Source organism: Ochotona curzoniae, unplaced genomic scaffold (genome assembly GCF_017591425.1).
Source record: "Ochotona curzoniae isolate NIBS_2020 unplaced genomic scaffold, NIBS_Ocur_1.0 scaffold_3890, whole genome shotgun sequence".
Classification (NCBI taxonomy): Eukaryota; Metazoa; Chordata; class Mammalia; order Lagomorpha; family Ochotonidae; genus Ochotona; species Ochotona curzoniae.
Window position 1 is genome coordinate 9,135,978 of NW_024467115.1, and position 72,089 is coordinate 9,208,066.

The 72,089-nt window shown below is 40.2% G+C and overlaps 2 protein-coding genes across 2 annotated transcripts in view; both read right to left on the reverse strand.

Annotated features, from left to right (window-relative positions):
* Positions 1–2,579, reverse strand: part of KIAA0408 (KIAA0408 ortholog) — a 9,416-nt gene extending 6,837 nt beyond the window's left edge. Inside the window, exons 1-2 of the mRNA XM_040965480.1 lie at positions 2,406–2,579; positions 1–162 (exon numbers count right to left, since the gene is read on the reverse strand). The exon at positions 1–162 is cut by the window's left edge and continues 201 nt beyond it. Of these exons, the coding sequence (XP_040821414.1) occupies positions 1–162; positions 2,406–2,540 (297 nt within the window). The 5' untranslated portion in view covers positions 2,541–2,579. The remainder of the gene's footprint in view (positions 163–2,405) is intronic.
* Positions 2,580–18,755: 16,176 nt separating this feature from the next.
* Positions 18,756–53,310, reverse strand: SOGA3 (SOGA family member 3). Its single transcript, XM_040965479.1, has 6 exons — positions 52,147–53,310; positions 51,487–51,711; positions 49,095–49,253; positions 27,288–27,359; positions 20,574–21,749; positions 18,756–19,237 (listed from the first exon to the last, which is right to left on the reverse strand). The coding sequence occupies exons 1-6, from the start codon at positions 53,212–53,214 to the stop codon at positions 19,127–19,129; spliced, it is 2,811 nt and encodes a 936-aa protein (XP_040821413.1). The 5' UTR covers positions 53,215–53,310; the 3' UTR covers positions 18,756–19,126.
* Between the last annotated feature and the right edge of the window lie 18,779 nt (positions 53,311–72,089).

Here is a 72,089-nt window from a genome sequence, read left to right on the forward strand (position 1 = left end):
GTGCCTGTGATTCGTCTCTGAAAGTTCAATTTTTCCCAAATTGGGATAATTTGAAGCAGGATCTACCATTTTGTCTGAAAGGGTCTTCTCATGATCAAAATCAGTGATCTTAGCACGTTCAATCATGTTGATTTTCCTCCGAAGTTTTACTTCTTGACAAAGCTGTGTGGAAATCAAATTAAAGCTTTTTCTGAAGTTTCCTTGGTCAGTATTTTGATACGAAGCAAATCATTTAGTGTTCTCTTTGCACATATTACTATATACTACCCTGGATATATTTATTCATGTTTGAAGTTCTGTATAATACATCTATGCTTGAGCAATTGCAATGAAGCATAAAATGTATTGTTATTAAGTATCTCACATATACCAAGTTCAATTGTACTGGCTACTAACAAACTGCTTGTTCAAAAACAAAATAAACCTGTATTTCTGGACAGAAGAGCTTTGTTTCAAGATGCTCTAATTGCTTTTGGGGAGGAGAAAAAAATTAACTGGCATAAAAGGCATGTATTTAAAATCTGTGATTTAGTGGTATGTCAATATTCAACTGTGTAAGTACTCAGCAATCTCATTCAATGATTCAATTCATTCTGTCTCCTCATGGACATTTGTCAATGGATGACTTCTTGGTTGGTCAATTATCTTCTTTAGGGCTGGATAGTACTACTATTTTTTTAATTCCAAACTTATACATAAAATTAATAAACTTATCATTCAGTTTAAAACAAGTGTGACATGACAACACCTTATGTAATAAAGGGAATTCTAATCTGCTCATCTATTTGTTTATGTGGACTGCAGTCTAATCTGGATTATTCCAAGTTTCAAAGGACCCACAAATGTGCATTGTGGTTTTATAATGAAAATGCAAGGACTGTGGATGGTAGGTGAACAGAGAAATCACAAGCATCTCAATATTTGATGGTTAATCCTTTTACTAAATGGCATTATCATGCAAAATCACTGAAGATATCTATGGGCATGTGGAACATACAGTTCTGTGGCTTATTGACAGGCATCAGATATGGTATATGGAACTAGGTCATAGTTGTTAAGACAAAGTTTATACGCATATGGCATAATCCAGTTTCTGCAAGTGTATATTACTGAATGTATATATGTTATATATATATAGAGAGAGAGAGAGAGAGAGTTGAAAAGAGGAGCATATTTCTGGTATTAAGGAGTTGGGAAATATCATGTATAGGCATTCTCACGAAGCACAAATGTTCCCTGTCACATGGTTGTAAGCCACAGACTGCAAAACATAGAAAGTACCACAGCTGCCTTCTAAGATGAATTAAAAATAATGCAGCCCTCTGTCTCCCTGATGCATAAACGGACAGTATTATACTCAGCTCTAATCCCACTTTACAATGAGCTGACATCTGCTAATTGAGGCTGATATTAATTACATATGAATCTAGAGAATTATCAAAATAATTCCTGACTTTCACCCATTGGTTCATTCCCCAGATGGCCATAACATTTAGGATTGTTCAATATGGAAGCCAGGAACCTTGAGTTACATTTTGGCTTTCCTCATGAGTGACAAGTGCCTGCTTTCTCAGGCACATTAATAGCTATTTTTCTTTTAGCATTCCAATTTGTATTTTGCTCACAACTAATTAATAAGAAAAATATTTACACTGAAATATATAAAGCACTGATTTGGTTTTCTGCGAACAAAGGCAAGGAGTCTATTAAAATAATCACTCAGCAATATGCATAAAGTCATGTAAACTGATACTATGGTTGTTTCTAGAGTAAAGCAAGGTAAGTATAAACAATTTCCAGTTTGAGCAAGCTTGAATATTCACCAATGCATTCTCAGTAAGCTCGGGGACATATAACAGGAATAAAAGGCCTATTTAGGGTCACATGTCATTTTCCGTAACCCCTTTCTGAAAGTGTACTAACAAATACTCTACACCTTGCCAAAAGAAGTATCATGTGCACTCCCATTTCAATTTGATATTTGATAATCCAGTTGATTACAATGGTTAATCTAACATGTAATTTTCTTTAGTAAATATTAATCATAGTAATCTCTGGAAAAACTGAAATACTAGTGCTTAATTATGATTCTGCTAATATGTCCCACAATCAAACTATAGATTCATTTTTAGTCCCAAGGCTGTGATGCCAGAAAATAATAAGTGAATACATTTTGGAGTAACATTTTAAAATCTTAATTTTCTTTCAAGACTGTAAAGTAAGCATAGTCCCTGAGACATCACTGAGTAAGAAAATGCTATTTTTCTTTAGCAAATGTCACTGAAACACACATCTCTTGGTGGAGAGGGATAAGAAAAAGATTTTCCACTACAAATTAAAATATCTATGTAATGTGCATTCTGAACTGGGAATTTACAATATAGTCAGAACAAACGAACGTGTACCTCTTCTATCTTTTTCTGCATGATCTTCCATTGACTTTCCCATTCTTTTCTTTCATTGTCAAACTGGTCCAGCAATTCCATCTTTTCCTTGTGCCAGTTGGTCTCTGTGTTCTCCCACTGCTTATGTAGGTCCATGGCAACTGTGTGAGTGTCAGTGAAAAAGGGTTTCTGCTCGTCTCTGCCTTCTCTGAACTGTTTCTTGGAAGCTTGGAGCTGTTTTTATCTGAAGGAGTCTCACTTGCTGTTAAAATAAAGCCTAGTATAAACATAATGAAAGAGAGTGTTCCAAATCCATGTGCTTTCTTGGAAGCGTATTTTATAATTTTGTCCAGAGCCATTCACATAAACAGACCTAAGGAAAATTAGACTCAAAACAAGAGGTGACATTACGCTAAAGGAAAATAAATCAACCTAGTCAATAAAGCAATATGTACATTCTGAAGTCTCCTTTTCTCACTATCTAAGGCCAGGCAGCAAAAATTATTGTGCACAAGATGTTAAATGCCTAGGTGTGATATAAATATTTCTTTTATTAACCCGCATATCTAATAATAGAATTTCTCATGAGTACCTAAGAAGAGACAAATGAAGCTCAACTGTATGGCCACATCCACAACCTACAGAAAATTTTGATGAAGACATTTACTTGTTCTAATGAAACTTAACTGGATATTTTTGTGAGTTAAAGTCTTGTGCCACTGCTAGACTAGAGTCTCAATTCTGTCTGCACTCAGGGACCAAATCCATGGTACCTGTGATTACTGCATCAACTAAAACCCCAGGAGCAAGTGCTAATTTTGCATTCACAGAAGATGGTGGTGTATTTTCTATCCAAGATATAGGGTAAATGTTGAAGTCCAGTTTTATTTTTGTCTAGGACTATTCCAAATAGACAAATCAGAAATGTAGGCCATTTTGAACGTATTTTTGAGCTGCAATCTGACAATTAAGTTATAGCAGGTTGATAAGAATAAAAACGTCAACTCTGAACATGGGATTCTGCTTTCAAAATATGCTTAATAATACTGGTATTTTCAATTTTATTCTTCTTTTCAACTATTTGCTATAGAAATTTTGATATTTCTGTGGTGCTAACAGTTTTCTCACTAATTTGGTCAAGAAAAATGAGTCAGTTTTAAGCTACCAATGGTGCTATCTTGTCTCATTTTACCACTAACCATGCACTGTTTCTAACCTGATTTTTCCATCCCCTCTGTCACTCCTTTCTCTTGCTACCCTCCTACATACAAGCTAGGACCTAAAAATACTTACCATAGCAAATACCCACTTGCCCCCAAATAAATGCCAGTGGAGACATCTGTACAGAATATAGTTTGCCTTCATTTACTTTAGTTAATCTTTTATTTATCTTGATTACCTGGTAATCTTATTGGTTCACCTACCAGTTACTCACAGAAAATGTACACAGTGCTTATTTTGAGGTTGGTTGACCACTCTATGTAATTAGCTGTGAGCTGAAGTTCCCTCGAGACTAGTATTTACTGGAACTTCTCAGGAAGAATGGAGTGATTTGAGCTATTCAGCAACCACCACAGACTTACCAAAAGAAGCTCTAAACACGGAGTGGACTAATGTCAAGCTACCTGGGAAGGAGAGACTATGCTAGTTCATGTTTGATCCCAACTATCATTAAACAGCAGAAATATCCAGAAATCACCATAGGTTTTTTTTTTTTTCTCCCTATAATTATATAGCAAACAGTTCCAGTTATTCTTTCTATTCTTAACTTATTTTCAAACATTTCCACTCTCACCAGGGTTTTTTAAAAGTCATATTTTTGCCTCCCAAAGATCATCAAGGAATACATTAAATCAGTCTTGGGCCCAGTAACGAGTGACTGTCCTGAACCAGTGTGAATCCTGTATTTATTTGCAATGAACAAAATGCATTTCTTTTTATAGAGCCAGTCTATCTAGGGATCACCACTTCCCAGCACAAGAATTAATCCAAGTGCCAGGAAGTGTCATGGATATGGTTTTAAACCTCAACAAGAAAATTTCTGTAGAGTATTGACCATACCAATTTTATATGATTTAAACCTAGCATTTTTGTCATCTATGTCTTATCATAAACCTAAATATCAAGCATAATATGGCTGAATATATTGCTTCTTCCTTTAAAAGCAGAGAGTGATGGCATGGAGTAGTTTCAGTGGTTAAGTGACGTGGAGAGAGAGAATGCTTAAGCACTGTGTCAACACTGGTTAGGCTCACAATGAATGCATCACAGATAACTTTTTCTTTTCTTTCTTTTTTTTGTCTTTCCTTCTGCTCCTTCCTTTTCATCATCTATCACTCTCCCCATGTCTGTAATAAAACGAATCATTTTTATTTCATTTAAGTAATAAATTGGTAGAAGTGCGACTGCTCAAATAAACTCACACTGTCCATGATTTTCCCTTGTGGTCAGTACTTTTTAACTGTGTTAAGGATAGCATGTCAAGTTAAATAATCAGTACTTATTGTTTGTTAGCATTTGAGTACATTTAGCATGAAATTGCTTTTGTTATAAACCTAATATAAATATTTAAGCAAATCAAATTCATCTGATAAGTTTGTAGGGACAGAACATTCTTGTCATGAGAAGCTATGGGTCAAAGGGGGTTAGCAGATTTAAAGACTCAAGTTTCACTGCTCTGGCCTTCAAATATCAAAGTTTTCTTTGTCCTAGTTGCCTCTGTTTTCCTCCCACAGATTTTGGCATCTGTGTGGGAGAGAAGGAAGGATCCCTGCTGTCTGTATTCCCCCCCTCATATCTCCTTGGCTCTCAGTTTCATTTCACTTCTTCCAGAATCTCATTCAGAATAAAAGTTCATTAGAGCAAATGTGAAAGGTCAGAGTATGCTGTATGACTTAGTCACACACACACGTTTTCCTGAACAACTAAGCCACCATTACATAATCCCTTTTAACCTACTTCCCTTCTTGGAGTGTACAAGCCGGAATTGTTAAAAAGTTGTATTAATGTGATGATGGGAGGCAAATGCTTCTGATAACCTTCCAGCTCTATCAATGAGAAAAACTTAGGGGAGTAACACAGGGGTCTTGCAATAAGTACGTTTGATCCCCCCCAAAGTGGTCTGACTTTGCAGCTTGCTCACAGCAACCCTTTTTTATCCAAGGGGTACTTCATTCTTGCTACGCTTTAGTCATTACCATTTCATTCTTCTTCATGTCATCTCATCCACTGATAGTGAATTTCAGTCAACCAAAGTAAGCATTGTTTGGAGATTAGTCAATTATTACTTCTTTATTTTTCCCCAGAATAATTATTTCTTCCTCTCATAGTTCTTTTTTTTTCCCCTAAACATTTCACTTTTTATACAATTGAAGATTTTTTGCATATAAAAGGTTCCATATGCAATAAGAGTGCCACATACTGTAGGTACTTCCAATCTCACATTTGACCCAAAGAAGTTTCACTTCTGATTGATGTTGAGGGATTAGAAATTCCCACACCTAAACCTATCTGAAGCACTGTCAGGCTCCAAAACTCCCCAGTTTTCTCTAGGCTACTGCAAATCACTTGCGTCATTTAAACTAATTAACAAATTGCAGTCATTCGCCATTTGCTATTACTCACTTTCAAATTCATCTCTCCAAACACCAGCCTGATTTCATTTTATTACAGGGTAAAGAGGGGGGAGAAATCTAATTTGGTTTTAGTGCTTTTTCAGCATGTTTCGTGAAATTCAAAGGGGGAGAGAGTGCTTTTCATATGACTGAGAAATGTTGGTTGAAAATACAGTTTCAGAGAGCACATGGCACTCGCAGTCCAGGGTCGGCAAATCCACCCGCGGCAGCTGAACAGCCTCTTTCCCCTGTCAGGACAGTCCGTTATGCACCCCGCCCACTGTTCTTCAGCCCAGACACACACACCAGCACAGACAGATGCTGAAATGGCACTGCACTGAAACAATAGCTACAATTCAAAGTAAGTCAGCAGCGGCTCTCTGCATCTTGCCGATAATTACTCACTTGCTTTCAGATTTGTTATAAACAAACCTACCTTTTTGCACCAAGGAGCTATCCTACGCATGCTTGACTACCGGCCAGTCTTGCAATGAAAGGAAATAGAGTGGAGAAACAGTTGTCTTAAAAAGAAAAGTTTCCGTTTGCAACGTCTTCATTTTTATGAGATAAGGGAATGCAAAGTAAGTCCAGCCATTCCACAGAGCGGTACTGACAAGTCCCTTTGAAACTTTCAGCGTTTTCACAAGTCAGATTGCTACTCAACTCACTGTCACAGCAGCAGCTGAGACTAATGTGACGTCAGTTACTTGGAGGCGGCCTTCAGGCCACCTCTTCCAACCAGAGCTCTGTAACTTTAGAGCAACTCGTATACTGGGTAAACAACTCATGGGCCAGGACATTTTTAGCTTTTATAATGGAGGCCAGTGTTCTGAAACTCGCCAAAAGTGCTGATTGTTAACATCACACAAAGACAATGGCCAATTTCAGATTTCTTTTATTAGGAAAAGCAAACTAATTTTTATAGGTAACATTTGCCTCCTTGCCTGCCTTTCTCCCTTTCCTTTTCAGGGCTGTCAGGATGCACTTCTCAGTGCCTTTAAAAGTTTGCGTATGGATGTGGCAAAGCAGCATAGATAGTAAAATCCTAAATACAAAAAAAAGTAGATGTGATCTCCAAAACCTTTTGAAAAGTTACTGAACTTTTGTTTTAAAATAAAAGTGGGTTATATACAAATTTCAGACTCATGACACTTGGGATTCTGTAATGGCATCCTGCCCACATGACCATCCTGGTAAAGTTTTGCTGATAGAAGAACTAAGAGTCCAATGAAAAGGATGAGGGAAAGAAAATGATGCCATCCCTACATGCTTGTTTTCCATTGAGGTGTGCAGCATCCCAAACATAAGGAAAAACCCCTTAAATCAGAGTTTTTGCTTCACCATTAATATTTCCAGGACTTTTGTGGCTAAGGACACACTTGAATCTCATGTTTGGTTTAATTTAGTCAAGAACTTTCTAGAGTAATATCAGCAAATAAGCTACGCTAAACTTGAAATAATGTCATATCCTCAAGTCCTAAGAGCTTCTTTGGTGTGATATTTAAAGCATCACATGTTTATTCACTTCCTTTTTGTTTTCATCTACTTCCAGAAAAATAATTCTTGGGGAGCTTACAAGTTAAATAGTAGTAACCTGCCTATACATGAATCTGAATACACGTGATCAGATTGAATGAAATTCTTACCCTGTGTTTAAAAAGCTTTACATCATAATCTAAAAAGAAGTAAAAACAACATCACAACAACAGCAATTATTCATAGAGGGCTAACTCCTGGCAGGGCTGTGCTAAGAAAGTCAAATAGGTCTTTCATCTCAGCATACTCTCATAACAACTACATCTGTAAATATTATTAACTTGATCTTCCTGATAAAATTGACTCACAAAGGCAAAAGATCTTGCCAAGCTTCATAGAAATGCATCCATGTGCATGAGTAAGACTTACGAAGAGTGTGCCTAATTGGAGACTTGGAATTATGTCATAGATATGTAAGATTTCAAGATCTGGAAGCCTCTGTTTGTTCCTTAATGGATGATTATATTTACTTCAGTAATGAGAGAGGATATATTTGTGTGTGTGTCTGTGTATGTCCCGGTGTGTCTACTGCTGGAAACAAATTAATTGTTACCTCATATCTACCTCTATCTTTAGAGAGCAGGAGGAAGATTTTGAGTGAGTGAAGGAGGGAGTTGACCAAGGCATCAATATGTTTGATAACATTGTTTCCTCTGATTTCTCCTGTACTATAAACATGCTAATTTCTGTACATCTTTTGTAAATCAAATTAAGATTCCTTTGCAAATCCTATCAGTAATTCAGATGGTTTGTGACTAAATTAAGTTAGGCTGGATCATAGTTCATATTATCTATTCAGTGCACTTGTACTTGGATAACCTAGTAATTGTTCATTGTAGGTGCTTCATCTAGTTTTCAAATGGTAAAGCAGACCTTAAATTGCATGTAGCATCAAAAACTAGATGCTGAGAATAAATTCACTGAACATTTATCACGTACACTCACATTTGTCAATAATTTCTATATTGCATGCAGTAATTTGAATAATTTTTATATTTTACCTGTGATCTTTAGACCATATTACATGCCCCAAATAGATTTCAATCATACACAAGGGCAACAAGTATTTATCACACTTTTGAGTCTATGTTTTAAAAAGTTCTAAGAATACTCTGTTTTGATAACAGTTCTTGGGGCTCTGTAAAGTTAACAAGTTGACTGAACAAGTCTGCTCTCCGTGTGTGTAACCCTGCAGTGATATTCAGACATTGTGAACTGCCTCAATTTTTCAAACAGGTATCAGAATGGTTGAAAATCTATGCAAAAATGCAATTTGTAATGTATCTAGGTTTACTTTTAAACTATTTGAACATTTATGACTTCAATTATTAAACTGACCAACATTACTACCCTATATTTTGTAAAGAACTGTACTATGCATATCTAATGACATGAAAATTTATTTCACTGTGGATCCAGTGTATGTGTAAGGAAACACATATCATAATAGGTAATGGTAAATAAATGTCAAAAACATCAGGTTTTGATAATAAAAGAAAATTTTAGAAAGGATATAAAAAAATCAAATTAACAATAAGATTAAGTCACAAAGTAGAAAAATTGGAAATGGTAAAAGCATGATACTGAGAGAATAAATGTCATGAGCAGGTGTTTCCAGACTTATAGATTTTAGATCCAGAAAGAGCCTCTGAAGTCATCTAGTAACCTTCTCATTTTACAGCAGAGGGAAGAGGCCCCGGAGGTTAAGTCGTCTGCCCAAGGTCACAGAGCCACTTGCTGGTCTCGCTGAGAATAGAATACAGGTCTTCTCATTCCTGGTGGAGTGCGTGGACTTTCTAAATCTCAAGTTATTCAAGAGAAGGGGCTCACAGTGAGAGATAACAGTATTAGCCATGAAAGAGCATGAGAGACTGGTTTCTGGCTTTGTGAAATTTTAATTCAGTGTTCTGAGCCCAGAAGAGGGGCTGTATATTCTAGCTTGGCAGTTGAAAAAAAATCTTGGAATAAACACAGCAATGTGGTCTTTAGTGTGCCCGTACATACAGTATAGTATAGTGTTTTGGAACTATAGCATAGTGTTTTTCTCTGTGGAGAGTTATTCTAATGGAGAAAATTTTTTTTTTTTTTAAGAGACTGGGTAGCTTCTCACTTCCTGCTTATATTTGCTTATATATTTTTTCAGCCACTTCAACCATTACCTTTTAGGCACATTTAACAGTCCAAGGAGCATCAGGCTTCTATATTCATTGAGATGGAAAAGCCTGAGAAAGGGAACTGCTGGGAAGCTGAAAGCATTCTAGCATTAAGGGGCTGTCAAGGGGGACACATTTTGCCTTTGGCAATTAAAAAAAAAAAACACCTTGAGATATCTAAGTTCTCAGTTGTTTAGCAGAATTCACAAGCCTGACATTACTCCCAACTCTTACGAAGAAGTCTTGGGGACTTTTACTTTTCATTTAACAAGCATTTTTGAGCACCACAAATTTTGTGCCAGTTAGACCACAAGAATTCAAAAAATAAGACAAAGCCTTGCCTTCAGCAAATTCAACCCACACTAAAGATTCTCTAAAATGGGGCCCGCACTGACTGTTCGTTCATGTTCTGAGTATCACGGAGCCTTGAAAATAAACTTGCCAATGAATTTGGACATGCTCTTCTGACATAGCCTTAGCGTGCCACTCAGGGAAGTACAATTTAATGTTTTGTGTCACTCTCAGCACATGTGTTCACATAAGGAATCCTATTCCTTAAGAATTGGTAAAGCTGGAACCTTTTCCTACTTTTCAAATTAGACTACCTAGTGGTGGTGTGAGGTCCAGCCTTCTGAATTCTCAGAAAGTGCCAGAGCTGATGCTGTCACAGTGAGTTCTATGTCATTTCAAACCTACAAGAGCAAGTTTTCAACCATGTATTGTTAAGCTATCATTGTGTTACTTCTAAGCTTAAGCAGTATACAGTGGGAAGGGTCCCCATGGAAGTTACATATTTAATGAGCATATTGTAGCTAATATACTATTTTACCAGGGCTAGATATTTTCCCCCAGAATTTCAGGCTATTGGCTCTCTCCTCTATTCTGGGACTGGTAACAGGGTAACAGACTTTTCAGCCAACCAGATCCGTCACGGGGCTTGTGTGAAGGCCATTTCCAGATGACAGAAATATTCAAACAAGGCAGTTTTGAACTATCTGTTCTTAAGAGGAGATCCAATTTCTGAACAAAACAATAACATATTTGAATTTGGCCTCTTTGAAAATAGAGGCAAACGTTGCTTCTATTTTTCAAATTTGTTTTCAGCCTCTTGTTTTATTATTTACACACTCTCAACTTGAGAGGTGTTGATCATGAGGATAATAAAAGAGAAAGGAAGGCCATTCTAGTGCTTTTTTTTTTTCTTAGTGGGGGCGGGGGAGAAAGAGCCTTCGAAATGTTCCAGTGCTCATCCACCACAAGAGGTCCATCCTGAGTCACTTCTCTGTGCTCCGGAGTTAAGCAGAAAAGAACATGGCTACGAGGCCCTTTAGTGAAAATAATGAGAAGGGTACAGGAATTAATCCACAAAACCCTGGGGTTTGCTAACCTACCTACATCTTTTGCTAAAAACATTAGATATCTTACTACTGGGTGAAAGTGCTGTGTTTCCTGTAGTTGCCTATTAGAGTGCCATTTAAGCAGGAAGCAATCACTGACTAGTCATGCCTTGGCATAAAGGAAATGACATTAAGCAAAAACAATATAGGAAAGTTTTGATTGGAGCTCAATGATATTATATATTCTGTCTGGGGGTCAAGGAGTGGGAAGAGGTATGAGTGAGGAACTACATGGATGACAGATTTTGAGTATTTGGTGCTAGATGAAAAGAAATGTGGTTCCAGGTTCGGCATGATGGCTCAGTGGCCAAATCCTCGTCCTACATGCAACGGGATACATATGGGTGTTCGTTTCTGTCCCAGTGGTCCTGCTTCCCATCCAGCTCCCTGCTTGTGGCCTGGAAAAACATCAGAGGATGGCCCAAAGCCTTGGGACCCTGCACCTGCATGGGAGACCTGGAAGAAGTTCCTGGCTCCTGGCTTCGGGTTGGCTCAGCTCCAGCCGTTGCAGCCACCTGAGGAGTGAACCAGTGAATGGAAGTTCTTCCTCTGTATTTCATCCTCTCTACGAACTTGGCTTTCCAATAAAAATAAATAAAACTTACAAAAGGAAAGAAAAGAAAGGGGAAAAAAGGAAAGAGAAGAGGCACCATGATGTGTGAAGGCTGCATGCAGTAAAGGATCTGGAACTGTGGTCAGAAAGGGAAGCCCTTAGTCACACTTAACATAGCCTATAGGTCCACTCTAATCGGAAGACTTTCAAAGACCCATTCTGCATTGCTAAACATCCCTCAGTAAGTCCATGTGAGGTTGTAAACACAAGGTCCTGATGGCTGCTTTGCTGAGGAATATCCCAACAACCCACAAAGAAAAAGAGGATGGAAAGAGAGCTGCAAGACTATGGCACTGTATAGAACAAAAGACATTTCAGTGCAGTAATGAAGCAGTAAGTATTTTGTGTATCCCAAAAAGCAAGTGCATCTTTCTACTATATTCTGTTGTTGATGTACTCTGCATCCTATGAATCCCACAATATTACTGCTTGATATCCAACTATTCTTAAGTCCACCCTAATATGTTGAATCCCCCTGCTTTTTTACAAATATCAACAACAATCAATAAACAGCTACTGTTGAATCAGCTGCATTCCCTCTAAAGTGGGAAGTGTAACCAGGAGCATGAGTTTTACTTTGGTGAAGATTTTCTCAGACTAACATTTGTGATGTCCAAGGCTGCGGGACTGTCACTTTCTTACAACTGCCCGTGTTTGTTGCCTTCACTATAGCATTTTCCACCATATGTAGCCTAAGCATGTTACAATAATGCTAGAGCCCCTTATGCTGCAGCCCCTGAAGCCTCAGAATATGAACATTGCATTCCAGGCAAAGATACTCCTAGAAATCAGTCCTATTATTCAGAATAAATTAATTTTGGTAACCTGCCATGTTGAAACTACCACTCCAAAGTTCTAAAAGACTCATCTAGTACAACACATTGGCTGTTCTATTTTTTAAGCAGCCCAACTACATTTTAATCTGTGAAGGAGTTAATGTTACAAAGGCAATTCCATAAAATATTAAAAAGCTATGGATGCTTAATTAAAAGGAAAGAAATTCTGAACAACAAACTAAACTGGTTTTCAGACTTTGACAAGTGACTATAGAAGATAATGAGGAAAAGAGCTCTTAAATTCTCTTATTGAATTACTTGTGGCAAGTAGATAAACTAATGAGCTTCATTCTATGCCTCACATGCTCTTTCATGCTTGTATACATAGTTGAGATCATGTATTTTTATTTGAATTGAAAGGGTTGACTTGAAATGTACACCATATCAAATAATCTCAGAAAAGGACAACATTGTTTACTATCTTGGAATCATCACTTACTCATTGTTTGTTAACAAAGATTAGATGAATTACTTTTTAAAAAGCTAACAGAAAACATAATTAAAAACACATTTATTTTAGTGCAAAAGCTTTTTGAAATCTATGCATAATGCTTCAGTCAAAACTGAATAATTCTTTTTTTCAATAGATTTACATTTACTTAGACACAGATAGACTGAGAGAGACCTTCCATCCAATGGTTCATTCCCCAAATGTTCCCAAAGCCAGGGCTTGACCAAGCTGAAGACAGGTTACAGGAAGTCTTTCATGCGGATGTCAGGGGCCCATGCACTTGTGACATCATCTGATGCCTACCAGGCACATCAGCAGGAAACTGGATTGGAAGTAGGGTTATGACTTGATCCTACTCACTCTGATATGAGCTGTGGGCATTACAAGCAATGATTTAGCCAACTGTACCACATGTACTGTTCCATATTGCCAGCACTGTATGGTATTTTCATAGTGCGTATTTCTTTGAACTGTCTTAGTGTTCCTCGTATGAACAGCTCAGCTCAAACCATTCAGAAGAGACTGAACAACAACAAAAACCCCCAAACAAAACAAAAAACAAAACAAAGCAACCACACTTTTCAGATTCAGTAATTTCCATAACTGCATCTCCATAGTTATGTGCAGGAAAAGGTCAAGAAAACTGTGACTCTTTTGAATACATAGAGGTGGTATACCACTTTGTCAAATCAGGGTTCTACTCTTTTCTGAAGCATTCTAGTTTTAAAATTAGCACAATGCTTCTTTTTGTGATTATTTCTTATTTTTGTACAGGACAAAAATTTTAAATTACATATTTTTAAAATGTTATGATGATTGTTTTTAAGGCTACCAATGCAACACACAATTGTAAAACAGACAGTGCTAAAGGACTGAAGCTCACAACTACAGACAAACAGAACTCTCCCATACAATATGCTGCTGAAGGTAAGCAGTGATATGTAACCACACATAGTGAATTCTGTCAGGGTATAATTGCCACAGATAATTTAAGTCTATGTTAAGGAATTAAAAGACTATCTACTGGACCCAGCGTGGTGGCCTAGTGGCTAAAGTCCTTGCCTTGAATGTGCCAGGATCCCAGATGGACACCATTTCTAATCCCGGCAGCTCCTCTTTCCATCCAGCTCCCTGCTTGTGGCCTGGGAAAGCAGTCGAGTACAGCCCAAAGCCTTGGGACCCGTCGCCCACATGGGAGACCGAGGAAGTTCCTGGCTCCTGGCTTTGGATTGGCCAGCAATGGCCATTGCGCTCACTTGGGGAGTGAATCATTGGATGGAAGATCTTCCTCTCTGTCTCTCCTCCTCTCTGTATATCTGACTTTCCAATAAAAAAAAATCTTTAAAAAAAAATTATCTAGTTAAGTAAAAGTTGTTCTCACTATTCAATTTCAGTAAACAGTCAGGTGAAACTCTGGCAACATTTTAATCATGAGCTCATAAATGGAGGAGATGAAAAATCCCATAAATAATAAGCAAAAAAGCCCATCAAGAAAAATAATCAAAGCAAAAATGAAACTGTATAATCTGAGTTTGATATAAATATAAATATAAATATCATATGTAGGACTTTGAGTCTAGATAACACTGAAATCATTTTATGAATGTCAACTAAATTTCATAAACAATGAAAAGGATAAATACTATTGATTATAAGTATATGTATACTTATTCTTAGATAACAGTAAATTTTAGGACTTCATAAAAGCACAATTTCATTCTCAGAAATTCAGTTTTGATGGTAGCCTATTTTGAAAAACAGCTGCCATAAAGCACAACTGTGAATGAAAATTTTTATTATTGTAGCACAGCAACTGAATGATCACGAAGTATCCTAGATATGAGATAATAAGATAATATTGTCCTGCAATATACCGCTGCCTGGTTTAACCACTCAGCAGTAAGGTGGAAATTTTTAGTTCTATTTATAGCCGTCAGTGTCAACCTTGCTGATTGTGCGTTTTGCAGTTCTTCACTCAAAAGGTGTTCCTCAAGGATTTTAAAAAATCACCCACAACCTCACTAAGCAATCACAGAACAGGGATGCCACGCAGGAGAGAAAACAAGCATGCCTTCAAGACCAGAAGGTGTGGAGGAATTTGGATTAATGTGATTACTTGGAAAGCACCATTAGCAATTTCCGTATTTTGCACATAACTTCAGAAAGAGTAATATGTAAAACAGCCTTCAGCACTTCCTGCTCTCCCTTGTGATAAGTGCAAATGCATTGTTAGGGTGTGCCCACATTTATCACTGTTAATAGAAAGGATTTTCAATTGTGCTTGGGCCATAACTATTTCTATTTTTTATGTGTTTCCCTCTGAAATTCCAAAAGCTCAGGTTACTGAGGCTGTAACAACCTATTATAGAATTGTGATTTGCACCAAAATGTAAATACAATCATTTTACCTACTAAGATAAAAATTAAAAACAGAGCTACAACTTTTTTTTTCATTAGAACTAATAGCTTTATAATTATGGTTTAGGTGATCATGTCTTTATGTATATTTTTGAACTAAGTCACAGTCCAACAGAATCAATTTTTCTCACTTTCTGATATGATAACTCCATCACTTTCTCTTCAACCTCTAAACTCAGTTCAGGCACCTGTCCAAAACTGTGCCTGTTGCAGATGAAACTTAGCTGTGGGATGTAGCTACAAATACTGTAGGAATAGTTGGCTGGGCTACAAACTGACGTTCCAAACTTTGCTGGAAGCTGACAGAATAGCCATATCCCAGTCTACCACAGAAACCGAGTGATGATTGGGAGATGGCAGGCCATACAAATTCCAAGCCCAGCAAAGAATTTTTCTTTGTTTTATGAGTTTGAGACATGCTTAAAAATAGCCAACTGAATGATGTTATTCTTAAATCTAGGCCCATTTGGAAAAGACATTCTTTCCTTTGCCCAAATGCATGCATGAAAGATTTTTTTTTTCTGCAGCAACACAGTTTTTTAGTTTATTTTTCTATGATATTTAAACAGCACAGCTACCATGGTGCAAAACGGAGAAAAAAAAAACTTGTCTCAATAATCAGGGCACTTTGCTTTTGTTGAGCAAAGAAGCAAGGGTGTTCTTTGAAAACTAGCGTAATGCAACCAAGTAATACAAACATTATGCTCAAAGGGGAGGGGAGGAGTCAGGCAGGGCCACTAAGGTCTTGAACACCATCTTTTTGTTAACTTTTTTTCCCAAGTCTTTCTTCTCCAGTATGCAAGAGACACACTTCTCTGCTTGCCCCAGCATGTCTTCAAAGATCGAGGAAGGTCTCAATGCCCTGCTCCTGCGTGCATTTCTCGTGATGCAGCACAATGTGAGTGATGGCAGGTGTGGGTCTGTTGGGAGAGAGGTAGACACCCAAGCACGCAGAGTTTCGCTGGGATTCAACTGCCTCATCAACTTCAGAGGAGTTGTTAGAGTGATCCCAACTCCTTCCTTTCCCTCAGTCTATGAGCAGCAGTCAAGTCGGTACTGGTTCACCTTACTTTCTCCTTCCCAAATATCATACGAGAGTTCCATACATGGAGGGCTGGATGGGGCTCAAATTCTCATGATCTATACTATAAAATCAATCGCTTCGGCATTCTCAGGTAAGGTTAAACCACTAATATCTAGGCTGACCATGAATTCTAAAGAGAGAGCTCAAGAAGAAGTCAGTGCTTTAGTCACCACAGATAGCTCTATTTCCTTACCTAGGCCATAAATGATCACTGAGATAGATTCACCCCAGCACTCCAACTTCATACAAATGTTTTTGATGTTATTCCATCTAGAAATTCTTAGGAATTTTACTGTACCAGCAAGTTAGATCATTGTGGGACCATTCTGAGGCTTTCATTTAGGGTACCTGTATGCCTGATCTATGGGTGTGTACATGACCTTGAAAAATACTGTTCTTTCTGGTTCTCCTTTATATTAAGTATTATTTTACTTGTTTTATGATTCCTTTAGTTTTAAGAACTTGATTTAATTGGAGTAGAGCTTTTCCACAGTGCTACCATTGTGGGAAGAGAACCATTTGATTATTAGCAGTCTTTTGGCAAAGGCTTTACAAGTACTGAGTAGTCCCCATCCGAAGAAGATTCAGAGATCTGAGTGACTAGTCCTGACCCTGGGCAACTGATATCTCGGGTGTTGTGATTTGCAGCAAGGTTTAAGACCTTCTCATCTAGATATTTAGTTCTCAATTTCTTTTGTGATAAAGAAAGCTTAAATTCCTAAATCAATTTCTCAAAGCCACACATGGTAAAGAATACGCGATAGTTCTGAAGGGTTTAAGTATGCTGGATACTATATTTCTTCCTAGAGACAGTTAGCAATCTGGGCAGGGCGACGATTTATCATGGGACACTATAGTGAGCCTGAAGACTTGACGCCTCCCCTCTAAATGGCAGAAAGGCTCCCCAGTCATTGTCAAAACCTAAGACACTTCCATATTCCTCAAAGTGTTCCTTTGGCGGCCGAGATTCCTGCCTGGCTGAGTATGCCTGGCTCCAGAGGCATAAAGATTTCACATAAATCCCAGCTGTGTGTGCTTCAGTCACTCTAAAACAGCAGTCTGAAGTCTTAGCAAAGATCCAAAAGTTTTGGATTTGGAAGCTGCTGCTATTCTTGAGATATTTTTTACATAAACATTTTAATAATAATCAAATAATAATTGATGAAACCTATCATTTATACTGTTTTTTTCCTTTTGGTCATGAAGCTTCACCTAACCCTTTGATTCTCCAGGACAAAAACCCAGAAGTACATATTGACAACTGTTAACTGTGGGTTAACCTCCTTACTCTAGGTCTCTCCTTTTCCCAAGAAAGTCCAAAAACAAAATTCCAAACCCAAAACTAAACAAACTATGGAGAGCAAAAACAGATATTTTAGATTGATCTCTTCAACTATTGTGAAGTGAGGTTTTTTGGTTTTGCCATCTTAACACTCAGAGAAATGACTCTGTGGGGTTATGTGTGTATAAATGAATCACACCTCTTTGCAATCCTATTTCTGAGATTTAAAAAGTCATTATCAGTGTCAAATTTCATCACAAGACCAAGTTTTTAAGCATATTATTCTTTTTTGCTGAGGTGTAACATACTTAACTATGTCATATATTTTTTATACCAACCAAGGAACTCAAGAGTATTTATACACACTGTAGATGACTTCAGGTAGTGCTGGGATTTCTGAGTCTTGGGTCGCACTGGTACATTTCCAGATTCTACTGGGAAACTATCAAAGAGTGTGGTCTTTGTATGCATGATGTTTATCTAGGCCACTTTATGTGTGAGGAAGAAGCGGAGATGGAGAGTGCTCACTAGGTGTATATCCAGGCAGTTCTCCCACTGGAAGGAAGCTTATGGTCTCAGTCTGTGGCTTAATGACTTGTTGGGGAATGACTATCTGTTTCTCTTACCTGAAATAATTCACATGTATGTCCTGCTCTATGCAGCAATTTATTACAGAGGACAGGACTGCAAGGGACAGACATAGATAAACACATAAATGGCTGTGGTGGTAGGAAGCTGGTCAACTACAGTAGGGGAGGGATCATTATTTTCTTAGCAAATTAGGACCTAATCCACTCTTAAGCTTGCAACTACATCTTTCTAGAAAAAGCAAATCAACATTACAGTGCATTCTTTGTTTCCATGAGCGTCGCATCCCATTTATTATTCACTTTAATCTTTGCAGATACTCACCAGGTGTCAAAATTATCTTGTTTGTCTTATGAAGCCCAACAAATGTACTTAATAATTTCTTCAATATTTAGAAATATCATGAACTTGCAGCTATTCAGTTTTTGAATTATCCAAATAGTCAGCCACTCAGGAGTAATTATTTTCAAAGGCAATCTGGCAACTATTTATTAAGAAGAGTATAAACCAACATGTGTAAAAAGGAGCCAAAAAATTATGTTGGTTTATACCAAAAATAGGGTCACACTTACTTTCTTACCTGAAATATTTAGTCCCAGAGCTTCTGATTGAATTTGTAGTGGAATGATAAGTTGGATCTTTTTAAAGAAATAAGCAGTCTTCAGTGTTTTTAGAGCATTGGTTACTACAGAAATTCTGTTTCTTTTCTTGAAGGGTGAACAAAATAAACAAACTGAAAATGCTACAATGAATGACAAATGATGAAAGATTTACAGTACAAAAAATAGTGTAAAAAGGAAGACAAGTTTAAATATTGTTGTGTAAGAAAGTGATGAAAATAATACAAGAATGAGAATAAGTAAAATGATAGGCTGGAACATCTGGGAAGGTAAACGCAAAAACAAAGAAAAGAGTTAATTAATAATTTAAAAATGTAAAATTCATATCAACAAATATAAATATTCATGAAGATACCCCCATTATGCCTATACTTACAAAATATGAAAGCCCACTATTACTTACAGGGCTTTCTTTCACTCTCATTTCTACTTTTTCCATGAAGGTGTAACTCAAAAACCACATGCTCAAAACAGTATTCAAATGTCTGCAACAAGGAAACTAAAAACCAATTATTTGCTATAATAAATAAGAAAAATAAACCTTGATATTTCAAAACATAAGCTTCATCATAAAGCCATATTCTTTTGCTATAGCAAAGCGAAGCTACATGCACCCTAAATAAGCGATAGGGTTGCGGTTTTTCTGGCTGTGATCATCAGGCATTTAGCTTCAGGTCATGCTTCCGTGCGTAAGTTGGTATCTCTAGAGAACAGTCTTGCGGGTCTTAGAAGCCATGCATGTGTCGTTGTTTTGTGGGCTCGCCAAAGGATACAGGATAGCAGGCTTGCCAGAGGGGAACAGCACTGCCTGTGTCTTCATCAGTGACCTCTGGTGGGGCTTACTCTGAAAAAACGCATTGGTCTTCGAGTGTTCACATACCTGACCAATGCAGCTGAGTCCGATTCATCTGCTGTGCCTCTACAAATCACGGAGGAGGAAAAGTGCTGGCTGACCCTGTGCTGGAATGGTTATTACTTTTCCCTCTGAATTAGTATTGCTGCAAAACTACGGTGTTACACTCCTGCCCCAGTCCTCAGGTTCTCCACCACGGAACCGATGCCGATTTTCTCCTATAAAGAATGACCATGCTACATCCACTTACGGGAAAGGAGTCGTCGCTGTTTGTTGCCCTTGGTAGGATATGAGACACATGTCTATGTTTCTTTACCACTGATTTCTATATTTACCAGTCGTCATCCATATATTCCATCTATTTAGCACTTAAACTCAATTTGGATCTTAGGTTAAAAACCTCAGAGCTACGTTTACAGATTCCTACCCGGGCCTTCTTGTATCTGGACCGCCTCACAAAATGGCATAAAAACCTTGGCCTTCTAAAACACTCTCTTACAAATCCCTTCAACTGCATTCAAAAACTGAGGGTGATACTGATGAATTGCCCTTCGAAAGAAGACAGAGGTGGGTCAAGAGTTACTTTACTAAGTGATATTGTTTCTCAAACCTCAGGCTTGAAGGACTTCCCTAAGCGGGGGGCGGGGGGGCGCGGAAGCTGGTGCACGGAGATGCCCCACGAGGGACTGCAGCTCCGCGTGCCAGCCTCGCCATCGCCGTGGCTCGCAAAAGGCAGAACTGTACCTGACTCACGGATATGGGTTCCTCGGAGCCGCGGTCGTCCGCAGACTTGGGCACCTCCAGGCGGTCGATGAAAGTCTGCAGCTCCTTGCGGAAGGCCTTCATCTGTGCGTTGATGCGGTACAGCAACTCGTGCTCGCGGATGCGGCTGCCGTCGTCCTCCTCGTCCATCAGTCCAAACAGGTCCCCGTTGGCCACGTAGATGCGCGCCTCGGTGATGATGGTGCTCGTGTCGGCGATGAGGCGGTCGATGGTCTTGCCCAGGCGCTCGGCCTCCGAGCGGATGTCCTTCATCTGCTGCCGGTCGGAGAAGCTCTTGGGCCAGGGTCCGGGCGTCGGGTAGAAGGAACGGGTGGGGGTGAGGCAGCGGATGTTGCGCACCTCCTCCGAGTCGCTCTCGCCACCGATGGGCCCTTCGCGCTTGCGGTGCGGTGGCCTCGAGTCGTCGTCGCTCTCCTTCTTGCCGGCGTCGCTCTCGGCATCGCTGTCACGCGGGCTGCCGCGGATGCCCAGGTGCGAAGCCAGGTCGTAGCGCTGCATGTTGGACATGAGCACGCGGTTCTCGTACTGCAGCTGCATGACCTTGCCGCTGAGCTCGTTGATCTGCAGGCGCGCCGCCTTCAGCTCCTCCTGCAGGGCCTCGGTTTTGGCGCTGTCGTGGTGCCGGGCACTCTCGTGGGCGCCTGACTTGTACTTGTACTTGTTGAGCTCAGCCGTGATGCGCTTGTTCTGCTCCTCCAGGTCAGCCACGTTCCTCCGCAGCAGTTCAGTCTCGTCTTCTACCAGCTGCAGATGCTGCCGCAGCTCCGACAAGGACTCGCTCTGCTCTCTCATGAGCGGGTTGGCAGAGCCATTGAAGTCATCGCCCCTCAGGTCGTCCAGCTCTGCCTTCAGGCCCCTGTTCTCCACTTCCAGCTCCACGATCTTCCTGCCCAGGATGTTGGCTTCTTCCTCCACCAGCCTCAGCCGCAGTTTGAGCTCTGCCTCCCTGGTGCTGGGAGGACCCCCCGCTTCTCCTTTGGGCAAAGGGCTATCCAGATCCCCGTAAAAGGATCTGTATTTCTGGAGCTCATGTTCGAATCTGTCCTTTTCTTTGTCGATCTTGGCCATTTTCTTCCTCATCAAAGCAGCTTCTTCCTTGACGAACTGCAGCTGGCATTTCAGGTCTTCATTGTCCTCCTCATTTGGGGAACAAAAAAAGGACACATTATTTTTTTTTATGTAAATCATAAAGAAGGACGCCTGCAAAAATTCTTTCTTTTTCTCGTTATTGAGGTGTAAGGACACATACTTAGCTGCTGTGTTTTGTTCTCCAAATCACTGAACTTAATTGGCAAGTTAAAGAGTAGGGCAACATTACAAGTGGGAAGGGAACGGGATGAAGGAAGAAAAGCTGCCATCATCACTATTCAGACTTCTCTGTGTGGGCACTGCAGAAAGTTTGTGTTTTTCAATGGGCATTGGCATGGATTTCATTTAAAACATCTTTTATTTTCAAATACTCTGATTCATTTAATTTCATTTTATTTGAAAGGTACAGAGAGAGAGAAAGAGAATTATCTGATCTGTTGGTTCACTCCTTAAGTGCCAGCAAACCCCAGGGCTGGTCAGATCAAAGCCAGGAACCTGGAACCTAAGTTTCCAACATGGGTGGCAAGGACCTGAGTAAATGCTCATCCACTGCTTCGTGGAGTACGCACGAGCAGAAAGGATCAGAAACAGGTGAGACTCAAAGCCAGGTGTTCTGATAGGGGATGCAGGCATCCCAAGCAAAATGCCCTAATGTATCATTTAATTCTCATTTTATACCAACTTTCTGAACTTCCTGTTATATTGTAACTGCACAAAACTTTTTTTAAATTTGATTAACAAGACACATGAGTGAATATTCCTAAGTGTAATGGTATCAGATCTATTTCTTGCAATGAAACATGGTTAAATGCCCTCATTGTTATTTATGGATTTACTCCAAGTAATAACATTCTCTATTTTTGTTTTGTTTTGTTTTTACGGGAAAGACAGAGTGATGCAAGGAGGGCAGGGAGAGAGGGAAAGATACCTTCCATCTACTGGATCACTATCCTGATAGCTTTAATAACCAGTGGTGGACAGCCAAAGCCAGGGGGCAAGGACTCCATCCTGATCTCATATGATGACAGAGACCCAAGCTCCTGGGTTATACTCTACTACTTTCCTGGCACATTAGTAGGAAGCTAAATTAGAAGCTGAACAGCCAAGGCTTGAAATGCTACTCCAATATGGGATGGAGGTGACTTAACCCACTATGCTGCAGTCACACCCCCTGTTAAGTTCTTTATACACATGTTCTTACTTAATGTTTATAGTAAGAAAATGAGCATATACTAAAATTCTGGGTTTAAAGATTCTCAATAACTTGTTCTGGCTACATGATTAATCATTGGCAAAGGGTAAAGGTGAAATTTGAGTTGTTTTGTCTGAAACTAATGCTTGGCTTCATGATCATTATGCCATCCATAAACCAACCTGTCGTACATTTTATTTAAAGGAAAATTGTTTTCAAGACCGTTAAGTGAGGAAAGTTTCACAGTGGAATGGACCATTCAAGGGCAGATAGATGGAAATTCCATTTAGACGACATTTATTATAAGATGTACTTCCATCAGTCTGATATGGGTAGAGTTGGTTTGCATGGCGATAGGGTAACAGAGTGGATTCTGTAGAAGTTCCTTCTGCACAGTCTTATGACAACCTTTAAGTCCCTGTCACAAACTAAACTGAAATGAAGAAGAAATAGAAACCCACTCTCGTTGAGAGCTGTAAGTGTGATTATGCTTAAGGACTTTTTTGTTTTTCCAAAGACAATCTTTCAAAACTCTCTTTCTTGGGGTCAATCATGTAACTTCTGCAAACACTGGTTTCCTCAATTTAAAAATAGGAAATAAAGTGCTTTCCTTACCTAGCACTGAGATTCACCTGTGTTTGAATGTACTCTGGTAGGGAAACAGTAATCTCTGGTGGGGAAGGGGACAGGAAAAATGAGTTTCTCCAGTGACACATATCCAATGGGGCCAAAGCCGTTGAGATGGATGGAATGGTGAAGAGGATGTGTTAGGAGCCACAGACTTAAGGGCCTTAGACTTGGCCTACCTTACAGCCTGCTGCATTGCAAAGCCTGCCTTGAGCAAACAGGACCACAGCAAGTAGGATATTATGGATAGAACATCCGTGCAAAGCAAGCGGAACAGAACCTCCACCCTTGAACCTGTTCAAATAATAAGTTCCTCCCCTGTTTCAATATAGATTATTAGTTCCTTCCCCTGTTTCAATGAAGCAAGGAAACCCTTCCCCTTCACTTCCTCCCCTAGAGAAGAAGGTATATGTATATAAGAAGTAAAATAAAGAGCATGGGGCACTCTTTTCACCAAGTACGTGTGTCCATGTGTTTCTTGAGCCAGCAGCGCAGAGCCTAGCAGCCTGGCATTCCCAGTCCACCCTCAGGGTTTGACCGTCATGTCCTGCAGGTCAGGACAAGGATGTAGGTCTCACTCCTCCCAACTCCACCAGAAGAGTGCTGGGCTGCTGAACCTGAACATCATATTCCTGCTATCATTAAGTCCTTATATCGGCCCTTTTATAGGCCAGTGATTAAATTTCAAGAGGCATTCTGATATGCAAGAGAACACCTTGAATTCGTATTCTTTCCAATATAGCAATTAGGAAATATAGCTGTAACTACTGGTCCCTGGCTTCGCCTGGGCTCAGCCCTAGCTGTTGCAGGCATTTGGAGAATGAACCAGCCAGGGAAGATTCTCTATGTCCTTTAGACAAATAAATAAATCTTAAAAAATACTTGTATTCTGTGTATCTTGCATCCTCATTTTATAATCTTACTATTATAGATTATATTTGGAATTGGTGCTATGTATATAATTGCCAAGTATGTATGATTTATAGAGAGTTTCTGCTCCATTGTAACCAAAAAGAAAATATTCACTAGTATGAATCTGCAAGAAAGATTAAATTGCTGTAGGGTGTAAAGCAAGATGTTTTGTAGTTATGAGTACATGAATGACTTGCTCATGAGATGATGTAAATAGCGTGTGAATGAGGAGTACAGAGGTGCCGGAAGGCTGCTAAGGTGTGAGTGGAGCCTGGCTTTGACTTGAAGAGGCATAATGGGAGGCTAAATTGAATTCTAATCAATGAAATACATCAACACATTGAATAAATATATACAACAATGCTGTATTATGGCCTCTCATATATGAGCAAATAAAGCTACAGAATAAGTGACCTTCTAAGGTATATTCCAGAGAATTCAAACTAAGCAAGACCCTAACCTTACTCTTTGCAATTGCTGTGCAATACCATTTCTCAATAAGCAACGTCTTCATGTTGCTAGTGGAACATGTAAAGAAACAAAGCAAAGAAGTGAAATAAATGATCAAAGTGAAATACAAAGCTGTTTGAGTAATAATAAGTCACATTATAATCAAAATGCCACTTTTCAGGTGGTCAACAAAATCCCCTGAAAACAACTACGTTTGAAATGACAGCAACACTTTAAATGCCACAACATTATGCTTATAAATTTCCCAGCAACATTATGTCCGTGAAATAAAAACTGTTGAATTGTGTTGCATCTTGACTTTTGCTAGGTGCCAAGTTCCCACTTTGAAACTCGCAAGAGACACGATATCTTTGACAGAAAGTTGCCTACATGTGTCTGGAATGGGAGGGGGTTAGAATCAGAACAGTCCAGAATTCCTGGTTCAGGAAATTTTACTGGAAAGAATAACCTTTAAAATAAGTAAACAAGGAAGACAAATGTAGATTAAACATAAACCACTAATTAAAGCTCATTTAAAATTTAAGCATGTAATCTTAAAGCAAAGTGCGGTGAGTATGTGGTATTTATGACAATACATTACGTAGTCCACAGCAAGCTTTGCAGAATAAAGCGGTTAAAGCTATGGGAAAGAGCAAGTGGAGAAACAGTGGCAGCAGAGATGAATGGGGTTTATTTAGGGAGCAAAAAGAAAGGTGGAAAACAAAGGTATGACCTAGATAAAAGATTCTCCCAATTTTCAGAAATGTGGAGCAACTATAAATTCTTGTGCCAGAAAGAGGGAAAAAAATGAACAAAAGACAGAATATGTTGAGAAAGCAAAGGGGGAAATAATACACATTCAATGCTATGCTTTAACTTGCAATTAACTTTTCAAATTTTGAATATTTAGTTAAAATTCACATTATAGTTATTCAATGAGAAAATGCCTTGCTAGTCTTTCTTAAATTTATACTGCCACAGATGGCAACTTGGACATTTAAAAATGAATACTGGATTACCCACTTTCCTGTAGCCCTTGACCCTTTGTACACTAACCAACTAAGTAAGATTATTTAAAAATAAATAAATAAATTTAAATTAAAAAAAGGAATACTGGGCCCAGCATGATAACTTAGTAGCTAAAGTTCTTGCTTTGCACATGCTGGGATCCCATACAGGCACCAGTTCGTATCCCAGAGGCCCTGCTTCCCATACAGTGCTCCCTGCTTGTAGCCTGGGAAAGCAGTAGAGGATAGTCCAAAGCCTTGGGATCCTACACCTATGTGGGAGACCCGGAAGAGGCTCCAGGCTTCTGGCTTCAGATCAGTGCAGCTCTGGCCGCTGGAGCTGCTTGGGGAGTGAATCAACAGGTGGAAGACCATCCTCTCTGTTTCTTCTCCTCCCTGTATATCTGCCTTTCCAATAAAAATAAATAAATCTTTTTTTAAAAAAAGCAAATACTGAGCCAAGCTATTCTGGAGAACCACAATGTCTCTTTTGTGCTAAATAGTTCCTCTTCTGTGTTAAGATTTCCATCACCTTGGGCATAGAGTCAATCTTTGGAAGTTTGTTTCTTTTATTTAAAAGGCATATTTATTACTTTAGTTTAAAGACAGAGAGGGCATTAAATGCTGGTTCTCTTCATAAATCGCCGCAGTAGCTAAAGCCGTGGTGGGCTGAAGTCAAGAGTTGGGATGGCCTGCCAGATGTCCCATGCGGCATAGCTGGAAGCCGAGTACCTGAGCCATCAGCTGCTGCCTCCCTTAGTGCATTAACAGGACCCTGACATCTGAAATCAGGAGATGAGCTGGGACCCCAGTCTAGGCACTCCAATATGGAGGGAGGGTGTCCCAAGCGGCATCTTTACAGCTGCGTTGGATAAATGCTCCTACTATGGCTATGGTGATTGTTAACAAGCCCATGTTGAATATTGAACTTTATTTGTATTCCTTTGTTTCCTTTCTTGTGCTTCTCCAGTCACTGATATAAAGAATTACTTCATTCTAGGCCTCTCCTTCCTTTTGTTGTGCCTTTCTACAGCATTCCTTTTATTTCCCCACTGGTGCTATAGGAACAACCATCCTATCAACCTTATTAGTTATGAAGGAGCAACAGGGGTACAGATCGCCAGTACAGCAGTGCACGAAGCACTAATGACATGCTGCAGTGTGCTTGCAATATGAAACAATTATAACGGGGTTATTAATCCTGGCTTTATAATCAATTACACTGAACATACCACTTGTCTCTACAGCCATATAATTAATATGTATAATTTGACCTTGCTTTGCAGAAGTTTAGCTAATCATTACACCAATTATAAATGTAGCTTATTTACCATAAACGTAATTGTACATACATTTAGAGGTGCTTAATGTATTATTTGTAATTATGTTTCCACATACCTCTGGAGGAGTCTGCTGAGTTCTTTTTTCAGATTTTGGCAAATCTTTGCTTCCTCTTCTTTTTAAAGATAACTGAAACAAAATAAGAAGACATTTGGTTTTGGAACTGTAATTTTAATTTTATTTAATTTATGCTTTTAGTAGTTCTAATTTCATATGACAAAACCAAGGCAAATAGATTTAAATCTGCTTTTACTTTGCACTCAGATAAGTCCCACAGTAGAACGCATCTGATGATTTTCTGATCCATATGAGAAACAGAAATGCAGAAAAACAATTCTGACAAAATTCAGACCATTGATTCAATGCATTATGTAGTTCTAATAAAAAAATGAGTGCAGATATTCCATTTTATTAAAGAAAAACAAGGGAGTAGTTTCTTATATTGGAGTTATGTTGCTCTAAGCTTGAAAAGATAAACTGTCAATGGATTTATATACAATTTGAAGAATATTCTCTCCCCACACATCTCTACAAACACACACCCACACCCATATACACACTGAATATGCAAGGAGTAACAGAAGTTGTAGTTGGGTATGGCCCAACCCAAGGAGCAGGTGAAATGAGAGTAGCTTCAGTTCAACAATGCAATGCAGGAATGTGGGCTATTGCATGAGAATCCTGAAATCTGGATTGATATGTAAAGTCGCTCACATTTTGTTAGTTGATCCTAAATAATATTCAAAGAAGCACCACTTTGTTAAGGGACTGTGTCATTTGAGACTGTTCCCTCTCAAAGACTTTGCTATCAAGTTGGTGTCATGAGCTGGAACTGGGACCTGAACCCACATACCTTAATATGAGACATGTTCTAAAGCCCTGGTCATGTCAGATGTTAAACAAAAAGGCAAGCTTTTGCATGTGAGAGAGAATATGTAGTCTTTGTTTTGCTTTCTGGTTTAATTTCATCCATTTTGCTACAAATAACTGGAGTTCATTCTTTTTCTTAGCTAAATAATATTCATACATGCATGCACACACACACACACATATATAATGCATTTTACCCATTTATCATTTAGAATTAGTTTCACTAATTTTTTATTTAGTGTGTATTTATGCACCAGATAAGACACTTGTGAGAAAATAATGAGTTTTTCAAATGCTTCATCTGTTTAGAATTCAGCACAGTGGGAAAAAGTAATGATAATTTAAAAAATAATGGGAACTGGAGTTGATTCAACTGTTAGTTCATGTCAAACAGTTTATTTATATTCTGTCAATTAATTTAAAATTACACTGTTAGCCTTATATCACAGAAGTTTAACCAAAGTTTTCAAAGGTAAAAAAATAGAAGTGGATAAATAAATGATGTGAAGTGGTGGTTCTCCAAGTGTGGTTCTTAGAATAGAACCGTCAGAATTGCCTGGTAGCAAAGCAAATTCTTGACACTCATCCTAGGCCCACTGAATAAGAAACTCAGAAGACAGCACTTCACAGTCCATGACTTACTGAGCTCTCTGAATGATTCTGAGTTATGCTAAAATTTGCATGGCTTTAGGATACTACTTGGTAAGTGGATGAATCAAATCTTGACCCAAGTCTTTCTGATCCCTTGTAATCTGCAAGTGGTATTTGAAAAATTTATAGAGAATGCATTTTATGGAAAACTGCACGGGTTTAAATATTTTTTGCACCAAAATAAACTTTTTTTTACAAACTTTTTAACAGTTCTCTCATATTTGATCATAGATAGGAGAAAGGTTAAGTCTGGTCTGGGGGCTAGAGATGGTACAGGTAGCTAGAAATGATTTCCTGAAAGGACTAACAGCTCAACGTGAATCTGATGGCTGAATGCTAGTCAGTGGAAAGGAAGGGAATGGAAGAAAAAGAAAAGCAATATTTGGAACAAAAAAAAAATCAGTATGGGTAGGATGTAATGTGAGGAGAAGAGTTATGTTAAATTTATGGTGGCAGACATCATATCTTGAAGGACATTGAATAAGATTTGAATTTAATCTCAGATTGAATTATAGCTATAAAATCAATTTGGTCATTGGGATTTAAATAAGCAGTATCATGATTAGACTGTCATAGAAGACATTCAAAGGTGCACATGGCCATTAGATACAAGGATGACACACAAAGCTTACATGGCAATGTACCCAGTTTTAAAAAAAATTGGTTTTTTGACAGGTTTTTTTTTTTGGCAACTTGTTTCATTCATTCCACAGACATTTATCACATTCCTGGCATACTTATGGTACTACATGGCAAACAAATATGACTAAGATATATTTTAGTCTTTTCCCATAGAGTTACGTAAGATGACAGAAAGAAAGCAGATAGCTGAAACAGTAGGTAAATAGCTAAAACAGTATTAGCTCAGACAACACATCAACAAAGAACTGAGAAAACAAGGGAAGAAGCTGTCATTTCCCATCTGGGGACTCAGAAGCTGTCATCCTAGAGGGCTGACCTTGGAAGAATGTGAAGAATTCCAACAGAAATAAAACTTAGTGAGCAGCACCAGACACAGAGGAATGAATGTGCTATGTGCCAAATGTCATGACATTTTGTATATTTTTAAAATTATGCATTGGTTTATTTGAAAGGCACAGCAATGGAAGCTGGTGAGGGAGAGACAGAGACCTTTCCTAACTGGCTCAATCCCCAAATGGCCACAATAGGCATGTCTGGAGCAGGTTAACGGCAGGGGTCAGGAACATCATCTTGGTCTCCCTATTGAGGTGGCACAGGACCAAGTCCGTGGGCCATCTTCCACCGCCTTACCAGGCACACTAGCAGAAAATGGTGGCAGAAATGATGTATCTGGGATTAGAACCAGTGCTTCTATGTGGGATGCTGACACCACGAGCAGTGGTTTATTCCACTGTGCCACAGCACCTACCCCTGACTGACTTCTTTAACAATTTACCGAGATGGGGAGACATTGTAAAGATGGAGTAGAAGAAGATGCTGAAAAAAAAAATAGCCGAGGTCAGCCTGTGGAGCTAAAAAACTTATTTTATCCTGTGGATAACATTAAATTGAAACCTTGAGATTATAAAGGACAAATGCTAAAACTAGGGCATTCCTCCCTAAGAGGCGTTTTCCACTTCAGTTTTATTTAAATATCACTCAGGTGGCTTGTTAGATTCAAATAAAGCTCTGAAACAAAGGTCTGCCCTTGGATATAGGAACACTGCCTTTAAGGCTCCTTTAGGGTTTATGGTACCCTTAGTATCACATTTACATTTTCAATAAGTATTTCATATTTTCACATTCCTCTGAGAAGAAGATGAGAAATTTATATGAGTAGGGAATGCTAGAGAAATATTGTAAGAGCAAGCAGCCCCTTTCCAACAATAACAAAATGTTCACTTCCCCTCTTATTGTCCTGTTCTTTTATGCAGTAAATGCAGTACTCCCTAGAAGACGAGCAGCATGGGTGCCTAGAAGGAAATCTCAGATTTTCATCTCAGGTGTCAAAGGAGGCACTTCAAATAGCTCTTTAGATAAATATGTTGAAAATATAGCTTGTTCACATCTTAATTCTTTGCATTCCCAGCTTCAGCTTATCCAAAAGGAGGTTACTGTTTTTCTTTATTCATATGAAGGTCAGGAACCAGACAGCTTTGAAAATAATTATGTCTGCACAGCAATTGCAGAAAATGGAGTGTTTGTGTTGTAAAAATATTTTGGGATTGCCTTTCTTCCATGATTAATATTTGGTTTACTGATTTCAAGAGGGAGGTAGAGTGGAAAAGACAGAATCTCCTTGGCTAGTTCACTCCCCAAATGTCTACAGTGATTGAGGCTGGACCACCTCAAAGCTGGGAGCCTGGAGCTACATGCATGTCTCCCACATGAATGACAAGGACCCAATTACTTGAACTATCAATGCTGCCACCCGGGGTCTCCTATAGCAGAAGAGTGGAATCAAGAGTTGGAGCTCAGTGTTAAACCCAGACAGTCCAATATGGGATGCAGAGGTCTTAACTGTCAACTGCTACATCAAACTCAGTAATATGCAGCATCTTTTTGTTTTCAGGCATTAAATAAGAATCTGCCTAAAATCCAGTTTAAATATATTTTGTGTACATTTCCAATGTTGTTAAAATTATTCTTTAAAAGACTTATTTTTATTTACAACGAGAAGGAGAGACAGAGAAAAAAGATCTTCCATCCACAGGTTCACTCCCCAAGTGGCCACAATGGCTGGAGCTGAACTGATCTGAAGTCCGGAGCCAGGAGTTTCTTTTGGGTCTCCCACATGGGTTCAGGGTTTCAAGGCTTTGGACCATCTTCTATTGCTTTTCCCAGGCCACAAGCAGGGAACTGGATGGGAAGTGGAGCAGCGGGGCCATGAGCTGCATTGCACCAGATCCCCAATTGTCATTAAAATTAAAGAAAAAGAAACCATTACAGTTGTTAAATTAATGCGGAGCCAAATGGTGCATTAATATGGGATTTTTCATATGGAATATGAAATATCATAGATTTACCAAACATCTTATGTATTTACTTTTATTTAATCTGATAGCAGTTTTAAGAATTTGGCACCATTATTGAAAACACACAATGGATGAGCCATTCCATGAGCATTAGAACCAGGATGCAAGTTTTCCAGTTCAGAGTTCTCATTCTGGAAAGCCACATTATACTGTTCGTCCAAAGGAACAGCAGGACAGTTTAGGAAGCAGAGTTTATCTGAGCATAATCCTATCTGTGCCATCAGAACATAGCTGCCTGGAGCACTGGTTTACACGTATTCCACTCATGTCTCTATCAGAAGTGGTACACACATTTCCTAGGTCTCACAGTCTCAATCTGCAAATATTTATGACCTCAAGGAAACATTGGGAGGGAAACCGAGGAACTGCTGACTGAAGTTGAGAGGAAACATGAAAGAGGCAGAATCTCTGACTCCAATTGGTCTCAGGAGATAGGCAGAAGGTCTCTCAGCCCTAGGATTCCTCCTCATTCTCTTAACAACACATATCCTTCCAACCTACCCAGCAAGCCGGGCAGAGATGGGAGAAGGGATGGTGTTCAGAGGTCCTGCTCACAACCACATTCTTCACGCTTCATTTTAAATGTCGAGGCAAGATTCCAAGTTTGCTTCTTGTCTCGAAAGCTGAAGCGAATGTAGATGAAGAGGTAGAAACCAGGGAGACCAGGGGGTGCGGTGCCTGTCTGGGTTAAATCCTTCAGTGGTTTTCCCTGTCACTCACATGTAGACTTAGGTTATTCTAAGGTACCAGTTCTTCACCACACCTTGGGGTTATCCTGGCAATGTTTTATAAAGATTCCATCAGACTTAAATCTGGGCAGGTTAAGATTCTGTGGTTGGGCCCAGGTACCTTTCCATACTGCCAGGTGAGTATAACATGCTGCCAACTCTCACCCCACTCAGGTGCTCTTACCTCACACCCTCCACCTCACCACTCTTCCCTGATGTCTTTGCTCTGTAGGCCCACACACACCTCAAGCATGCTCCAGCTGTGGACCACAGTGTCCTGCTCCAGCTGTGGACCACAGTGTCCTTTGCTGGCTTCCCTCAGATAGTCTCATTAATCCCTTGTACAACTTCTTCATTCAAGGTTGTTCTTCAGAGAAGCTTCCAGACCACATCACATAGAGACAAACACTCCCCCCCAATTTATTCCTTCACATACACCTGGTTTCCTATCTCCTTTGATGCCTGCAGCTTCTTTCACCACCTAACTTGTGTGTTGGGTTTCTTTTGCTTCTTTGCTCAGGAGTGTGAGTTCCTCAAGGGTAGGCTATGGGTATGGGCCTCAATGGTTGCAGCCATTTTCTCAAAGATGTATCTGGCTCAAAGTGCTGGCCACCCAGTCTGTGTCTGGAAATGGCTACTTCAGGCTTACTTTTCACATAGGTTTGTTTTGGAAACATTACAAGAAGATCACAATAAGCAATGGACCCGCAGAAGCAAAGTCTCATGTCTAACAGGTAGTTGATCACAAGTACATGCATGAATCAACTGACACCAGAATGCCCCAAGTAAAAGGTCAAAGAATTACAGGCTAAATGCATAGCTGTTGTTCTAAGTTACTAAAATTTGGGACGGCTGTTACATAGCTAAATGTAATAAAGCTATTTACAAGTTTTTCAGTTCAGGAATATTAGGCCAAAGAGCTCTGCATGTGTTTAATCAAAATATCTTTTATTTAAACACAAGAAAAGTAAAAAATGAAATGTAAAAGGAGAGGAGAAAGGATTGAAGAGAGTTATCAAATATAGATAAAATAAAGCTCACTATATTTTTATTCTTTTAATTTCCATCATGCTTTTGCCAATGTTTGAATTACAGTGATGTTTAATGACATAAATTTGAGCTATTTTAAAAGTTCATATTTGAGTTATAAATTGCTGATGCTTCTTTTAATAAAAGGAAGTATTTTTTAGCACCACACGTGAAATATTAGCTAAAAGTTATTAAGTTCATCCTGACACCAATCTGATTACTGGGGCTCTAGGTCAGTGCATTTTTTGAAGTATTTTTAAATTTTCCATTTTCAGGAAGAAAATGATGACTACCTCTTTGAAATACTCCCCAGACCTAAGTTTCTAATTTGTACCTACCACTTCCACAGTTATTTTCTGAAAATTTTGCTTCTCCTTCAGTTTCCATGGCTTTGTTATGGGAAAATAACTTTTTTTTTTAAATAAAAACTAATTAATTTTATAATAACTAACTTTACAAAAAATGTTTAGAAGAGTATCAGGTCAATTTATAGAGCTGAAACATAAAGATGACTACACAGGGATCTGCTCCAGACAGTTCTTATTTGTGACTGAAGGACTAGGTTTTCCAAACACCCCCATTGGTAATAAAAATGTTCAGAATTTAGAAAAGAACAGAATGCAAAAAAAGATAACAAAAGAATGGTTCATATGCTCCAGGAAGCAACTTTGCAAAATATTGGAAAAGCAATTAATTGACAATTTTAGACTGAGATTTCATTTCTAATTCTTTCTTTCCTTCCATCCTTCCTTCCTTCCTTCCTTCCTTCCTTCCTTCCTTCCTTCCTTCCTTCCTTCCCTCCTTCCTTCCTTCTCTGGGGAGGGTCACAGCATCGCCTGCATTGAGTGGAAGGGTATATTTGCCATAATGAAGTATGTTTTATGGAGGCAGAAACCCAAATATGCTACTGACAGGGAAGTCTTCTGTCACAGTTTTGTCTTTCCCTGTCTTATAAACCTAAGTCTCACTCCTGACTCTGAATTACGAGGCTGCCAAACTTACTTTTTTCTTATTTCCAGGGAATATTAAGTAAAAGCAAACTTTTAAGGTTGAAAAATGTCATTCTTCTGATCTAAAAGCTTTGCTCCAATGTCTAATTGAGATATGTGGAGACATGTTCTGTATTCTCTCTTTTTCTTTCTTTTTTTTTTTTTTTAAAGATTAATTCGGGCAGAGCTATACAAACAGAAGGAGGGAGATCTTCTGTCTGCTGGCTCACTCCCGAATTGGCCACAATGGCAAGGGCTAAGCTAATCTGAAACCAGGAACCTGGAGCTTCTGGTCTTTTATGTGGGTGCAGAGGCCCAACTATTTGAGACATTCTCTGCTGCTTTCCCAGACCATAAGTAGAGAGCTGTCAGGAGCCACGTACTATAGCCACACTGAAGCCATTTTGACTATAGACCTATGGGACAGTGGAAAACCCCCGGTAGGCTAGATGCTTGGGAAAGAGGTTATGAAACTAATCACATGCTTAGCCTCAATTGTTTCTAGCAACTGTTTCAGAATGTGATTTATGCTGTATCTGCCGACATCTTATTACTGATTACCTATGCTGTTGTTGATATGTTGGTTACTATTGTTGATATGGTGGTTGCTCAAGAACAATTGGTCTTGAGACCCTGGTCTGTGTCCCAGTTTCTCCTTCCCTCCCTGAGCCTTAGTTACTGGAGAATATAAAAACCCTCAGTTGAAATCAATAAACTGACAGCTTGATCAGACATCCTGTCTTACTGTCCATTCTTTGTGTTTCTTGTCCAGTCATTCTGTCCTAAGTTGGTTGCGACCCCCGTTGACTGTCCTGCTGGATGGGACAGAGAGCTAGACCAGAAGTAGATCAGCTGGATTACCAAGTGGTGATGCAGACTCTGCAGATGGAGGCTTAGTGTATCATGCCTTAGCACCAGTTCCTATTTTATGGATTTTTTAAAATAAAACTATCCAAAGAAGTTCTACTTTCCTGATACCTTCATCCTTTCCCAATGTTCTAAAGTAACTATCCACAACAGAGATCAGATAGACTATGGAATTAAATCTTCATTGTTGTGGAATGTTCACAAGTGAACTAGGCAGTATGCAATCAAGCTAGGCCACTGACAACATTTTAGTCTTTTCCTGTATGAGAATCAGTGTGATCTCTTCAGGGCAGAATGGCCTTACACTGGACTAGTGTCTAGGAACACTTTGTTCCCACCATATAGTTTGCTAATAGTGTGCAAATGACATTTAGATTGGAACTCACTCTGCATGATGAGTATAATAAAATTTAGATAAGCAAGACACTTGAAAAATCAACTATGGTATCTAATTGCAGAGAGACTAACAGTTCTTAAGGACCATGGGAGATCAGAGGGAAGGAAAGAAGTAGAATCTTCTCTTGTTAATGGGATATGGTTTCAGTAGAGCTACAGGATGTGGAATTGGGAGGAAACCATGGTTGTTAGGGCTCATAAAATCTTTGTGAAAATATCTCTTTTAAAAGTCAGGTGTAGAGTCAGTAGTTGCCTGCCTCCCAATGTGTGATTCTTACCAAATGATGAGAACATTTCCCGGGTCCTTAGGAACTACGGGCTTGGTTTTCTCAGTGTCCCTGGGACCCAAGGGCCCAAGGCCACTGGTGACATAATTTCTGAAGCAAGCAACTCTTCATCATTGCAGAATCTTTTGAAAGCACAGTGTGGGGCTGTTAGGAGGTCTGCCAAATTATCAATCATAAATTAATCCCAAAGTGGGATTACTTTTCTTTGAAGAGAACAGAATAAGTGTTTCTTTGCTGATCACATAAAACATTATACTTGGATGAATACCATGCAAAGGCTTCAGAAACTCTGCCCACACAAATGGACTTAGAAGTTGAAGGCTGCTAAACTGAGATTACTTTTCTTTATAATCTATAAACCTAGCTAGTGAATTCTGAAGTAACAATAATTAAATTATTTTAATGCCAAATATTTTATCCACAGTAAACATGTATTTACATACCTAGAAGTAACATCTCCAAATGTAGGTTTGTATTTCCTTCTAATTTGTTCCTGTTACATGGATTGAGCTCTAAGTGTGACTGCATTAAAAACTAAAGCACATTTAGAAATTGCTGGGTGAAGTCTAGGGTGCACAACTGACATGGCAGTTGATATACACTTTAGAAGAACCACATCCCGTATTGGTGTGTGTGGGTTCCACTCCCAGCTCTACTCCTGACTGTTGCTTGGCACTACTGCAGGCATTAGGAGGCATCAGTGATGGCATCAGGTGATGTCTCACTTACAGCCCTGCCCACAAACTAGGGAGAACTAGTCTGAATTTCCAGCTTCTGGTTTTGGTCTGAGCAGTTCCACACATTGTGGTATATGGAGGGTGAACCAGCAGATAAGAGCACTATCTGTTTTTCTTCTCTCAATAAACAAATATATTAGCATTTCTGCAAGGGGACCAAGACCTAGTGGTTTGGGGGAAGTGTCCAGAAGATAATTTTAGTAAGACAGATGCAACAGCTCAATTATGAATACAGAGATGGGATATTTGTATAGAACATCACTGATCACCATATACTAGCCCACACCGAAGCTATGGATGGGGGCCTCTTTGGCAGTGTTGGGTACCATTGCCCGACTGAGTGTTGGAGTTGTGGAGTGGTCACATTTGGCAGGATCAAGACACTCTCCAGCACACAAGAGAACTTGGGCTGGGGGTAGGCTCTGTGGGGTTGTGTGGGCCCAACCCTTTGGAATACAAATCCCCCGGGTTAGTTCCCAAGTGGGGTTGCAATGGTCTAAGCTAGGTGTGACCACGCCATCTGCCATCACTCATGGGTAAAGGAATCCACAACAGTCAGGGTAGGTCAAGGCAGCAGCACCCAAATGTGCATCTTTAAACAGGATGTGGGGTGGGCCGGGCTGCCACTGGAAGGGGACAGAAGGGGCAGGGCTGAACAAACCTTAACTCACAAGTAACAACAGAAATCAGGTTGGAGCACAGCTCATGCCAGGTAGGTCCTTGCACATACTGATCTGTGTGAGGCAGAGGCACTAAGCCACAGCATCCAAGGGGCCACGACAAGTGAGGGGCTCTGCCAAGCGGAGACAGAACAACCACCGGCCTACACCTGCTCTACTGCAGGGCAGAGGCCCGGTTGGGGAAATAACAGGACACCCTAGCTGGGTTGAGTTTCCCACCAAGGAGCGCATGGGCTGGAACTGAGGCTACATTCTGATCAGGATACGATCGTAATCTCACTTGGCACAATTGTGGACTGGGATGGGAAGCACCAAGCCAGGCCAAATTCCAACACCATCTGGTGCTCTGGAGGACCGGGGAGGGTTGTGTGACAGACTAGGTTAGGTCTCAGCCCTTACTGAACCATGTGTGAGCTTGGTAGGGATATGGAAGAGCCATGGCTGGGTTGAAATATCCAACAACAAGAACCAGCTTGGGTCGGAGGCCAGGCAGGAAAAGCCACTGTTCCTCCTAGGATAGCAGGCGAACTGAGTAGTGCTGGCTCATGGACCCACTGGTATGCGCGAAAACTGGCATAGGGACAGGTTCTGGTGGAGGAGCCCGGGCAACTTCTCTGGCAGGACACAGTCCCATGCAGGTAAGCGCAAGAAGCACAATAGGGAACAACCCAAAACAGGCAATGAAAATTATCCCACTGGCATACACATGGCATGGGTTGGGGGCAGACCAGCCTGAATCTGTTCACATTACCTTCTGGTGAATCCGAGCACCAGAACAGAGTGTGGGTCGAGCCAGGTTCGGTTGTAACACATACCAGTACACAACAAGTAATGCCAAGGTGAGATGAGCCGTACCAGATGTGGCTGCAGCACACAACCAGCACATGTGACAATCAGGGAGGAGGCAAAGCCGACAGGGGAACGTGGGCACCCCTGCTGGATAACTACTTCCATTGGAAAGTGTGAATACGGATGGGGGCAGTTCAGACTAGGCAGGGCTATAGCACCTGTGGGCCTCACGGTGAGCTGACTGTTCTGACTGGTGCAAGTTAAAATTAGAGTGGGTTGAGGGGTGTTTGGGCTTAGCCACAGCGTTAGCTGGCAGAGGCTGGTACTAGGAGCCAATTCTGACAAGTCAAATGCCAAAACTACCTGGAGACTGCATACTCTAGGAGTGGGTGTGGCCTAGTAGGGAAATAGTGGGCACCTCCCTCAGGGTTACCACCCTCACTGGACAGCACGAAACCCAGGCTAGGAGCAGGGGTGGCTTGACAGAAAGGCACCTGCCAGTGGGTGTATGGGCTGGATAATAGGTTGGTTGGGTTGAACCAGGCTTCAATGTCCATTGACGTGTGCGAGAGCTACTTGGGATGTGGGACAGACTGGACAAGCCTGCAGTGCATACTGGCAAGCATGGGAACCAGGGTAGGGGGCAGAACTGGTAGGGGTTTTGGGGAGTCGCCTCAACTAGGCTGCAGCTCCAACTGGTTTGCATGAAGACCGAGTATGAAGTGGGTAGAATCAAGCTGGACTGCAACACCCATTGGTTCACAAGGAAGACAGGGCTGGAAGCCGAACGGACCCAGTAATCGCAACGACCAGCATATGCATAAGCTGCTTGGTGTGAAGCACAGTGTTGGAGTCTGTACTAGCAAACTCACTCAAGAATCAGATCTGGGATCAACTCAGATGAAGTTTCTTTGGATATTTCTCGAACTGAACTGCTGATCTTGGAACCCCAACCATCAAGAGACTGTCAGCCAGTGGACTCTGAATAGGTTTCATTACGGTTGGGACGGAGAGATTGGCAGCAATCCAGAACTGATGAACTATCAAAACTGTATGAGCAGGACCCTTGGAGCGCGCCTCATGTTGGGGATGGGGGATGGGTGGGAGGTAGGGTGGGGCTTTCCCCTTTGTTACTCCCCTAACCCTAGATACAGGGCAAAATTATTATATTAGTGTGGAAACAATGATATTACCCACTTTCACCCTGTAGCCCGTGACCCTTTGTACCCTAATAAACTAAGATTATTTAAAAAAAAAAAAAAAAATTGCTCAGTGAATTCTGAGATACAAGAAATACCATAATTTTGGCAACTTGTATGAATACTAAATTGTCAACTTTGAAAATATCTAATGATATTAAAACAAATGCTAATGAAATATATTAAGTGTGATTATAGTTTATATTGAAGGGTATTTTGGCATTTACTGGAAGTGTATTATGTTTGATTAAATTAGCCAGGTCATTGAGAGTTATCATGAAATAAATGGACAATTAACACGATTTAAAAAATTTGCTTTAAACAAAATAAACAACCTAGGCTACACAAATTTCTTAGTCTTTTAAAATAATATTAAAGAATACACACACATGCATCCTGCTTAGATAATGAAAGTAACTTAATATCTGGACTAAGATGTAACCTAATTATTAATAAGTAAAAGTTTGGGAATATATGTATGAGTCAAAGAGCATGCTATATCACTGAAACAGAGATAAAATATTTCATATATTAAAGAAGTTATGGAAAGTAGACATGCAGGAAGCAGATTTGCTTCCTAATGTGTTATTTTTGTAAATAAAACTGTTCATATTATTATTAAAAATGACAGAATTCTGTGTCCATAGGACGTGAAGCTATCATTTGCCTCTTATCAAAATTCACCTTATAGATGAAGCTATAAACAAAGGGACACTGGAAATCAGCATTTAAGAGTGAACTATTTCTAAGAACCTAAGAAAACTTTCCTGTAATATTAGCGTCAATGAAATTAAAAGAAGAAACATAACCTGTCTAACACGTAATCTTTACTATCTGAAACAGAACAGGTCTTAGTGCTTAGGATGGCTGCACCCTCTACGAGAGAACCTGGGTTTCCATCCCAGCCCTGGCTCCTGACTTCAGCTTTCTGCTAGTGTAAATCCTGGTAGGCCGAGGTGATAGCTCAGCTAATTGGGTTCCTGCTACCTAAATGTGAACCTGGCACTCTAGTTCAGCCCCAGCTGCTGAGGGCACTTTGAGGATGAACCGACAGATGGGAGTACTGCTTCTTATCCTCTCTGCCTCTCAGGCAAATAGACAAATCATATAAAAAACATTTAAAATCATATATTTGATAAATGATTCGTGTCCAGAATACATAGTGCCCAAATTAGAACGCCAAAATAAGCAGCCAGCTGTGGTATGGGGTTTGAAACTAGTAAGAAACATTTTAATCTTTGACTTCTCTTTTGATTGTTGCTAATGGGAAATGTGAAAATCCCACATGTGTAACAAAAACATAAATACAATTTAAAATCAATAAAAGTAAATAGGAGTAGTATTTTTAGAATCATTTCAGCCTAATTATCCACATTTAAATCCACCCTTACCTTTACATAAATGAATCTACCAGATTCACTTCACAAACTCTATAAAAGTTTTCTTTCCTTCATCTGCAAGGAAGCAGCGACTGCACTGCATATCAACATATTAGTTGCTCTTTATATACATAACTACAGCAAGAAGTTGTGCTGTGTCTTCCTACAAGTGTTCAGGGTTCTTGGGCACTATAGTGTTAAGAAATTATTACTTTGTAAAGGAAATAAAAAATAACAGTTAATCTTATTAACCACTTATCTCAATGATTAATTAGCTAGAAAGAATGGAAATAACTAAACTAGACAGGAGATGAATATAAAATATTCTTAATTTTTACTTTTAAGCACTACTTAATTGAATCATATTGAAGATAAATGGGCCCATTAAGTGAAATATGTAAGGCTAAAATAGAAAATGTCAGTAGAGAAGCTAACTGACATGTTCAAATGTCATCTTCAAATGTCATTTAGCATCTGGATAAAGATGAGAGTAACTGACCATGAAATGTAAAAGCAGAATCATAATGGAAACATCAAATAAATAATTATATCCAATAAATGCTGTCCAATCTAACACTCTGCTACATATAACTAGACTTCCAGTTTGGGAAAGATGTCCTTCTATACCAATGGAAATCACATGCTATTCAAAAGTAACACAAACATTGGAAAACCAAGGAACTCAGTGAATTCCAATTTATGAAGGTTAAAGATGACTGCCTTCACAAGCATATCAAGTTGCTTGAAATTTTCCTTTGCTAAAGCACTTACTGATAATCATACATTGTGTATATATACATACATAGTATATATTCACAATTTTGAAACAATATGTATATGAAAGAGAATGAATTTAGTAGAAATAAATACTTGGGACCAGTACTATGGCATAGCAACATAGTCCTCTGCCTATGGTGCCAGCACCCTATATGGGCACTAGTTCAAGTCCTGGCTGCTCCATTTGTGATCTAGCTCTCTGCTAGTGGCCTGAGGAAGCAGCAGCAGATTTCCCAAGGCTTTGGTCCCTGAACCAATGTAGTAGAACCAGAGGAAGCTACTGGACCCCAACTTTGGACAAGCTCAGCTCTGGCTGCTCTGGGCATTTGTGGAGTGAACCAGTGACCCTGGAAGACCTGGACGATTTCTCTGTCTTTCTGTCTTCTCTCTCTGTAACCGAGTTTCAAGAGATAATAAATAAACCATAAATCTTTGAAAGAAAAAGAGAAATAAATATGTCCTTCGATTCAAAGAGACCTGAAGTTAGCCGTGGAGACAATAAAAGTGACAAAGCAGTTTAAATACTTTGTCCATTAATAATTTTGATAAAAGTACAACCTCCTTTCTCTTTTAAGGTATCTCTCTTTAGGGAAGACATCTAATCAAACAAATCTGCATAGTCAGTCCTGTGGATAAATGCAGTGGTAGACACTGCAGACAGATTGTATATCCCACAGGACTTCGGCATATGCGCGCTAATGAGTGAGCAAGCAATAAGAACTAAGGAAAGGCCTAGGGGGACACAGACTAGAATGGCATAAAATGTAGGAATTGCCTCATATTATAGTGATTTATAAAGGAGAGCTTCAGGCATAACACTGATGAAGCAAAAGAAACCAAACATATATATATATATAAGGCCCATATAATGGAACTGAACCTCAGATCAACTTTTCACTCTCATGTATACAAAAATTCCTCTGGGCTCCAGCATGGTAGCCTAATGGCTAAAGTCATCACCTTGCATGCACCAGGATCCCATATGGGCGCCGGTTCTAATCCAGGTGGTGCCATTTCCCCACCCATTTCCCTGCTTGTGGCCTGGAAAAGCAATTGAGGATGACCCAAACCTTGGGACACTGCACCTGCGTGGGAGGCCTGGAAGAAGCTCTGGGCTCCTGGCTTTGGATCGGCTCAAATCCAGCCATTGCGGCCACTTGGGGAGTGAATTAAAGGTCAGAAGATCTTCCTCTCTGTCTCTCCCACCTCTCTGTATATCTGCCTTTCCAACAAAAATGAAATAATCTTTTAAAAAATTTTCTTCTAATGATTAAGCCTCAGTAAGTTAACCCAGAGCTCTGTGATAATACATATCAACAACAACAGACATCATACTCTGCTGTTTACAAAGCCTTTTCGCGTGCTTTTTCATGTGATTCTTGTGAGAAGAATGATATAACAATATTTACTTTCCTTTAAAAGGTTAATACATTTAGTCAACTAAGTGACTTCAAAATTAATATATCTCTTAGGTTTGTAAAAGAAAAATGTGGAATCAACAGTCCTAAAAACTTTGTCCCAATTCTATGTTCTTATTTTTTTATGCAAACATTCCCTTTCAGTGACAAAATAGCTTCTTTTCCCTAGACAACCCAGAAGTCTTCTCTCAGTGGTGCTTACAGCACATGCCTCCACAAGTCCCAAAGGTAATACCACTTGGATATTTTGGTAGTATTGACTTCCTAAGGATGACAGGTCTTTTGTGGGTCAGGAAGAACACAGCAGTGGCCATGAAGGGGTAGCCTGTTTTTTTCATTCTTTAGAATTTGCTTGTGGTAGACAGATTCGCCTTTGGACCTGGTCTGATTACTCCCTGAGTCTTAATTTCCAAAATGAAGCTATTAGCAATATAATTGTCAAAATGTACAGTAGCACCCACATAAACAGCAATCAGCACTATGAGCTAGCAGCTTTGGAGTAACTTCAGGTCTCCAGACAAATTAACTGCTAATTTGTTCTAAGATTAAAGATTTAAAAGAACTTTTTTTTTTTTTTGATAAGGTTCTGAGGGATGTGAGCTGCAGTTTTTTCTTATTCCCTAAGCATGAACTCCTTGAGTTTAACTAGCGTTTATTTTTCAGCAACACACATAGAACTCGAAGTGCAGAGTGGATACCCAGGTGGCAGATTTGTCCTCTTCTTCTTAAGTCTTTCTTCCTTCTCTTTCTCAAGAACTCTGTAAGACCTGCTTCAGTAAATTCTTGGGGCTTCCTCTGGAGAGTAATTGGATTTTGAGAGAAGCAAATAAAGGCCTGGGTTTCTCCAAGGAAGCGAAATTGTAAGAGACTCCTACTTTTGGAAGTGTGGTGATGCTTGAGTTATCCATGTGTTCCCTTATTGTGTTTGTATTACACTCAGTGTCACGAAAAGAGCCCTGATTCTCCATCATTTTTTTCTTACTCTTTGCAAAATAGGATCTGAAATCTCATGCTTGGTTACCATTTATTCTCCAATTAAAATGATTTATTGCTAGCTCTGTGCCAGATTGTCTTCTGGTTGTTGTGGACATAATGACAAATAGAAAGACTCTCAAAAAGCCCATTGTTTGGTGCCAGAAAAAGTATATATGAATTAAGAAAGAAGTAAAAGTTATTGCAATATTGTAGAAGAATATGACCTAGCTGCCTATATGCTGTGCACTGCACCAGCTACCAAGTGTCACAGTGACCAAAACAGATCTGGGCTATGTATTCAAGTGACCTTACAGACTGTTGTTCTTGTGAAAACCTCCTGAGATAACAGGAATTCAATTACGTGATCACCAGAGGTGAAAATAAAGACCAGTTCCAGTAGTGACATTAATTTGTTTCCTGTACATATGAGGGAGTCTCTACAAAGTTCATGGAAATGTGCTATGTGTGAAAAGGTTACAAAGAGATTTCAAAAATTTTTGCACCAAAATAAACATCCTTTAAGTTGTACTTTCCACAATCTTTTCCAAGGATCCTTCATGTATGACTAATATTTGCTAAGTAAAAAACGCATTAGAGTTTATGGTTTTTCGCATTAAATTAAATGCTGACAGAGGTGAAATGCCGTTTTCCGCCAGTGTTAGGAGACAAGGCCTTTCTCACCCAGCCATGAATGCTTACGACAGGACAAAGAAAATGTTATCATTAATTTATAAATCAAAACCTAAAGGTGCCACAAAAACTGTTAAATCGCAGTCACACAACTTAGAATCTTGCAGGGAAGGGGCTGAGGTAGTTCAATAGGGGCATTTCTACATAAAGTTAAACTGTCACAATACCAGGTCAAATGACTTCAAAGAGATTTCCATTCCACTCTTGCAAACATAAAGACTTGCAGCTTCAGAAAACATCAGAGAAATCACAGGAGGATTAAAAAGAAGCTTCAGTAACAGCAAAAACACAAAGGTTGGGAAGTTTAGCTGCAGATCAATGCTTATTAATTCATGTGCTATATCTTTTGTGGTGAGAATCTTTCAGGGAAGAAAACCACAACAGGTGTTACCCCAGAAATCTCAGAAGGTTTATGCATATACTAGAATTCCTAGCAGTCAGTAGTCAATACACTGGTTTACTTGTTGGGAAAGATGGCGAATTCTTTGGCTATCAAATCTCTGTGTGGCTTATGAAGGTATACAGTGAAGGCCATATCAAAAGGCAATGTTTAGATTATTAAGAAACATACACATGTCCTCAAATTTTCAGTTTTGATTTTTATAACACCTAGAAATTAAATGCTGAGTAATAATGAGATAAATCACTGCAAGTCTTACTCTCTATGTTAAAATGTTTTCAGAAGGGTCTATCAAAGAGTGCGAATTTGGAGTTTAATGCAATACTCAGATGTCTATATCATTATACTTTCTATAGTGAACTTCATGAAGGGCTGTGATCTTTAATTTAACTAGAGACAGTGCATCCTTCACAGAGAATGAGATGTATTGAATGTCCTTTCTATCCTGATTTTATCCTATTTGTGCATGAATCTAACCTGGCTTTCACAGACCTAGTAGTTGTTCCCATGACAACAGGTTTATGCAAACTTCAGTCTCATTTGTGTGCAGAATAGTAGATTATTCTCTCCAAGTTCTTTAAAGAAATTTTTCTACTGCAAGAAAGCACTTTGCTATCAGGGATCCAAGTTTTATAATTTGGGTAAGAATGCTGTTAAGATTCGAATGCAGCATTCTAAGAGGTCTCTCTGGCTTGCAGCTGGCTGAATATTAGCTGTTTCAATACAAGCAATACAAGCAACCAGCTCTAGTAGACACATCTAATTACCTCGATCCTGCCTTGACTCAATTCTTCTTACTCCCAGGTGTATACTCCATCCTTTCAGAGGGAGAAGATAAGCAGATGGATGTGAGCAGGTGCATAAGACTTTGTGCAATCACTAGCCCTGAGAGCAAGTGGTCAATACCCTTGAAGCTAGTTAAACCCCCTAGTAAATGGTTCCAGATTCTGGCAGATGTTCCATTGCTCCTCATGGTACTATTTAACATTTATGTGATTCCGCATAAGAAACTCAAATTTTGAAGCTGGAAGGTAGTTTCTCTCTAGCATATTATACTTAATAGTTTATGATTTTACTTTGTAATTACACTCTTGTCTTCATTACGCAGAGTTTAGCTTGATTGTGTTTTTCTCAATTGGTAAAATGACTGAGGGATGATAGTCCATATAGTTAACACTCAGCATTGATTTCAGTATGTCTCCATTTTACAACCAAGGCAGATGGATAAATAAAAGTATGCCAAGTTATCCAAGAGCAAGGTCAGAGATCTTATCCACAAAGTGAGTCAGTTATTATTGCAGGTCAATTTGAATACTTCTCTTCTTGGAGGGTAACAGAACTACCATTATGAAAGTTTCATTTGAATGTCTTTAAATTACTCTTCCTATTTTTGAGACTTTTGAACACTAAGATTAACCTCAAGTGGTTAATTATAGAGGACTTCTGACAGAATATTTTTCATTTCCCTTTATATTTCATATACCTCAGACCATTATTTTGCATTCTATCTATCCCTTCCCCCAACATCTCCTCAAACTGTGGCTTCTATTTTTAGTAACAAAAAGGCACTTTAAAAATCTAACATTCTACATACATGATCCGAATGTCTCATATTTTATTATTTCATTTCTTTCCCAGAGACTGAAGTTCACTTTTTATAACTCCAAGGAGAGTGAGAATGGCCTTTTTGGTAAGAACAGTTACACCTATTCTGTTGGGTGTTGCAATAGCTCTTCCAATCCAAAGTCAGAACCTTAAAGCATGCCAAAGTCAAATGGAAGTGTATCTTTTTAGTGATTCTCATGCAGGAATTTCCAAGTCCTAGTCTTCCTACCTGGTAGGCAGACCATTTTGATTTTTATTTTAAGATGAGAGGGTTCCATCTTTCTGGCTTAAGCACTGAATATAAACATTATGCCTTTTCCTGGAAATATGAAGAAAATCACAAAGTATCCATATTGCTTCTCAACACAACTTTTCAGGTATCACCTAACATTCACATGACATCAAATTATAAGCCATTTTTGTCTCTAGTAATCAGTTGAAATAATTGTACAAACAAGTAATGCGGGAACACTAAACAGAGCCTAATGAGACTGACACTTCTCTTTCCCTGCTTGCCTGTAAGTGACTAATAAATGGCTCACTCCTCACAACTGCCCCACCAAATTCACATACTGGAATCCTAATCCCCAAACCACCAGAATGTGACTTTATTCATCACATCTTACAGAGGTCACACAGTTAAAGTGAAGTCATTAGAATAGGTCCTAATCCAATATAGCTGTTGTTTACTTAAGGAGAATTGAAAACAGGTAGTTACAGGGAAAGAACTGTGTGAACATAAAGATGATGATGCCATTTGTCATCCAAGCCCAGGAGAGAGGCCTGGAGCAGAGCTTACCCTCAGAAGAAGCCAAACCTGTCAACCCTCTAATTTGGGGCATTTATTCTTCAGTAGTATAAGGACATAAATGAATGTTAAGGCACCAAGACTTTGGAACTTTGTTAAAGTAATCATAGTGAACTCATACGACCACTTATTTAATTCTTCCTAGTGGAAATGAAATGTTCAACTTTTGACATGCTTCACTCTACATTATTTCTGAAAAACACACATTTATCCATATTAATTTCATATTTGATTTTGTAGCTTTTGGCAAATATTTATGCTGCTCTCATAATACAAATCTCACATCATGGCAGAAAATACTGAAATTACCTGAAATAGTCTCCACAATTTATAATCAAATAAATTGAGGCAAACAGAAGTTAGAACCCATTTAAAGCCACTTGGCTATTGCTGAAACACAAAGGCTCCTAGTCCTCATGTGTTCTACTGTAGCACAAAGGTACTCTTCAGTAACACACAAGAATTATGTAATTAAAATGGCTTTATATGCCACATTACAAATGCTTAAAGTTAGGAAAATGTACAATGTAGAACCAAGGTTATATAAACTAGTTAATCTACTGAAGGGATGCTCTACAAAGTCCTTACATTAATATGTTCTCATACTATGGATTCAATTGTTATACAATAGATGCATTTTTGTAGTATTTTGAGAAAACTCAGTTAATTATAGGTGCCTCATATCTCAGTCATTCTGTAGAAAGTTACAATTTTCTTTTGAATTTTGCACATCCAAGATGATGTAATTGTTCAGAAGATGCATTTGTGTTTTTGCTGATTCTCAGTAATAGTTTCTATTAGTAGCAGTGTGAATATTCAGGGAGTTTTCAAAGAAAAATGTAAATTCAAATTTAATTGCTATTTATCATGTAGCTAATTAACTTTGAATAGATTCTTTCTTTTTTCCTTTCTTCAGCAATTATTTCCTTTGATCCTGACTCTGTTCTCTGAGAAGACCAGAGGTAAATAAGGTAGAAATCTTCAAATTTGCCAACATGAAAGAGAATTTTGATTCTTTACCCTGAAGGGAACAACTAAAATGAGCTGGTTGAAAGACAAAGAAATGAATTTCAACTCAAAACACAGGATACTTTCAGAGGGCACTAAAATGTGATGGAATTTTCCACAAAGGAAGAGCTACAGACTTAGTCACTGGGAAGATGCTAGGCATTAGATCATGTCAGGGGCTTCAATAAAAAGAATTAAAGCAATGATTGCAACTCATTAAATTACTGTTGTCGTTTTTCTCCATTCCAGAAGTTTAAGGCTCTAGGAACTCAGCAGTAACTTCACAAAGCTGTTTCTTCCCCTCAGTTACCAATATATTCCTTAATATTGTTACCAACCTCTGTGTTCGGTATGATGTGTTTAATTAGCTTATGATTAGACAACACAAGTATGAAATACCAGTCACACCTCACACATGTCAGGCCAGGGTAAGGGGTCTGGCCAGAATTCATACATTTGCTATTAGATTGTGTGAGAACAAGACATCTTCCTGTAATTATAAAATAAGATTAAAATCATTTTAATAGTCACATGAGTCCTTGGAGCTAAAAATATACAGCATACCATGCAATAATCAAACACTAACCTCTTTCATTTTTTCCAGTTCATTCTGTAACGCTTGCTTTGCAATTTCAACTTCTATTAGCTGTTGCCTCAGTTTCTCATTTTCATCTTCTGTTGTTGTTCGCTTTTCTTCCACATTTTCCAATTCATGGTGAAGTCTCACAGATACGTCTTTTGCAACCTAAATTGACATTTTTGGAACAATAAAATCTAATTAAAGATGGTGTAATAAGTGGACTGCATTTTTAAATATTGAAAGTAGTAAGAATCAATTCTTGTATAAGGTACCTCAAAAAACTCATGGAAAACTTAAGTATAGTTTATATTAACGCAAAAATAAGTTTGAAATCTATCTCTGATTTTACGTGACATACATTCTCTATGAACTTTTTGAAGGTCTCTCAGTACTTACCAAATCTGAAACAGTATTCTACATAGTTTACACAAAAGCAAGTTACTTCTGTTAACAAATTCTCACCATGATCCTGTGGGATAGTTACTATTATTGCCTATTTGGAATATGAGGAAACTGAGTGTCATACAGTTGAGGCTCAAGGTCAAAGAAGCCCAAAAGTACGGAGGTAGACTGGCTCTGAACTTCGCTCCCTGAATGTGTGCTTTCTACACGGTAACCAATGTTCACGTTCATTCAGTAGCATGGAGAAATCTTGCCTATTTCTTCTAATTCTATAACAAAAACTATGAAGCAGATGCTTTCATGACCACCTCTTTTGTTTGGTCTTGTAACTGGAATTTCAGGTGCTTAGTTTTAGAAAACACACCAGTCCTTTGTAATTAACTTTTTTTGAGTAACAGTGTGTACTTTGCCTATGTTTTGAATGCATTTTGGAAATCTTGGCATTTGGAAGAAATGCTTGCTACAGCACCTGTTGCATAGTGTGTGTTCAACAAATATTAGGAAAACTAGGGGAAATAAGTAATGCAATGACTTTCATGAAATGTTAGCATATCTGGAAAACTAACATAGGATAACTATACTTGATTTCCACATTGCAAAGCTAATACAATCAAAATTATATTTATTAAGATGGGCATTTTGGGGCCCGGCGCGGTGGCGCAGTGGTTAAGGTCCTTGCCTTGCACGCCCTGGGATCCCATATGGTCGCCGGTTCTAATCCTGGCAGCCCCGCTTCCCTTCCAGCTCCCTGCCTGTGGCCCGGGAAAGCAGTCGAGGACAGCCCAAAGCTTTGGGACCCTGCATCCGCGTGGGAGACCTGGAAGAGGCTCCTTGCTTCGGATCGGCATAGCATCGGCCGTTGCGCTCACTTGGGGAGTGAATCACCGGACGGAAGATCTTCCTCTCTGTCTCTCCTCTCTGTATATCCGCCTTTCCAATAAAAATAATAAAAATAAATCTTTAAAAAAAATAAGATGGGCATTTTGGCACAGAAAGTTAAGCTAACATTTGGGAATCACACATCCAGTGTTGGAGGGTTTGGGATTGAGTCTGCCTCTGCGCTGATCCAGGTTCCTGTTAACGCGCCTGGGAGGCAGCAGATGATGGTGAAGTTACTTAGGATTCTGCCACACATGTGGGGGTTCCTGGCTACTGATTCCAACCTTCCCAAAAGTCTGGTTACAGCCCTGCGTTTTGAGAGTCCATCAGTGGATGGGATGTACATTCACAGTCTCAGCCTCCATCATTTTTCCTTTGGACTAACATATATTTTAAAGAGTGCATATGTTTGACTGCCTGAGACCACACACTTAGTACTTGGTTGCACTGATAATAAATCAGCCTGCTGATGAACTGGAACACACCTTTCTTTAAAAAAAAATGCATTTTGAGGATGAGATTTATCCTCCAGGGATAGACTCCAAAACAAGTGGTTCTCACGTTGACTTCACCCTGCCTTACTTCATGAGGGCTGTAGTTTGGACAATGGTTTCAGGTGCTGAGTACAGCAAGAAAGAAACCTTAGGAGAAAGCTGGAAGAAATCTTAACTGCTGTCTTTCCAGTGCTGTTCCAACTCAAAGATCCAGCTCTTCTGGAACAGTCCTCATCGCCATGGGCTCACCTGTCTAATTCCACCTGACCTCTGCAAAGACAGTTTCTGGGTCCCTGACCTAGGTTGGAGTCTGCACTCTGCCACGCCCCTACTTCAGCCCAAAAGAGAGACTCCCTCTTCCCATCACCTCTCGAAGTGCCAGGGATTCTCCAAAGAGAGTCCACCGGGCTCCTGTTTTGCAAGATCCTCCAGTCACTGCACTGTCTCTGAGTCCATCAGCATTTCTGCCCTTTCAGGATTCTTAATGCTATATGATCAGCGTGGCTGAAATTCCTTGTCCAGCCGCCATTGAAGAAGGCATTGTGCAAAGAACCCTGGGCAAAGTCCCCACTTACCGCCCCGCCGCCCCCACTGCGCGCCCAGGAGCCCCTCACGCTACAGACCTTGAGGTCCTGCTCCAGGCTGCGCAACAGCTCCCCGTCGATTTCCCCCGTCTGTGCGTAGCGGAGTCTTTTGCGTTCGGCTTTGCGGAGGCGGTACTGCAGGATCCGGCAGTTTTTGTTGGCCCTCTCCAACTCGTGGCGCATTTCCTGCAGTTGACAGGCATCCTCCTCGAAGAAAGTATCCCTCATCTCGTCCATCTCTGTTCTCAGCTCATGGATCTCGTTCTGCGGTGACAGGTCACGGGTCAAAATCAGCCTCGTCTCCAGCCCCTCCAATGGACACCTTGCACACAACACCCCGCACTCTCAGCTTTACTGCCCCTCGAGGCAGGAGTGGGAAGGGGGATGAATGAAGGAGAGGCCACTGGAGAAACCGGAACACTCGCGGCCTTCTCTCGCTCTTACCCTAGCATCCTTGTAGGAGAAACGGAGGCCTCGATTTGGTTTTTAAAGCTAACGTTACAGACATCCGAACAAGGCCTAGAGCTTCCCCCACCTCTCTTTTCTCCTCCCTCTGGCTTCTGTTCCCTAGCCTCTCTCAGGCTCCCTAACAGGTTAGCAGCCGCTCCCCCCCTCCCCGGACACGCCCTAAAAATCCTCCAGGGTCCACACCTCCCTTCCCCCTCCCGTCCTCCCCTGTCCCCTCTTTCCCCGTCTCACCTTGAGAGTCTCGTTCTCCTCTCGGAGCTTCTCCATCTCCTCCTGCATTTCCTCCTGCTCCTGGAGCTGCAGCGGGTGCGGCTGCGACGAGGGGGGCGCCGTGGCCTGCATGCCGCCGCCGCCGCTCCCGCTGCCCTCTGCGCTCTGCTGGGGGCCCTCGGCCGCCGCCGCCATTGGGGAGGCGGAGGGGACGCCGAGCGCTTCGCAAAGGGCTGGCCCGCCGGCGACCGGGGAGCTGCGGCTGCTGTTGCCGTTCTTAGTGTGCATCTGAGCCGCGGCCGCCGCGGCCGCCGCCCGCTCCTTCTTGAGATGGAACTGGATGAGCTCAGACTGCAGACATCCTTCCTTCCAGTAGCCCCCGCCGCCGCTGCCCACGACGCCGTTCCCGGAGTTTCTGCTGCCCAGGCCTGGGGTTTTGCCCGCAGAATAGGAGGATGGCGAAGGGGAAGCCCCCTCCCCGCCGCTGCCGCCCCTCTGCTGCGCGCGGACGCCCTTCCCTCGCCAGCCCCTGGGCGGCGGCGGCTGCTGCGGAGCACCCCCCTCCCGTTCCCCGGAGCCGCCGGCTCCTCCTCCTTCTCCGCCCCCTCCTCCTCCTCCTCCTTCCCCGGGCGGAGGGGCTTCCCCGATTCTCGAGGTCACTGACTCCGGCTCCCGGGGCTGCTCGTCCGGTGGCCCGGGCCTCCTGGCGCCCACGAGGGCCAGGGTCGCGGCGGGGGCCGCTTCAGCACCAGGCGCGGGGTGGACAGCTCCCGGGCCGGCCCCCTTGGGCGCCGGGGGCGCCGCCCTCTCCGTGCCGCCTCCGCCTCCACGGGCGCCGGGCCCGGGCGCAGCGCGGCTCCCAGTCCTGTTACCCTGATGCTGCTGCTGCTGCTGCCGGACAGAACTGAGCTTCGTGCCGGCTCCCACCGGGGATCTGGTGGCCGTGGCTGTCTGTCGAAGCGAGTTGTCCCTGGGTCTGGCAGGTGATTGAGCTCGCTGTTGCTTTCTGCTGCTGCCCTCGGGGTGCAGGCGAGCCTCGGTGGCTGCGCTTGCGGCAGGGCCAGCGCCCCCGGTCGGTGGCTGACTCATGGCGGCCTAGGAGGAACCTATCGGATGCGATTTGGAATCCTCCATCACTTAGATCATCCTCTTCTCTCCTCACCACCTCCGACCTTCCTTTCTAAGCTGCGACAGAAACAAAAGAAAAGAAGCACACACCGAAGGGTGGCTATACAAGACGAAGATCTCCCAAATTAATACATTTGGGAGATGCCTGATAGCGACTATTGCAATAGGAGACAGAGCTGTCAATTCTCATTTCTCCCAGGGTGGCGCTGCCTCCATTTCACCTCAGCTTAGTATGGTGCTGCCGGATCTTAAGGCGTCTGAATCTTACCTTCACACAGTAGCAGGTTTTGTTGTTGTTGTTTTTATTGATTGATTTATTTGGAAAGTGCTAGCTAACAGGAAAGGCTTGCAAGAAGGGAAATGTGAAAGAAGAGGGCTCGATTGAAACGCAGCCTCTCAAGGAGAAAGGGATGGATGTGTACATGCTAGAACTGACACGCCTCTGCTTCTACGTTGCCTTTCTTCGCCATCAGAGCTAAATTTGAAGCTTACGTTAGTAGAAAGTTTTGTTTAATTAGTATTACAAACTGTCAGAGAGCGAAGGAGTCCAAATGTAGGTTCTTTGTTTTTAAAGTTCTGGAAATAATTTCCCAAATGTATTTGGGAAAGCTGATGAGCAATTCTGCATAAATACTTATTGTTTTCTACACTTGGTTCTTGTGAATAGTTTTAAGTGGAATTGCTAGAAAGGAAATGCTTTCATTCTCAAGCGTCTTCTGAGATGGTACAGCATACATAAAAGTTGCGCTTTTGAAGTCACACACCCCTCTGTGGAAACAAAATCGGAAACAGAAAAACACGGTATCCCAGAAGATGGGCCGTTTTTCTTCATGGTGGTGAGATCAATTTCTATTGTGTATCTTTCCGAGATAAACCCAATGGCCCTTGAAATTTACAAAACAGCAAGCTCCTGTGACATGATTTCTACTCCTTAGAGGCTAATTTGGTGCCTTTTTCTTAGAAATAACAGTTCTTTCCAAAGCATCTCCAAAGCACAGACAAGGGCATGACTAGGCATAGGGTTCTGCTTTAAAACGACAATAGTGCTTTCAAGTAAAAGAGATACCTACCAACCACTTTACCAGTATGAGTCCTGCTGTGTATTATTAGTATCATAACTTAGCATTCAATGATTCCTCTGTTTGTAAGAAAATATGAATTGGAGGCTCATTCTTTCCCTTTCTGTTTTTGACAACTCTTTCCAATTTAGTGTGAGCAACGCTATAGGTGCTCTGATGTTTTTACATCTTCCTGAGACACTACATTCCTACCACTACATTCCTACAATATTTGGCCTGGCTCATAACCAGCGGGTCATACAATTGTAGGCTACTTACCCAATTTTCTATAAACAATATAAACTTTCGCTTTTATATAGGCACAATCACTCTGGAACTGATATGCAGTCGGAGAATGGTTAAACAACCTCAGTCCAGGAGCACGCCCAGAGTTCCAGTAACTGAGTTCCACAATCAATGGCACCTGCTGCTGTCACGTGGTCTTCACAAAGTGACAACGTACGGTCTCACTTAAGCTTGCCCTGTGGAAATTACCACCCAAACAACCCAGCACGGTCTAAACCTGCGCTTTTGATTTTAACCTCTGGTTTACTCTACCCACACACCCACCATATCAGAAACCCCAAACTGCTCACTTCTCAGCAAGGCGACTCTCGTTGATTCCAAGTTGATGTAAACCAATGGCGCTTTTCTTCTGCTACTTCAGGGATCTCCCAGAGTTTGTTATCCTGTCTGCCAGAGCAGAGGAAAGTTCAACTTCTCAGGATTATATGCGATTTTCTGGGTGAGCAGAACTTGGGCAGGAACCTGATTCCAGTCCCACACCCTCTTGATTTCTTCAAACAATGGCGCTAACGTCAAGACTTGGCTGCCTGGAGAGCAGTTACTTCCCGGAGATCCACTGCCAGGCCGGGACTGAGCTCGCTGCAGACGAACACCCGAGGTGCCAAGCGGTGCCAGACGCTGCCCAGGAAGTGCAGGGATATTCATGAGCTGACCTCACCGGACTGGGCAGGGGAGAGGGCGGGATGGTAAGGGAAGACCGGATAGAAGTAACCGGAGAAAGGTTGCTTTCAAGAAGATAGAAAAAAGCACTGGGGATAGGGCTGTGGGATGCAGAACATAGGACCAGAAGACAAAAAGGCCAGAGCCACGCCCGAGGTGGAAGACTGGCAGCCGTGCTCAAAGTCCTTGCTGCACACTGATGTTCCGTACTTGGCAGAAGAGTCCCAAACCGCTTACAATCGGAAGCATTGGTTATCTGAAAAGCTTTGTGTTGGGTCCAATCAATCTCCATCAATTATTAACTGCAGCTTTTTTCCCAGGGAGGCGGATTCGAAGAGCTTTCCGGGCGTGTCTGGCGTCTCCCTACGCAGCTGCGAGGCGCTGGCGGGCGGCTGCTGGGAGTTCTCTTTGTTCGCTCACTTTGAGACTCAGTAGAGCCCTCTTTCCGCGCGGTGCTCCCTCCCCGCCCCAAGCCCGGGCGGAGTCACCAGACGTTTCCACGAATAGATCATGGTTGCCAGATCCACAGTCTCTCAGACAAAGGAGTGCTGCGAAGCCACAACTGATTTCGTGTAAACGGAATAAATATCGCGTACAGAAATCCTTCATAGACCAGCAATTCAGCTGCATGTTCCTATTTCCTTTACTGAGTGCTAGCATCCACTATGAAAACAAGGAACAATTTTGGGAGCCCTAGTATTTGTTGTGCATGCAACAACACGAGTCAGAAACAATACACTTATAGAATATCTATTTGAAGGAAGACTCTAAACAAGAGGGAGTGGGGGATTTGGAATATATGCATTTACCATTTACATTATTCCACACCGTTCCTCCAATACTATTTTTAAATTTGAGAAAAAAATTCCCGTTTTCTTGCGGTTTCTTTCGAGGACAGTATGGGGAGCTTTCTCCAATCACAACGAATTCTTTGTGAGCTTAAAGCCTTTTACAAAAGTAACCTTTACTTTAAAAATGACTTTTTAAAAAAAAAATTAAATCTTTTTGACATTAATATGACAGTATGTCTTGTAGGTTACAGGAGCAAAATATCTCGAAACAGCAATCACTGTCAATGCTGGTATTCCTTGTGATGTAATAGATTTTGTTTTCCGGATGGAAATCTGGTGTCAAAAGTGAAGTAAAACCCATTTAAGAATACTTTACATGTTGCTGCATCAACGCAAAAAAAGAAAAAAAGAGTTCACACCCTGGTGATATATACATATACAAGTATGGTATCATCACAAAGTCATTTATCTTCCAAAATGAATGTTGAGAGCCTGGTTGATGCCTGGCACTGTCCAGGGTGCTGGGGATTAAAAGGTAACTCAGGAAATTATCCCTAGGCAGGACGCTTCAAACATATTGGGGAGAACTAAGACATTTTCCGGAGACAGAATGATCAGTGATAGGTATGATGAGAATTTGAAAGTTTTATTAGCATATTAAGAATCAAGAGGGGGAAAAGCAAAGTAAAACATGCAACCTATTATTTGGAACATGTTTAGATAATTTCGCATAACTTACCCAAACTTGAGTTTGTAATATCCCTAAGAAATACTAATATTTAAAGGTTGCATTCAATCAAAAATGGATAATAAGATGGATAAAAATATTTTTTCACACATCAACATTTACAAAAACATTGTTGTTACAAAGGTAATCTAAGATGCAGGACACACCTATTCTGCATTTCTAAGTACTTGTACTCTGCTCAGCTATTTGTATTTCAACTTTTTTCTAAATTAATCATACTTTACTGCAACTGGTAACTGTAGAAAGCTCAACAGCAGCTAAGAATCAATGGTCAAACATACTTAAGTCCAACATTCAGTGCAGCCAAATGCTTCATCTTACAATTTAGAGTTGTTCATTTTCAGGTTAAAAAACTATAATAATATGCGATAAGCATATAGTATAGAAATCATACAAGATATCTCTTAATTCATGAATATATGCCATGTGAAAATAGATTTTAAATTGAAAACTTGTGTGGTTCATTCCTTTATTTACTGATGAAAATCACATTTATCCTGTCAATCAATCCTGAGTGATGAATGCTGACAGATTTTTCCAGAGTACAGGAAGTCTCCAGCATGGTTTTTCCTGTGTTTCAGAAGCATAGGCCAACTAACCTTTCTATGTGTGTGATAATGAATCATGTACTCAGTCGTGCAGCAAGATACGGAACCTGAGTTAAGGGATGAAGGTTAAGCCTTCAACCTGAAGGTTTGTAATTGATACATAAATCATCATATCTACCATTTGATTTTCATGCCGTTCACCGTATTTCTTTACTTCTTCATAATTTGTAAGTCCTTCACTTTGTATGACCATAACACTAAAGATGATACTATCTTCCTAAGTTAAAGTAACAAAGCTTCATAGATAAGTGGCTTAAGTTCAGTCTTACGATCACAGGTTGAACTTGTGTCTTCCTTGTCAACTCTGCTTCTTAAACATGGTTCAAGTGCTCTCAGTATCATAACTTAGGTGCATATGTCTGCTTTTGCATATTATAGATAATTCCATTCATACATATTCATATATATAATAGCTTCATTTTTTCAACTGCCATCTATTTACACTCTATTTTTCTTTTAATGATGAAAAATAATCCATTCCATTACCACTTTTTTTGTTAAAGAATTCACATTTAAAATGATTTTCCACTTAAAACTGGTTTCTCCAATTTTCATCTTTTTTTTTTACTCCTATGTGTATGTTCTTTTAAACCATTGTATACCTATCACCTCTTCTTTATTTCCTTTGCAGTTGCTACCAACATTGAGATCCTCAGAAATTTAAGTTTACATTGCTACATGTGTTTCTGATACAAAGTAATAGATTCTTTGTGACAAATCCATACTGTTCAATACTGCCAATTTCCCTCTTGTTAAATAGCATGTTACTCCTGTCACTCCGCCCTGAATCATGGCCAGCTTCTTTTTCCTAGACTTTAAGGAAGAGCAGTATTGCTATTTTAACCAAAATTCTTCACTCTTCATACTCCCTGTCCTATGTAGTCACCGTTGCTATGTTAGTTAAGCACCTAGCTCTTTGACTTCTGTGCCTTTTGTCTCACCATTCCCTTCATATTGGGTAAAATGTGGTGTGTGTGTGTGTGTGTGTGTGTGTATTTAAAGATTTATTTATTTTTATGAGAAAGGCAGATATACAGAGAGGAAAACCTTCCATCCAATGGTTCACTCCCCAAGTGACTGCAATGGCCACAGCTGCACAGATCCAAAGCCAGGAGCCTGGAGCTTCTTCTGTATCTCCCACGAGGGTGCAGGGTCCCAAGGCCTTGGGCCATTCTTGACTGCTTTCGTCTGCTTTCCCAGGCCACAAGCAGGTAGCTGGATGGGAATCATGCCAGGATTAAAACTGGCGTCCATATGGGATCCTGCATTTTCTGTCTAGCACAGTTAGTTTAGGCATGTCCCTGCTAAAATTAAGAAATCATAAAAATAATAAATGCATTTCCAGATTCTCTCTGATTTTACCTCTCCTGATATGTTTCTTTTAGGACTTTGGTGTAATGGATCCTAAGATTCTTATGTGTTTGTTCAAGGAGTAGTGAGAATAAGGGAAAGGGGGAAAGGAAACAGGAAACAGATCCAAATTTGTTACTTCGTGGTTCTGCACTGGACAAGTATCTTCTGCTAGTCACTGTATCTTAGGTTTCTGAGAATGTAAGCACCTGGGAAATATATACTTACACCATTGGCATGCAATTGTTGAATTAAGATCTTTCTGAGTTAATAGCACCAATTCATTACTCCTCCCGCCTCTCCGAAACTATTGATATCTCCAGTAGCATGATTTGGAGGGATGGTTTTATTTATTCATTCATTTAAAGATTTATTTAATTTTTCTTGGAAAATCAGATATACAGAGAGTAGGAGAGACAGAGAGGAAGATCTTTCACCTGATGGTTCACTCCCTAAGTAGCAGCAATGGCTGGCCAGATCTGCGCTGATCTGAAGCCAGGAGCCCAGAGCCTTCTCCAGGTCTCCCATGCAGGTGCAGGGTCCCAAAACTTTGGGCTGTCCTTGACTGCTTTCCCAGGCCACAAGCAGAGAGCTGGATGGGAAGCATGGCTGCTGGATTAGAACTGGTGCCCATATGGGATCCTGAGCGTTCAAGGTGAGGACTTAATAGCCAGTGGGTTACCACACCGGGCCTTGGATGATGTTTTTAAGAGTTTGCTTAGTATTTGACATTTAATCGGCTTTTTTTTTTTTTGGATTTATTTTTTATTGGAAAGTCCGATATACATAGAGGAGAAGAGACAGAGAGGAAGATCCTCCATCTGCTGATTCACTCTCCAAATGGCAGCAACAAAGCCAGGAACCCAAAGACTTTTCTGGGTCTCCCACACAGATGCAGGGTCCCAGGGCTTTGGGTTGTTTTCTACTGCTTTCCCAGGCCACAGAGAGCTGGACGGGAAGAGGGGCTACTGCGATTAGAACCGGCACCCATATGGGATCCTGGCAGGTGCAAGGCTAGGACTGCAGCTGCTAGGCTACTGCACCAGACCCAAGATTTTTATCAGTCTTAATGAGTCACAAACATTGTGCTTATTCTTGTTATCTTGTCCCTTTGCTTGTTGCATTTTTCCTAAACTGCACAGATAGTCCTGAATGGACAGAGGGGCTATTCGGATTAGTAAGAATTCCTTTGGTTACAATCACTATAACTGAAAATCAAACCAGCTGGAGTCAAAAGGGCATTTATTGGAAGGTCACGTTGTTATCGTACATGATTAAAGAAAGACAAATCATCAGTTACTGGAAGGGGGCAGGACTCCAGTAGGCTCCAGGAATCATGGGCCCTGAGGACATAGACACTGCCAGGATTCTTAATTTCAGCTTTTGTCTGCTCTTCTCTGCCCTTCAGCCTTGACTTTTCTCCTCCTCAGGGCCAGCTCCTTCCCCTGTTTCCCTAACACTGTGGTTGCACTTCCCCTCTTGCTGCTCTCTTTACCAGTCAGTTAGTTTATCCGAAGTCCAACTTCATAGACACCAGGGAGGAACTCTGACCCATAGTCTTGCTGGGTGATGGGCTCGCTGCTGGGGTATTAGCTGAGATCAAGAGGCCGTGTTATGCACTTCTGTACTGGAAACTGATGTTTTCTACTCACTGCATAGATGAGCGAGCTGGGGCAGGGAAGATCTGTCCAAGGTCATTCAGCTAGGATGATGCTATTTGATTAGTGTCTGCAGAAGTCAGTAAATAAAAGCAAATTGTAATTGGACTTGCAATGTTGATGAGAGCAAATAGCAATGATTCTGAAGCAAAGAGCAGCAAAACAAGAACTCGATTATACTCAGTAAGTTCTACAGTGCTGTCTGGTGATGACCCGGAGAACTTCAGCACCACATGTTTTCGTTTTACCTTGCATCTGAAGCTTTATTTGCCTCAATGCATCTTTTAAAGGAGACGTCTTAGTATGTCTCTTTCTCTCTCCTTAGGGAGGTACTTTACCAACCATGTCCGCTTTCTACATTCACCTGGTCACCTTGTAAACAAAATTTTTCTGTCTAAAAAAAAAAAAGCATCCCAAATTGACAATATATTTTTTATCCCCTGTTTAATGGGCTCACTAGGAAAAGACTTGATTTAAAAGGTAATCCCAATTTATATTTTATAAGCCCAGATTTTTTAGTGCAATGTTGTGAATGACCTTAAAAATTTAAATTATGGGAATAAATCTTCTTAAATATTCCTTTGCTGTTGGAATCAGTACAAAATGAACCAGATGTCATGGCTTGTAACAGTATGATATGCAATACCACTTTTTGGGAATAGATAAAATACATTCAAATGATTTTGAAATCGTGCATAGTTTTCATTATTCCCTCTACAATATGAAAAAATTAAAACTTAATTAAAATATAATTAAATCATATGCTAATTCCATTTTAAAGTACTCTATAATCTTTAGAATGAAATAAAACATAGTTCAGTGAAATTTGCTTGATGTTCTAAGGCTAGTCTTGCTCCTTTCAGTTGCCTGCATGCAGAGCTCCTATCTTAGCTGCTAAGATAGGAGGCGGGAGTCATAGGGCCCTGAGCTGGACACTCACCCTGGAGCTGAATCCACCTGTTTGCTCTGACTCCCATGAAGCATATTGATTAAATGTAGCCACACTGTTCTTTTGCCACAGTATGATTTATAATAGTGGGCTTCCAGTATTTTTTACTTATTCCTGGTTTTATACTAAAAAAGAAAGCACTGGGGGCCTGCCTGATTTCTAAATTGGCCAATCTTCTACCTGCATATGGGCATTGCTTCCAGTTCAGGTTGCTGCATTTCTTTTTTTTTTTTAAAAAAGATTTATTTTTATTATTTTTTTATTGGAAAGGCGGATATACGGAGAGGAGAGACAGAGAGGAAGATCTTCCGTCCGATGATTCACTCCCCAAGTGAGCGCAACGGGCCGATACTATGCCGATCCGAAGCCAGGAGCCTCTTCTGGGTCTCCCACGCAGGTGCAGGTTCCCAAAGCCTCTTCCGGGTCTCCCACGCAGGTGCAGGTTCCCAAAGCTTTGGGCCGTCCTCGACTGCTTTCCCAGGCCACAGGCAGGGAGCTGGAAGGGAAGCGGGGCTGCTGGGATTAGAACCGGCGCCCATATGGCGTGCAAGGCGAGGACCTTTAACCACTTGCGCCACCGCGCCGGGCCGGTTGCTGCATTTCTAACTCAGCTCCTTGCTTATGACCTGAGAAAGCAGGGAGGATGGCCCAAAACCTTGGTACCCTGCACCCAACTTGGGAGGCCAGGAAGAAGTTCCTGGCTTCTGCTTTGGATTGGCTCAGCTCTGGCCTTTGCAGACATTTGGGGAGTAAACCAGTAGATGGAAAATCTTTCTGTCTTTCCTTCTCTGTATAAATCTGTCTTTCCCATAACACTGAATATATTTTTAAAAAAGAGAAAGTCCTTTATTTTGAATATTTTAAACATCTTTAAGTATATATTATTTGATACTTTCAGTAGAAATGTACATTTCAGAAATGTTTTTTCACAGTATAGATGATTAATAGATTAATAGACATGTACCAAAACTTTTCATATTTTTAGAAATTTTGTTTTTTTGTAATGCAGATTTTAGGAGTGAAGGGAAGAAGGAGAGACAGAGAACTCTTCCATCTTGTAGTTCACTGTTCAAGTGACTACAATGGCCTAAAGTAGGCTGATCTCATCCAGGAGCCTAGAGCCTCTTCCAGAGCTCCCACATGGGGTCCAAGGACTTGTGTCATCTTTTGCTGCTTTCCCAGGCACATTAGCAGGAAGTTGGACTGGATGTAGAGCGGCTGGGGTTTGAACTGGCGCCTACACAGGACGCTGGGACTGCAGTTAGAGGCTTAACCTACCATGCTATGGTGATGGTGCCAGAGTTTTTAGAAAATTCATCACACTCATGCTCTCTAGGTCCAGAATCTGGATATTTAGAAATCCACAGTTACGTGATGAAAGTCTTTCAGATCTAAAAAGGAACAACAAGGGGGGGGGGCGCAGATATCATGAAAATGTAAGTCACCCTAAACATTCTGTTTTCACCCTGTGTGGAAATGCTATCCTATGCTATCCCAGAAAAAGCTACTGCTCCAGCTTGTAAAAATTAAAAATAGATTAATTTTGTATCACTTTTGTATCAATTGTCCTCATGGGGTCAGTTTTTAAATTTTAAATTTTTATTTTATTTATTTTTGTGGGGGTTAGTTTTTTTTTTTTTAACAAGCCTTAGTTTAATTTTTAAAAGCATTTTTTTTTTTTACTTCAAAATATTGTGTGGAGCAGCTTTTAGGGGCAAGGATAAACTAATTAATATGATTGAGTTACAGCAAAATCTTTGAATACACACCATAGTAACAATGTGGCTGACATTTTTTTTTAATGTGGCTGATATTTAAAATGTTACACATGACAAATGACTCTGTCATACATTAGTTTCTTTGCATTGTTGTGTGTGTTTGGATCATATATTTGTGTATATGAACATTTTTTGCTAAAGTTATCTTGCTTCCTAGTGATTACTTAGGAGGTATCACATTAACCACAATTTTTAATTTTTTGTTTATATAAAATGAACAACGTTTACATATATTACAGTATAAGTTTAGCATCTTAGTGAGACTGTCCCCCTGTCCTTTCTACCCAAATTCATGTTACCATCCCTCTGCATTCTCCACCCATCCATGGTCCTCTTTCTTCCATTTTTTTTTCCCCTAATTTTTGCAATAGCATACATTTGTTTCACTTCACAATCACAGGCTTAACATTGTTAGGCAAAAATATCAACACACGGCAAGTAAAAAGTAATAATAAAAAGAGCCATAAAATTCCTCAGGAATATAAATAAAAGCTGTGCACAATTATCAAGTCCCATAATGTCAGTCTCACTCGGGTAGATTGCGTTTTTTTTTTTTTTTTTTGTACTCTGTGAATTAGTTATCACAGATTGGGGAAAATGTGATTTTGTGCTTTTGGGGACTAACTTACTCAGTGTAATGACTTTCAATTCCAGCTGTTTAGTGCTGTAGTCTTTTCGGCTTATATTTCTGAAAAATTGCCTTACGGGCAGGAAAGCTTTGCTGTTTTAGGAAGGCATTGCTTTTCTAAACCCTCCCCTTGGCATTGGTACTTATTTAATTATTTTGAGATTTTTATACAATTAATTGTTGCTTTGAAGTAATACAATTTTTTCTTTCCATATTTATGCAACTTTTAATATTATATTTATTATTAATGTACTAATAAATATGCTGAATATATTTATATATTATATATCCCATTTATTCTATTATTTCTTTTTTCTTTCTTCTTCTCCCTTCCTCCTCTTCTCTCTTCCTCCTCTTCCCTTTTTTTCTCCTCCTTTCTTTCTTTCTTCCCTTTTTTGGTTAAACTTGCTGAGCAATAGTGGATAGTGATATAGAGTCATTTATAGCATGTTCACCATGACTGTAATGGGGATAGCTAATTTTTCTTTTCTTTATTAATCAAATATAATAGTACTGTTTGATTCATTCACTGGTTGCTGTGATTTGAATATGATTCTAGGGTATCCTCTAAGGACTCATATGTTGGAAGTTGGTATATATACAGACATATACATACAGACTTATATATGTATATGTGTACATATGTAAATGAAAGGCAGAGTAGCAGAAAGAAAAAATGGAGAGAGGCAGAGAAAGACAAAGACCTTCATCTGCTGATTAATTTTGCATATGTCTCTAGCAGCTGAGGCTTGGCCAGACCCAAGCAGTTTCAGGTGGATCTCTGTATGGGTGCAAGGGTTGAGGACTTGATCCATCTTTTATTATTTTCCCCAGACACATTAGTACGGAGCTGGGGTAGAAGTATAACTCTTAGGAAATTGGTGCTCACACGGGGCACCAGAGGTTTAGCAGCATGACACAGTACGCAACAATATATGCCTCAGAGAGTAGTGGACTGATTTTTAAAAAAAAATTATTTATTTTTAATTGGAAAGGCAGATTGACAGAGAGAAGAAAAGGCAGAGAAAAAGATCTTCCATCTGCTGGTTCACCCTCTAAATGACTGCAACAGCCAGAGCTGGGCCCATCTGAAACCAAGAGCCAGGAGCATCCTCTGGGATTTTCCACAAGGTTACAGGGTCCCAAGTGTTTGGTCCATCCTCTAGTGCTCCCGTAGGTCACAAGCAGAGAGCTGGATGGGAAGTGGAGCGACATGGACATGAACTGGTGCCCATATGGGATCTCAGCGGATGCAAGGTGAGGATTAGCCACTGAGCCATTGCACTGGGCCCAATTAGTGGACTCTTCCAAGGGTAAGGCTTGGTGCTAGGTCATGGGGTCAGGAAGAATGTTCTTCCAAAGGTGTACCTAAAGTTTTCACAGGACTTCGGTAAGAATTGTTGAAAGCCAGTTGGGAACTCCTTTTCCACAGTCACACATCACTTACCATCTTGCCTGTTCAGATCTGCCTATATCCCTTGACTATTGAAGCAAATAATATACTTTCAGATCTTTCTGCATATTGTGCATGGATTTTCTAAGTGAGCTAGTAAGTGGTAGGGGCTAAATCTCATAAATATCATGCCTTCCTCAAATTGCTTAAAAAATCACTCTTGTCTTAATTAAAAAACAATCGTAAATAGCTAGCTCAAGCAAGTAACTTGAAATGGTTAGAATTTATTTTAAAAATAAAATTTATCCTTTCCAGTTCTCAAGTGTCAAAACATAGATGAATGCTCCTGGGAGCAATAATAAGTGATGGAAACATTGCATTAAAACTCAGTGGCTGCTACATATTAGCAATAATGGTAGCTGCCATAAAATGTTATTCTGCTTAATTCCACTAACGTGCGATTAATGGCCATGGTTCCAAAGTGAAATATGAATATGCATAAATCATTCCTTTTCAAAAGCACTGAAAACTAAACAAATATATTAAAGGAGTGTGTCTTATTCAAATTGCTGCATGAATTATTTTTCTTTTTATGTTAACAAAGAACATTCCTTGGGAATAATACTGAGTTGTACATCAACACTGAATACTAATTCAGAAAAAAAAAAGTCCTCTTTTTATTCCTCTCTCTGAATAACGAGTGTTTTTCCAGTGGGACCACTGTAAGTTTTTGCATATAAATACTTTAGTTCGTCTAAAGATTTTCCACTCTGAATTACGTTTTGCAGCAGTAGGTTTCCTTGGGTTTGTAAAAAAACAATGCTTTGTCACATCCTGTGGAACTAAGATAGAGAGGGGAGAGAGACGGCTCATTCATAATGTGTATGTTCTAGTTTTTAGTTTCGCGTGTCCAAGTTTATCCGTGTTATTAACATTACAGTAACTCTGCAAGTGGTTGATCAAGCTAGATCAGCCATGGGCAGCATGTCTTCCCTGGGTAGCTCACGGCTCAGTGTGTGCATGCTTGTAGATGATTTAGAATTCAAAGTGAGTTTAAACGCTGCCTCCACTCCGTAACACCATGCCCTGCCTTGGCTCTCACACCTGCCTCTGCACCGCCCTACAGCCTCCTTCTCTCCCTTCCACAGACTGCAGGGAGCCCTTCCACCTCGAACCTTGAAGTGTCCTGTTTCAGCACCTCATGTGATTATCTCATTTCTCTGATCCAGTTCCTTGGTTCCCTAGGTAAAAGACATTTATACTGACTCAGTATTTACTTTTCTTCAAAAAAGGGAGTTATTTATTTGAAAGGCAGAATTAGAGAAAGAAAAACACAAGAGATTTTCCATCTTTTTATTTACTTCCCGTTTGGCCGCAGTGCCAGGACTGAGCCAGCTGAAGAGCCAGGAACTGTATCTATACATCCCAAATGGGTGGCAGGGCCTCTACCACCTACACTATCTTCAGCTGTTTTTCCAGATGGAACAGTAGGCAGCTAGGATCAGAAATACGGCAGCCAGGACTGGGCTCAGCGCTCAGATGGATGCAGGCTACACTGGCAGCAACTTAACTTGCTATACTACCATGCTGACCCCTGCTCTGGTACTTTTAATCATACTGAAACTGTTGTTTAACTGAAGGATTATTGAGAGTCTGCAAATACAGTTTCCCTCTTCTATAAGCATCAATTTGAAGTAATGTAATGTTTCAGAAATCTGAAAAGTTCCCCCCAAACATTTTTTTTAATGATACAGCCTGGAGGGATGCTGACATTTACCAATTAGAAATTTTTTCAGGCTTATTTTTTCTTGATGAATAATAAAGTCTTCTCTTGGTTAAGACATTTGCTATTTTGAAATTAACTGTTAAATTCTCCTTTTGTAACCTATGCTACAGCGTCGTGAGTTAAGCTGCGGCAGACGGCACCAGCATTTCACAGGAGCACTGGTGAGAGTCCAGACTGCTCCCCTTCCAATACAACCCCCTGCATTGGAAAGCTGACGGAGTGCTTGGGCCCCTGCACCCACATGAGAGATGCAGAAGACGCTTCTTGCTCTTGGCATCGGCTTGGCCCAACCAAGGCTCTTGTACCCATTTGGGGCATGAAATGGTGTACAGAAGACACCACTGCCTATAACTCAACCTTTCAAACAAACAAATAGACAAATGAACAAACCTTTTTAAAAATTCTTATGTAGTGATTGTTCCATGTTAAAAACTAAAATATAAAAATATGTATGAGGATACTTAAAATATTTGTGGATAGAAAGTAATTTGATGGTACATTTATTGTGGTGCAATTTCTTTGAAATCCTAGTTTAGATGTTTCATAATATGCATTTCTAGGGAATAATTTATTTATGTTTCAATACTGTATTAATCAAAAGGAAGCCGACTTAATGTATTTCAAACATACAATTATAAGAACATAACAATCCTCTGCACAGTTCTCCCTCCCTCCCTTCTTCCCTCCTACCTCTTTCCTTTTCTTCTTTTTTTTTTTTTCGAGTTTTGCACTAATGTGTTTGCAATTTACTTTGTAAGCACAGGTTAATGCAACACTAAATATAATACTCAGCACATGAAAGTTAGAGCACCGTTCCACTGGCATATATCCAAAGGCTATAAACAGAAATTGTATCATAGGATTCTAATCTCTTTTATATATATTTTTTGGTTCTGTGCATATTAACTAGCACTAATCAGAAAAATATGCAATATTTGTGTTTGGGGGGTCTGGCTTATCTCATTAAGCATGATGGTTTTTAGTTGCAGTCATTTTATTGCAAAAGATAGGATTTCATTATTTTTATGGTAGAGTAGTATTTCGCAAGGTATATTCACAGTATTTTCTTTATCCAATCATCTATTGAGAGACATCTGGCTTCATTCCATCTCGTAGCTCTTGTGAACGGAGTTGATAACAACACAGGGTATTGATAACGAGGGGTGTGGAGAACATATTGATTTTATTTCACTTTGGTGAGTTTCCAGGAGTGGTGGACTATTTTCAGATTTGGGGGCAATCTTCAGTCTTTCCTCCATAGCGGTTATACTAGTTCACATGCCCACCGAAAGTGTGTTCAGCTGTCTTTCCCCCTATTTGGATGAGGTGAAATCTTTCTGCGGCTTTTATTTACATCCCCCCAATGCTTAGTGTTCGGAATATATTTTCCACGTGTCTCTTGGTTATTTCTGCTTCGTTCTGTAAAAAATCTGACTGATTTCTTAAGAAGGCACTGTGCACTGCCTTCTGGTGGGTGACTCTGCCTCACTGGTGTGTCCCTTCCCACCCACCTGCTTACCAAAAATATATCGCTGTTCCCTGCAACCTCTTCTTGCACAGGGTCAGCACATATCCCAGCAATGCAGCCTTCTAGCCACAGAGCACCACTCTCCAGAACAAAGTGTCTGGCGGATGGATTGAACTAACCAGATTCTGAGTCTGGTTATATTTCTTACCCAACATGTGACTTTAGGCAAACTAACCTCTGTGGTCTTGGTTTCAGCTATCTAGGTAGTAAAACTGCAAGTTTTTTAGGTAACGAAACTTTCTGTTCAAGGCTTCAAACCTTCAGTAATCCCAGGGTTTCTTCCCTGTTTTATAACTTGGTTTCCTGGCCCATTGGCTGCTGGGAAGAGAAATGAGAGAAGAGGGTGGCCTCTCAGCTCCTGGTTGCTAAGAAACAGAAATCTGTCCAGTGATGTGCATTTCTCTATATAAGGTAACCCCACCTGGTGGTAAGAAGTGAACATAGCAGCTCATACTTGGAGGAGACAGAACGTTTATAAGGAGGCTTCAAAAAGGTTCAAGGAAAATGTGCATCGTGCTTTAGTCCTATTTTCTCAGAATCTTTTTGGAGCTCCCTTATATTTATTATATATTAAGTGACAAATTTTTAGGTGAAATTTTACAAATTGTAGGTCATAAGGATGTTATGGCTGTATGTCTTCTTCATCTCTTTTCATGGTTCCTGGTAGCTTTGCTTTGTATCCAGCATTTTACTAATGTGGATCCCCAAAGGCAGCAGCCGACGGTTCATGCCACCTGTGAGTTAGACGTGGTCAAAGTTTATGAACCCTGGTTTCATCTTGGTCAAGTCCAAGATTTACTTAGAGAATGAAGTCGGCGGATGGAAGAGCTGTCTCTGCACCCCTCCTCCCTTCTCTCCTTCCCTCCTAGCTCCTGTCCTCCTTCCTCTTTCCCCCCTTCTCCCTCCTTTCTCCTCCCATTTCAAATAAGTACACACACACAAACAACAAATTTAACAGCAACAAGCAAAGCCCCAAACCAATTGTATCCATATTTTCTGACATCAGACCTAAGATGCTTGCTGATGTGTTTATATAGCAAGACAACCATGGGGCAACCATCCTGCAGGATAACCGCTTGAGCTGAAGTTACAAGGAAGTCATGAAAAGAATTAGAAAAATACAGATTTCTAGAATGTGTTTAAGTTTTTATACCTCAGGTTACTAGGATTATTTGTGCATCCCAGTGTGTGTAGTGTTGTGCTGGTGTGTGATGAGATTGAAAGATAATTATGCTCTGACAGCATAAGAGATACTATGAGAGATGTAAAAGGGCAAATAGGGCATGCTACCAGAAAAGCCTGGTGGATTCTTTTCTCAGCTTAATATACAGATTAAAAGCCGAGAACTGGTTGCACACAGAAGAGCTTGCGAAAGGACCAGGTGAGCGTGGAAAGCAGAGAAAATGCGAAGGCACTGCAGTGAGAGAAAGCCAGAAGGTGGGGTGTCTCTCAAACAAGACGGGAGAGACATCAAGTGTTTGAGGAAGGGTCTCGGGCTTTTAGGCTTCTCCTGATTCCTTCTTGTTGGGTGGGAGCCTACAGGTAAATGGTTCCTAACGGAAGCAATGTGACTGCTTCATTGTTTCCCATGAAATCCATGGAAACTGTCCTTGTTTGATGAGAAGAGCAAGACCCTGCAGAGATTTTCCCAGGTGTTCTGCTTGCAGCTTGGCTATCTTCACCCAATCCCTCCGAACAAGCAGGGAAGGTCATTATTTGGCTCTCTAGAAACTCAGCAGGTGAGATTCTTTGAACTCACTAAGTTACTTTGCTCTTAGTCCACTTTTGTTTTGGCTGGAGCACTTCCACCTCTTTGTGGCCGTGATGTTGGGCTTGCCATCAGGATTGTATGGGTAGAGCTGTGTTTCATCTTCCGTTCCAATTCTTTGTAGAGTTGCTACATAACATTGATTCCGCTTGTCGACAGTTCCCACAGAAATCTCTGCTTTTGCCTGCAGCTGACCTGGATCCATCAAGTCAAATGTTTGTTCTATTTGATTTTTCAGTCAGAACTGTGTAAGCTGAACCAATTTGATATGTCTTTGATATAGGTTGTATTTTTTTCTGCTATGAATCATTGCAAATGAATAAAATTAATATTTCCCCCAGAATTTATGTAGATGGTCTGCCTGTAAAGGATTCATCTTTCACATCATTTCACCCTCTCATAATATGCATCGATATTTGTAAGTTGCTGATTTTGTTAGAGCCCTGTCCTCATTACCTTTTCATAAAGCACCGATGATCTCACTCTTCTTCCACCCAGCCTTCGCCATTAGAGATATTCTTGCTGTAAGTTTAGTCAAATCCCAATCTCTCTGCAAGGAGTTCTTTTCAAATTGATGTCTCATCCTTCCTAGTACCTTAAAAAGGACCCTCTTCACAGGATCTAGTTTAGCACATTATTGGTGTATGGGCAGCAGATGGAAATGCCGTTTGTGTTATAACAAGTTAGTGTGTGCCATTGTGGTGCATTGGGTCAAGCTGTATTTGGGATGCTGGCATCTCATTTCAGAGAGCTGGCGCAAGTCCTGGCTGACCGGCTTCCTGGCGGCTTCCAGTCTACTTTCCTGTTAATGTTAGTGTAAATGCATTTTGGCACAAACATTTTGAAATTCATGAATAGTTTTGTCATATTATGAATTTTTCATAAGCTATTTGAGTACTTTTATATATGCGTTTCAGGTAGAAATTTCCTTTGAGACACCATTTTTGCTTGATCTTATTTTTTAAAAAGATTTGTTTATTTTTATTGGAAAGGCAGATATACAGAGAGGAGAGACAGAGGAAGATCTTCCATGCAATGGTTCACTTCCCAAGCCGCCACAATGGCTGGTGCTGAGCCAATCCAAAGCCAGAGCCTCCTCTGGGTCTCCCACACGGGTGCAGGGTCCCAAAGTCTTAGGCCATCCTGGACTGCTTTCCCAGGCCACAGGCAGGGAGCTGCATGGGAAGCGGGGCTGCCGGGATTAGATCTGGCGCCCATATGGGATCCTGGTGTGTTCAAGGCGAGGACCTTAACCGCTACACTATCACATCAGGCCCTTGATCTTATTTTGACCTTTAAGTTACATTTAAAAATTTTGATCTATTTGCAACAATTTCTTTGAGCTGGTGTTATTTAGAAGGAAGTTGTTTACAAGTATTTGGCAGATTTCCTATGTAACTTTCTGTTAGTATCTAGCTTAATTACATTGTGGTCTGAGAACCACTATGCTAAATTTATTATTATGTCATATACTGGGTCAAGCTGAAAAAAAGTATTCAAGAAATCAGAGACACTATTAAAAGGCCAAATATAAGAGTTATGGGAGTCCCAGAAGGTGCAGAAAGAGGAGCTGGGTTTAAAAATGTATTTAATGAAATAACAAAGGAAATTTTTCCTAATCTAGAGACAGAATTGAGAAACATCCAGGAGGTTCACAGAACTCCCAACAGCATTGACCAAAAGTGATCTTCAGTAGGACATATGATCATCAAGCTCTCTTCAGTCGAACATAAGGAAAAGATTCTTAAGTGTGCACGTGTGAAAAAAAATCAGCTGACATGAAAAGGAATGCAATTAAATTCACAGGAGATCTCTCACAGGAAACGC

Bases quoted from the DNA above. Each gene is read 5' to 3' on its own strand.
- SOGA3 (XM_040965479.1), bottom strand. From the start codon at position 53,214: ATGAGTCAGCCACCGACCGGGGGCGCTGGCCCTGCCGCAAGCGCAGCC. The intron at 27,360-49,094 runs GTTAGTGTTTGA...ATTTTGTTTCAG, and splicing joins AACTGGAAAAAATGAAAGAG to TTATCTTTAAAAAGAAGAGG. The intron at 21,750-27,287 runs GTATGTGGAAAC...TCCCCAAATGAG, and splicing joins CTCAGCAGACTCCTCCAGAG to GAGGACAATGAAGACCTGAA.